The following is a 72,089-nucleotide window of genomic DNA, read 5'->3' as shown; positions in this document are numbered from 1 at the left end:
TGACCTTCCAAGACATCACACCTCACTACAAGAAGCTACACTGGCTCCCGCTCCACAAAATGATGCCAGTTCAAGATGTTTATCTAATCATACAAAGTCCTGCACAACAAAGGACCAGCATACATCAACAAACACATAACCTTTTATCAACTGACTAGACACCTACGATCAGCCACCCTCTCCCTTGCAGACACCCTCCGGGTCCACCGAAGCAAAAGCGGAAGATGCTCCTTCTCACATCTAGCAGTCAAAACTTAGAACAACCTTCCCCTGCATCCCAGGACCGCCTCATTGCTCCAGCAATTCACGAAAGGACTCAAGACCTGGCTGTTCGAATGAACAGATCACCACATAGCAGGTAGCAATTCCAGGGCACCCCATAGCAGGTAGCAATTCCAGGGCCTTGAGAGCCTCATGGGTGATTTGTCATGCTTTATAAATCCTTGATTGATTGACTGATTGATTGAGTGAGGTTGTTTCTTATTCTGCTGAAGTATCCTTTCACCTCAATTATAGTTCCTCAGTTTCATGGCTCTAGTAGTCCCAAAAACTATATTATATAGAACAGTACTTTTGCACATTTCTGGAAAGGCTAACCTCATTTTCAGTGTTGGCGGCTAGAAGCATGATTTTGGTAGAATAAAGATTTTAGTATTGTATTCCTGAATGATATCCTCTCCTCAAGGACGTCTGGCACTTTTTCCTGGAGAAGATCCTGCTGCCTTCTCATTGGATGAGTTTTTGCGAAATTAACAAGTTTCTGTCACATGATTAGGTTCCAGAGACTTATATTGAGAGAAAATATAAATAAACATATATAACATGTATTTTAGTATCAAGCTCCAACTGGGCAGAGTGAGAGCTCTGGTCGGTTGAAATGTCAATTGTCTTTTTATTATTTGCTGTGCTACTTTCTATTTTTGCATTAAACGCAAGTTAGGCTTTTGGCTTCTTGACATGCTGTGTTTATTTTAACATATGGCAGTGTTGGAGCAGACGGTCTATAGAGGCCCCAAAGCTACTCCCTTGTCTTCAATCAAGCTCCCAACATTCTAATTTTCTAATTTGTGATAGTCACTCTCCCTAAGTTGTAGGTATACACCAAGGGGCATATTTACTAGAAACTGGCAGGGCGTGGTGTTACGCCAAAATTGGTAACGCTACGTTCCGTCAGTTTCAAAATGCTGGCATGTGCCGTATTCATAAGAATGCGGCACACCCATGCTTTTTCCTTAGAGCTGGCACTAAAGAAGTTGCTTAGCGCCAGCCCATGCACCCTTGCGCCGTGTTGCAAGCAGTGCTTAATTTGTAAAATATTAAGTGCCGGGGCTCTGACCAAGAGGTCTCTGCAGCTTGCACCACCCATCGCCCCTGTCATTGCTGTCAAAACAACTACTAACCATCTCTCTCGCATGTAAATGCGACGGTTCAGATTATTTCAGGTCCCCTAAGCTAAAGGAATAGCTGGGGAGTATTAGTATTCTTTTTAATGTATATTGTTTTCCTAAACAACTGTTATACTGCTCATCTCTAAATTACATGAGCAGCACCACCTTGTGGCAGACTGCCCTAAATGTGGTGTTGACAATTAGGTGCCGGTGCCGAGCACCGGAATCCAATTAAGTGCCGGGCCTCAGCACCGGAAAGCTCCGGCTCAAATTAAGCACTGGTTGCAAGTGTACCTGCACTACAAGGGTGATTGTTTATGTGAAGGAAGGGACGCCTTCCTGCACATAAACAATCTTTACATGTGATTTGCTGTTTCTCAGTGTTCTGCAGAAGGCAGCACACATGGAAAGAGCAAAATATGAGGAGAAATGAAACATTTCCCCTCGTATCGCCTGCCTATGACCAGATATTCCCTGGCGATATTTTTGGCGCTGCCTCATACCTTGTAAATATGGGGCAGCATCAAAAAGCAATGAGTGTAGCAGCGGAATGCCCATTGCAACACCCATTGCACGCCCCTTTCACGCTAAGTGCTGCGTGAATAGGGGCATTATCGCCACATTGTAAATAAGGCGAAGGACTTAACACCACCAGAACGTCAGAAAAAGTGGCCTTCTGGTGGCGTCAACTCCTTGTAAATATGCCCCCCAGATGTGCTCCCCGAGCTCGCTGTACCATTCTGCAACTCACTGATGAAGCCAAGTATGGCTAAAATGTGCTCTGGTTACTTATGTCCCATTTCAGACAGAATGCAGCCAAGGAGATGGGGCTGGGCTGCTCTTTTTGGGGTCAAAGACTAATGGTCCTTATATGAAATGACACAGAAAATCTAAATAAAAATGAAATGGTTTGTAACCCAAAGAAATGCCCAGTGGTTTAGATCGACTGAAACTTTTCAGCCCATTACTTTTTACTGCCTTGTGATGTCAGTAGTGAAGTGAATAAAAGGTTATGTTTGTAAACTAATGGAATCTGCTTGAGTTATGGGTAGCTAAAACACAGATTTGCTAGAAAAACTTTGCTCTAACAATATCTAACTCTGCATTTAATAAGAAAATATGAAAGCTAACTGTTAAGAAGAGGATCGTATCCATTTTCTGACATATTTTATTTCCTTAACCAAAAATATGATTTACTTTTTCGATAGGGTAGAGTAACCTTTATCTGTAACATTCTCCCTGATTATGAACAGATTTCACGTTCTCCTGATGTTTTTGCTGTTTGCCTCCATAAGTACCCAGAGCACAGGGCTGTTTTGCTTTATTTACCAGGAAGGAGGTCTGAGCAATAACAGTTCATCAGCACATTACACAGACAGGCTTTTATTCAATCAACTCAAATGTGGAGTCGCTGCAAAGTGCGGGCCAAGCAGCAATGACGCAGGGATGGGGCAGCTACTCTTGAGGACATCGCCGGTTCCATTCATCTCAATTTAGAAGGAAATAATGGTACAAATTAGTTCCCTGCAAAGGTTCTCAGAAGTTCTTAAAGAATTAAAGCTGAAAATGCTAGGAAGCCAGGAGAGCGCGAACGCAAAAGCAGAATTATTAAAATGCAGGATCTACATTGGGGGTGCTTGGACGGTATTTTATAGAGCACCATCTCACATCTGTATCCTCATCACATTGACATCAGTTGCATCTGCAAAACCGTTACATAAAATAGACCAGGGTTTCTCCAAAGTCAGTCCTGGAGCGCTGGATCCATGGCAGATTTTTTGCATTGCCCTATTTAGATAAATGTAGTTATCTTCAAAATCTGACATGGATCAGGCCCTCCAGGACCGACTCTGGAGAACCCTGAACTAGACCATTCTATTGATCTGGCATGACCTTGCCGTTTCTCCATCACCCATATGACTGTAGGTCACCGTCTCAGGTGGCTCCTGGCACACCCACAGCCTGGACAACCCTGAGACTGGAGATTCAGAAATGCAAGAAAAAAAACAAGGCACCAGGGGGCATATAAACAAGGGCTTTCTCTCCGCTTTTTTGGCTTTAAAAGCCAAAGAAGCAGAGATAAAAATATCGCCCGATCAACAACAGGGTGCTAACATGCAAAATCGTATGTTAGCACACTTTTTCACTACGCTTCCCTTTGCATCTCTAATGAGATGCAAAGTGGGCGTTCCAGAGCAAAATAATAGGAGAAATGTCGCTAAGCGACATTTCTCCTATTATCAAGCTTCACGCTAACCCTGTTAGAGACAAAAAAAACAGTGCTAACCATGGTTAACGCTGCTTTTTTAATTCTGCTAATTGTCAGACTTAGCCATGTAAGCCAATGGGAGGTGGATTACATGGCTAAGTCCACCATGGGCTATCAACAAGGATATCCTATCCTTGTAGTTTTATCGCTGCATTACTAGTGATAACCTCCTAAAATGCCGCTATCGCTGGATTTTTTATCGCCTAGGTGGTTAGCGTTGTTAATAACGCGATAACCAGGCGATATTATCCAGCGTTAGCGGACGTTAAAAAAATTAACGCTAAGCGCCCTTAGCGTTAATTTTCCCTGTTCCTTGTTAATATGCCTCCAGGCCTTTTTCATCTGTGCACTCATGAGCTAGGATGATACCCCTATATGCACCAAGACCACCCCTACCTTCTTGCAATTAGGAAAAGGCTGAAAACACATCTCTCTACAGTACACTCCATCACAACACAGACAATAATCCAGCTCCCATCTCAGAACCCAGCATCCCCAAACTAAATTCACTCTCTGATTGTATTGCTGCCTTTGATCCTGTACATGCAGAGCTGTTTTAAGGCATGGGCAAAGTGGGCATTTGCCCAGAGCCTCCGCCTTCCAATGAGCTTTCTGGGAAAGTGAACTTTTTCTATGTTTGGCCTCTGTCTATTCAATTTCTCTATCTAAACCTCTTCCGCTCTCTGGCTATGTCTACATCTGTCTCTCTTCCATGGTGTCATCTTAAGGATTTTTGGGCTCCTGGGCCAGAAATAGTTCAACAGTTTCTTGTGATCCTGTTAAGATTTAACATATAATTTAGTGTTGTGTTGCATTATATAAACGTAAATTAGCAGGAAATGGGTAATAAGATTCAAATGTGTTCCTTACAGGTGCCCAGAAAATATTTCTTGCCCGGGGCCCACAAATAATTTAAATAACACTGTGTACATCCCTCCAAATATACTTACAAGAGGATATCCAGGACCGCCACTGCCATAAAACAAGCGAGTGTTAATGCCAAATTACTGCACAATTTCCAGAAAAGATGCTTTTTTCAGTGCATGGAGAGAGCGACTGCAGGCAAAATGCAGCCTTAGCCTCAGTGTTTAAAACTCTGGCGCCATTACTGAGTAAAGTTTGCAGGTTAAGGTCATTGAGGGTCACGGCAATGATGATGTTCATGTAATTTAGCCTTGAGGTGTAAAAGTCTTTATCAATGATCAACAAGCAAGCATCTATACAGCCATCAAAATGTCACAATTCTGCATATCACATTCATAACGCTGTACCAGGACATGCCTTTAGTGTGAGCCTAAATCATTGGTCTGGCTGTCTTATGACACCACTCTGTTATTTTCTTTGCACCGATGTACAGATCAATTACATCCGTTTGGGCATGATTTAGAAAACCACAGAAAGGTATGAATAGTTTGGGCCTGCTGTAGACTTTGCCAGATGGTGCTCCATCCATCATGGTAGCCGAGGACATTACCTCCCCCGCTCTGACAGAGTACTGCCTACCGTATTTAGAGATGACTGACGGCCTAGAGGTGGAATCTCGATTGTCTCGGGGGGGGGGGGGGGGAGGAGGGGTGAGAAACAATGCAGGAAGGGGTAGCTGGAACACACAGCTTTCAATCTGCCTTCTTGTAGCTGTACGCCCCTCCCACAAACAGCAAGGAGGGAGTGGAGGGAAGCAGACACACTTCTCTGCCCAGGGAACACACTCTGCCTCTGGCATTGGCCACATCCTGATTGGCTGCACCTGCAGGCCCCTCCCCTTGCTCCCCCAAGCATCGAAAGCTGCTTTGTGTTTTCTTTGGTCCAGCACCATCATCACAGGGCAAGGCCTGCTAGGAGGCAAGCCCAGACATTGGATTGAGCGCTTCTCCACAGACTGTGGGTGCGGATCACTGACATAATATCGACTACAAAAATATAGACTTACAAAAATATTGATGCCAAAATATAGAATACCAAAATATCGACTCCCTATCTCCAAACAGGAAAGTACAAAAATATAGAATCCAAAATATCGTTGTAAATAATATAGTTAGTCAAAATATCGAATGTTTTAAATGTTTTGAAAGTAATGTAAAATTAATGAAATAATACATATAATTAACTGACACATACTTAAAAATACTTAAATAACATTAAAATTAATAAATAATTAATGTAAGTAAAAAAAAAAAACATATATATTAACGTAATATTTATTAAAAATATCCAACATTTTCTGCGGAGGATAGCGGGCGGGTAAAATTTACTATTACCACTCCAGTAAGTGCAATAGTAGGGAAAGCGTTGGATAGCGGGAGGGTAAAAATTACTATTCCCACTCCAGAGAATGCAACAGTAGGGAAAGCGTTGGATAGCGGGAGAGTAAAAATTACTATTCCCACTCCAAAGAGTGCAATAATAGGGAAATCATTGGATAGCGTAGGGGTAAAAATTACTATTCCCACTCCAGAGAGTGCAACAGTAGGGAAAGCGTCGGATAGCGGGAGTGTCAAATTTACTATTCCCACTCCAGTGAGTGCAACAGTAGGGAAAGCGTTGGATAGCGGTAGGGTAAAAATTACTATTTCCACTCCAGAGAATGCAACAGTAGGGAAAGCGTTGGATAGCGGGAGGGTAAAAATTACTCTTCCCACTCCAGAGAGTGCAATAATAGGGAAAACATTGGATAGCGTAGGGGTAAAAATTACTATTCCCACTCCAGAGAGTGCAACAGTAGGGAAAGCGTTGGATAGCGGGAGGGTAAAATTTACTATTCCCACTGCAGTGAGTGCAACAGTAGAGAAAGCGTTGGATAGCGTAGGGGTAAAAATTACTATTCCCACTCCAGAGAGTGCAACAGTAGGGAAAGAATTGGATAGCGTAGGGGTAAAAATTACTATTCCCACTCCAGAGAGTGCAACAGTAGGGAAAGCGTTAGATAGCGGGAGGGTCAAATTTACTATTCCCACTCCAGTGACTGCAACAGTAGGGAAAGCGTTGCATAGCGGGAGGGTAAAAATTACTATTCCCACTCCAGAGAATGCAACAGTACGGAAAGCGTTGGATAGCGGGAGGCAAAAAATTACTATTCCCACTCTAGAGAGCGCAATAATAGGGAAAGCATTGGATAGCGTAGGGGTCAAAATTACTATTCCCACTCCAGAGAGTGCAACAGTAGGGAAAGTGTTGGATAGCGGGAGAGTAAAATTTACAATTCCCGCTCCAGTGAGTGCAACAGTAGGGAAAGCGTTGGATAGCGTAGGGGTAAAAATTACTATTCCCACTCCAGTGAGTGCAACAGTACGGAAAGCATTGGATAGCGTAGAGGTAAAAATTACTATTCCCACTCCAGAAAGTGCAACAGTAGGGAAAGCTTTGGATAGCGGAAGGGTGAAAATTACTATTCCCACTCTAAAGAGTGCAACAGTAGGGAAAGCATTGGATAGAGTAGGGATAAAAATTACTAATCCCACTCCAGAGAGTGCAACAGTAGGGAAAGCGTTGGATAACGGGAGTTCAAAATTTACTATTCCCACTCTAGTGTTTACAACAGTAGAGAAAACGTCAAATGGCGTAGGGGTAAAAATTACTATTCCCACTCCAAAGACTGCAACAGTAGGGAAAGCGTTGGATAGCGTAGGGATAAAAATTACTATTCCCACTCCAGAGAGTGCAACAGTAGGGAAAGCGTTGGATAGCGGGAGGGTAAAATTTACTATTCCCACTCCAGTGAGTGCAACAGTAGCGAAAACGTTGGGTAGCGTAGGGGTAAAAATTACTATTCCCACTCCAGAGAGTGCAACAGTAGGGAAAGCATTGGATAGCGTAGGGATAAAAATTACTATTCCCACTCCAGAGAGTGCAACAGTAGGGAAAGCGTTGGATAGCGGTAGGGTAAAAATTACTATTCCCACTCCAGAGAGTGCAATAATAGGGAAAGCATTGGATAGCGTAGGGGTAAAAGTTACTATTCCCACTCAAGTAAGTGCTAAAGTAGGGAAAATAATAAATTAATATTTTTTTATAAAATAATTATTTATTAATATCAAAACAAGTATTACAATTAATTACCAATCACACAAGATTTAATAATTGATTATTTATAAATACAAATACATTTTTGTTTAATTAATTACCTATTAATAATTAATTAACGGGGGAGGAGCCAAGATGGCGACCGGAGCAGACGCTTGAGCGCCCGGCTCCGTCGGTCCGTGGCCTCGGACTACTATCCTGATGCTCATCCTTGCCGATTCTCGAGGTGCACCGTGTGCGAAGACGCGCTGACCGCGCTGCTGCTTTCCCGGAGTCTCAACCCGCCCGGATGCCCGTGTTCTGGGTGCTTTTGTCCTCGGCACTGAACCCTGCGCCCTTACGGCCTTTGCCGGCCTCCTGGAAGCTCCGCAGTTACCGGACCAGCTAGCGCTAACCTGAGCCCCGCGGTCCCGATCTCGCCTTGCACCATGGATCGTTGCCGGATGAGCCCGAGGAGAGACGGCCGGACACCTTCTGCATCCTGTGCCTGACGGGCTGGAGCTGTGGGGTGGGCCCCGGTGCGGTGAGTCTCCTGCCCCGCTCTGAGGACCGAGCTGCGGGGGGCTGCTGCCCCCTTTGCCTATTGCCTAGCCAGCGGCGAGGGGGACCGGCGAGAAGATAAGCGACTGTCGGCCTTTCCTGTTGCGGCGTAGACCTGAGGGGAATTGACCCCTTGCCACGACCCCCCCCCCTGGCCAGTGCACCGTATAGCGGCAAAACATGGCGTTGAGTGCCTGCTCGCGGCTGGGGGGTGATACTCCGGTCTCGCCCGCTGCCCACTTCGCCCTCCCTCTTCCGGACACCAGCTCCACAGTGCCGTCCCGGATTGCTGCTGATGTTGGGGCCCAGCTTCCGCTGACATGCGGCTCCGTTCTGGCTGTCCTGCGGGACTTTCAACTACAGATGTGCGCTGGCCTGCAGGCGCTGAGTGAGAGGTTTGACCCCATACTGTCGGCTGCGGGCCGTGAGCGCACTGTTTGTCATCCACAGGGCGTAGGTCTCCCGGTGCTCTTGTCCTCTTGCGGGGACGCAGCGGCGGTGTATGATTGTGCTACACTGGTGCCTTCATCTAGCGCTCCCGGCGCCCAGGGTCCACCGCTCTCCACCTCAACTGCGGATACTTTGTCCCCCTGGTCATGGCAGCCTGCTTCATTGTTCCCTGCCTCACCGCGTCCGCGAGGCTATCCTGCTGAGCGATACCTAACGGCTTCGAGGGACCGTCCGCGGTGGCCCACTGCTGCCTTTTTCTGGAACTCCTGTACCTTACTTGCCAGGTTTGGATTTTATGTGGTGCAACGAGGGGCCCCAATCGGTGGTCGGCGGCCATTTCGTGATCCTACTTCATCATCCTCTCACAAGCGGCCATCTTGTCTTTGTCTGCTCGGGACATGGGGCCTTCACGCAGGAGCTGGTTTAATCCCAAGCCCGCGATCGGGCCAGGGCTAGACTGACTTCTATCGCTATGGTTATGGACGGGCTGGCCTGGGACTGGGACTGTATGTATGTTTTGCGCGCACTCGTCGCGACTTGTATCCCTTGCTTAAACTGTGGTGCCATGGTATCTTTGCATGCCGTTTTTTGGCGTAGAGGGCTTCCAGTGTGTGGGGGCCATAACTGGCTGATGGTTCGGGGCGCTCTGGTGTCCAGTGGGCTCCTCCCCACCTTCTTTTCTGCTTTCTTCCCTTCTTTACTCTGTTCCTACTTTCTCTCTTCTCTATATTTCGGGTTCATTGGGCGACAGGCACTATGCTGGGGGGGGGGTAGGCCGTAGCCTCCGCATTGGTGTAGGGTGGGGGGGTAATACTCTGTTCTCAATTAGTTCTATGGGCCTTTCTCTTTTATGTCTCTGTGCTCTACTTTCTTCGATTCGGGGTCCGGGTGTGGGGTGGATCGAGTGGGGGCGGCTCTGGAGGGGCGCGTACTTGCTGATGTGACTATCCTGATATATCTCTGCACCGCCTCACTGATTGAGATTTTACTCCCATTGTTGTTCTTACTGATGTTGCTGCTCGCCCGTGTGGTGAAGCTATCTTGCGGACTCGAATCTACTTTGCTCTTATCCTTCATTGACTTTTTTTTCTCTGATAAAATCATCAAAAAACTTAAAATTAACCTTCACCTCTCCTTCCCCGGGTTTCAAAGATATCTCCAGTATGTAACGTATAACCTGTTGTTAATCCTGACCGTTGATGCACGGGGGCTGTAATGTGGGTATCAGTGCTTTACTGTATCGTGGCCGGCCTGACGGTTGTAGGCCCGTATTTGTTCTTTTAAGATGCACGAATAAAGGTTTTTAAAACAAAAAAAAAAAAACAAAAAAAAAAAATTAATTAACAACCAATTGTTTTTCAATAACAAACATTAATAAATGCTAATAATACCAATTAATAATGAATTAATAATATATTGATTAACGATATACACAAATTATTTAAATAATTAATTTTTTACAATTATATTACTTCCCACCATATTCCCCTATAAACACACTACCCGCTACAAATATTAAATGAATACAATTAACATAATTATCAATTAAACAATTAATACAAATTAATTACCAATTAATACAAATTATTTACCAATTAATAATTAATCAACAACGAATAAATTTTCAATACCAATTAATAATTAACTAATAACAATTAAATTACTTCCCACCCTATTCCCCTATAAACCCACAACCCGCTACAGAAGTAAAACGCAAAATTAAATTAAAGATATATTAATTAACAATATACACAAATTAATTAAATAATTATTTATTTTCAATTATATTACTTCCCACCATATTCCCCTATAAACACACTACCCGTTACAAATATTAAATGAATACAATTAACTTAATTATCAATTAAACAATTAATACAAATTAATTACCAATTAATACAAATTATTTACCAATTAATAATTAATTAACAACCAATTAATTTTCAATACCAATTAATATTTAACTAATAACAATTAAATTACTTCCCACCCTATTCCCCTATAAACCCACACCCCGCTACAGAAGTAAAACGCAAAATTAAATTAAAAATAATTATTAATTCCTATAAATTAATATTTAATGTACTATAATTAAATTACTTCCCTATAAACCCACAACCAGCTACGGAATTGAATTACACAAAAATAAAATAACATAAAATTCATTACTTTAAAAATATTCTAACATACATTACAATATTGATACATACTTTTAACCATTATACTAACACTTAAAACACTATAAAAAATTCGATATTTTTAACAACTATATTATGACTGTCGATATTACTTCCTTCTATATTATTGTAATCGATATTTCTTACCTGTTTTTCGATATTCTTCACCACTATATTTTGGCAATTCGATATTCTGTCCATTCTATATTAAAAACTCGATATTCTGTCCACTCGATATTTTTTTTTCGATATTATGTCTATTTACCGTGGGTGCAGCCTGCACTGAAGGGACTGCAGGCACCCGCATTTCTCCTCTGCCTGTGACACCTCATCTAGTTGGGGTGGCAGTGAGTGGGACTAGCATTACTGACCTGGTCACAAGCACCTCCTGGTTTGATCCCCTGGAACAAGTGTGACTGCTCCACATCCAGAGTCCCAAACTCTAAATTGTCCAACAAACCTCTTGGCTCAATGTCCTCCCTTTCCAAAGTGATTGCACCATCAGCTCCACATGTCCAAAGCAACGCACCCCTTCCCCTCACAGGGAATGGGCGGGGTTCGGGCAGTGACGTGGAGCCTGGGCACTCTCCCCTCGGATCTGATGAGGGCCTGGTCATGTGGGTGGAGAGTAAAGTATGAGATCAGGAGACAGTGTAGGTACCATGTGCATAAGCACATCTGATTGGCTGAATCAAAATGACCGCTCTGGAAAAGAGCATCGTTGCTCTAGTCAATCCCAGCCGTGCTGGAAAATCTATGCAGAAAATGTCGCTGCAACTTTACCTTTTGCAGAGATTTTCTATGCCATATTTAAGTGCAGGCTTACCTATGGTATAGATGTGCGTTACGCACTTATGGGCAGATTTACAAGCCCCATGCGCCTCATTTACGCCGCCGTTGCGTCACTTTTGTGACGCAGCCGTGGCGCAAATCCTGCGCCATGGTGGGGGGTACTTACAACGTGACGCATCTGATAGATGCGTCACGTTGTAAAGCCCTGCGCCACATGTAGGCGTTTCTGCGCAGGGGGGCATTCCAGCGCAGTAACTCCTCCTAAAAGCAAGATTTCACTCAGTCACTTTTAGGCCCATGCTGCATCAAAACCCTGCGCCTGCCTGAAGCAGGCGTAAGGATTGACGCAGCATTAACAAGATAGGGCCCCCCAGAGCATTGCTGGAGCTGCGTCGCACTTGCGACGCAACTCCAGCAATGCGCCACTTTTACAGCACAGATGCGTCACGCATCTGTGGCGTTTTTGCCCCATGGTGCGCCACATTGTAAATGCGGCGCATCCATGGTGGCGGAGCTGTGGCGCACAATAACTGGCGCATCCCTGCTGATATGCAGGGATGCGCCAGTTATTGTAAATCTGCCCCTAAGAATAAAGCGACTCGAAGTCTACCATAAACTGAAAATAGCAAACAAGGAAGAGGAAGGCAAAGGGGAGGGCGTGGAATACATTTCTTGGCAAGCTTATCTTTTGTGGAGCTTTCCCATGCACAATGGCATCATGCAAGAGAAGAACCCAAAGCCCATGGTACATGTTCAGGGCTCAATTCAGGTACTTGTGCAAACAGGAGTTTGTGCAGGGCCAGAATTACCAGTCCTGTGTGCTAAGTGTCACACCGACGCAGTTTTCTCTTGAAGAAGTCTTGGAATTCTAACACTTAAATACCAACTCTAAGTTATGCCTCATTTCAAAGATTGAAACTCACAATAGGGGTAATTGCGCACCTGGTAAATACCTCCTACCGGTGCAATGGTATTTACAGGGTATGGTGGGTACCTTGCCCTTGTTCCCACAGCATCTCATTAAAACTTGTTTTTCTGCAAAGTATATTGGAAGCAGATAGATTTTGTTGGTGTTCAGCCATGATGGCACAGTGAAAGAGTGTGCAGTGCAGCCTTGCGAAGTTTTCGAGAGGACTTTGCGGAGGTTGCTTATAAAACGTCGCCTCCGCTCCCCCACGCTTGATCCGTGCTCCGCTGGAGCTGCTCGAGTCGAGCATGGCTGCTTGTCACTGCTAGGTTTGTGCAAACCTCCTCACACGGGCCAGAGGTGAAACCACTTTCTGTGTTCTTTCTCCAGTCCCTTTAAATCGTTGCCTGACCGGTGAGACACCATTGTGCACCAGCCGCGGCCTGACAGCAGAGTGCACTCCGAGCTGTTGACTCACTGATTCCAGATCAAGTCTCACTGCAGAGAACAGAGGTCTTCCTTCCAGGGAGGAGACAAGCCTGCAAACATATTAGGAGGTCACTGATTGACTTTAGACTCACTCAAGGCGTGAGAGGAACCGAGGGTCAAAGGCCCTCTGATAGAAAACTCCTAGCAACTTGTTTGTGGGTGTGTGTTTAAACATTTCACCATGAATGATCTGTGAGCCAAGAACTCTTGCTGAACTATGGGCTGAAGTTTATGTGCTCCTGGGAATTTGTGAACACCCTGAAATAACGCTTGTCGCACGCCTGGCAAGTCCACTCGTCTGAAAGGTGCAGAATGAACTTTAGGGTGCGTTTACAGCAGGTTACTGCTCCCAGAAGTCCTGAGAAGCAGCCCTGTAGTACACGTGTGCACGCGCACAGACGTCACACGTTTTTTCCAAGATGGAAATATTTGCTCGGTTGGGAAGCCCCTTGTCCGCACTCCCACCTTATGGAGTTTCCTTCGCCTTTCTTATGCTGTCTACAGTCCTTGACTGGAGTACATCTCCAGTGATTTTTAGGAAGAGCAAATACAAGCAAAATGTTGGTGAATACCCACAATTCTGTATTTGTGTGTCTTGCCACTGCCTTTTGCATATAAATAACAGATATCACCGTTGCCCAACTCTGGGGCATATTAACAAGGGCTGTATCGCTGCTTTAGCGGCACTTTTTGACGCTAAAGCGGCGATATTTTCATCGCCCTATTTACAAGGTGGTGATAACATGCATTAGTGCATGTTAGCACCCGTTTTCTCGACGCCTCGCATTGCATCTCTAATGAGATGCAAAGTGGGCGTCACTGGGCGTACCCCTGACGGACTACCTTGTAAAATATCGCTAGATGTACATCGTTATATTTACAAGGAGGTCCGCGCATTTTAGCAGACGTTAGTTTCTGGCTAAAACCACGGTTTTCACCAAAAACTAACGTCTACTAAAATGCTGACTTACCTATATACCTAACAATAGGGGTGGATTATGCTGATACGACCACGGGGTCGTATCAGCAAGGTTATCGCCGTTTTCCATGGAACATCGCTGGAAAACCAGCGATGATACATGGAAAACACCGCTATCGCTGGAAAATTATCGCCATTGCGCTATGCGTTGTGGAAACAGCGATAGCATGGCGAGAATTGCCAGCGATAGCCGACGATAAATAAGTTCTCGCTAAGAGCGGCCAGCGATAAGTATCGCCGCCACTTGATAATATGCCCCTCGCTCTTTTCATGAGTACCGTAAACCGGTAATATTGGTTAGTTATTTCACCTCAAGAAAATATGGAAGGGCATATTTTAAGTCTTGATTCCCCAGCTGTGGAGCAAGCCTCCGGAGAGTTTGCGCAGGAAAGCCACTCTCCTTCCAGTTAGGAAAACGCTAAAGACTTTTCTGTTCACACAGGCTTTTGGACAAGATAAGTTCTGACTGAGTAGGCGCTGGGATGGGTAACTCCTGGCATTGTTCTGTATTCTCTCACAAGCGCTAAGAGACCATTGGTGATTTTGCGCTATACAAATGGCATTTAACATAACATATTTACTTTTATTTCACACAATGCAGTACAGCACGGGAAGCTGCTGCGTTGCGTAAAAGGGGAGAGGACAGAAATTCTCCATATTTACAAAGATATTTTACATTTCTGGTCTCTCCCTGCACTGGCGCACTGTGTGCAGCCTCGCGCCAAGAGGCCCCCTTGCACCACACTGGGAGAGCGCCTGCATTATGGGAAGGATTATTGTTGAGCAGGAAGGTAGGCCTTTCTGCACAAAAACAATTGTTAGAGGCATATTTCCCTCTCTATGGGCCTCATGTAGGTAGCCATATACCGGTCGGTAACGGCCGATTTTCGGTAATTATACCGTTACCGACCGGTATATTGGCTATTGGTATGTAGGGGGTCAATTTCTGAAATCGGAATTTACCGATTCGGTAAAACTACCGAATCGGTAAAATTACCGAATCGGTAACGTTACCGATGTGGTAATTTTACCGATTCGGTAGTTTTACCGAATCGGTAACTTCCGATTTCAGAAATGATATGTAGGGGGAGTGTGTGTGTGTGTTTATGAGTCGGTATTTACCACCAACTTTTAGTTGGTGGTAAATAATTAATGTATGTGTGTATGCATTTGGAAGCGCGTAGCAGTGTGCAATGTGGCATACATACATGCCCTTAGGGCATGTATGTGTGCCACATGTGCACACATGGCCGAATCAGGGGTGCAACAGGGTGTCAATGTGACACCCTGCCACCCTTGCATTTTCTCCACCATTACCGAATCGGTATTTACCGATTCGGTAATGAGGCATACCTTCCCCTCAATGGGAAGGTATGCCTCATTACCGAATCGGTAAATACCGATTCGGTAATTACCGAATTGTAACGAATCGGTAAAAAATACCGACTCATTACCTACATACGAGTTACCACTTCTAAAATACCGATTCGGTATCGTTCGGTATTTTAGAAGTGGTAACTGGTATGCTACCTACATGAGGCCCTATGTGTGGAGCAGAATGCAGCACACATGGGAAGAGGAAGTAACAAGGAGAAAGAGATTCCTCCTCGTTGCGCTTCTGTCGGGTAGGCACACCATTTTGATACAAACCCTAGTTTACTTGTCTTTGAAAATCTGGATTGCGTCAAAATGCACAGGTGGCTGCCTGGAAATCCTCATGCTCCACCCGTGTAATGCCTACCCAACGCAAAGTAAGGCGAGGCAGTGCTCTGCGCTGCATTGCATTGTTCTGCTTCTAGCAAACCATGCAGAGCCTGGCAAAGTGCCTCTGCGTGGCTTAGTAAACGCCAAAAATGATATTGGGTAGCGGCACACAAGTGACACAACCTTGATGCCAAAATCATTGTAAATATGGGCCGGTGTATTTTCCCCATGACAAAATTCCTGTGGTATTCTGAGCGCCAGGCCTCAAAATAAGGAATACATTGGGGTTTTCCCTGGATAAAGTCTGCCTGCTTTTCATAGCTAAAATTTAGAGTTTTGGGCAAAAACCAAAGGTGCACCTTCTACTGCAACAACTGTAACATCTATTCTGGCAGAAACTTGAATCAGGATTACCTCCTATTAAGGGCATTGGCTTTAATCAACTACCATCCTCAGAAGACAGACAGCTATGTCAGTCCTACCAGGATTCTCACATGTGACTGCTGCCCCACAGAACTATCAGGCAGGTGGTTGTTGAGAGTCCTGACTCCACAGCATCTGATACCAAGCACTTGAGTATCTAGCACTTGCATGACTGCAACCAACCTTGGTTCAGCATCTCCAAACCAGGATCTCTAACTTATCTAATTTGTCTAATTTACCTTGATGCATAATAATTGGGTATGATTTAAATCAGGGCCTTTAACTCCTAAAGTCTTGCTTGTGTTGGGTCACTGGTTTGAATCCTGACAGCACCTTTATGGCATTCATGTTTTTTTGGAGGGGTAGGGCAGGTTTTCCTCCACTTTTGTCTTATCCTCAATGCAAAGACTTAAGGTGCTATTTGCACCATCTGAAATGTAGTTAGAGTATATAATAGCAGGTCCATACTTCTATGTTGTTCCCATTCCTATGGAATCTTGACTTAAAGGTTGGTGGAAGTGTCTGATAGAAATAGTATTTTAGCTTTCTGTTGCTCAGAGGTTAAGAAGCAGGGTGCATAGTTGGAAGAGGGAGAGATGCTCCACGTGTTAGATATAGGGGGCCAAATGCGGAATCTCACTATTCCATCCTTTGGTGAGGCAGGGTAGCCAGTATTTGATAACTTATCAGAATCAAAGACACCTCACAACTCATTCTGTACACGGGATCGATATCGCGGCACGCATGAACAAGCAGTATTCTGATAAGCCATCAACAATTCTTGAAAGCTACAAAGTTTGTATGCGTAAACAAGGAGGAGATGAGTCTACCAAAGACTTTATAGTAGCATTACACACTCTAGCATCCACATGTGTATTGGAGAACTTTGTTCATATTTATCTATGTGACCAATTTGTGTTTAATTGTCATTCCATGAAAATCCAAGAGTGTCTTCTCAGTTACAGAAACTCATATTTAGAAGACGTTTTTGATATCGCAAGGGGAACTCACAGGTACATGTTATTACCTCTAGTTTTGGCAGAGGGAACTAGAAATAACACCACACTGTATTATGCGCAAAAATACACATATTTAAACTTAGTAAAAACACAGCATTTAGACAAAATATAAAATAAAAAATTTGAAAAAAATGGAAAGTGTCATGAATATTGTTATGTCAAAAATTTCATGGACTGAAGTATTGAAGGTAAGAATATTGTTTTAAGTGTTGTTTTTAATATCACTGTAATCACACCCCCCTCCGCCTTTCACATTCCCTGGCTTGCCTCCACAGACACATCACCGATAACAATCTGAAGATCGATGTATCAAAAACGAAAATCATCCCCTTTAGAACTAATAAAGGTTGATATATCTGGGCGATAGGTAGGGACCGCATCAAAAAAGTTAAGGCATATCAATACCTGGGGTCTGGCAATATGGAAATATGTGTCACTCAACATAAACAAGTACAATTGAGCCTGTCATTTACTATATCAACTTCACCAAAAGCCCGACTAGAGACTCTATCCTGGAACCTTCTTCACTGCAATTTTAAATTGGCCCCTCTACATATGGCAACACATTTCACAAAAATCTAGAGATTTTCTGTCTCCTGCCATTAGATTCATTTTGGCCAACTATAACTGGAATTCGGGCTTACCAATTGTGCCAGGATGGTGGATTACTCCTTCTCAAATACTGCTTCAGACTGAAAAATGTGGCAGCATCCCTGCTCAAGAACGTACTTTGGAAAGAACTCTGCACCCACTGGAAAATCCACAACACAATGGAATTATGACTCTCACTCTAACCAAAGATGAGTTGGACCTCAAGGAGCTCTGGGATAGGTCCACTAGTTACAGCTCCTTCAAGAAAATAGCTAAAGATACCACACTATGTGTGATTTTTTATTCTTTTACTTCAGATCTGTTTATTAAGTTTTATCAAACATTACAGGGTTAAACAATAACATTTCAGACATCACGTATTAAGGCTGAATCTTACATAAAAGGCAGAGTGATCCCAATATGTACAAAAGCTAAAGAATAGCTGTGTGCAGGGTGCAAGGGAGTGTAACAAGGAAGAGAGCAAAAGGGCAAAGGAGAAGGTAAAGAAAACCCATGCATTGCATCTTGTGTATAGATAGTGGGGGCTATGCCCAACAATCATCATCTACAATCCCTTACAGGAGAGAGGAACCCCGGGGAGAAGGGGTGAAAGAAGAAAGTGTATAACTCTGCCCAGGGACATCCTGGCATGGAAACAAAGAGGCCAACAGACCTAACATTACATAAAGTGAGAAATAACATAGGAAACATGCCTCCAGCCGTGCCGCAAATGGAGCAGAGAGGGCATATGGAAGAGGGGGGAGGCAGGGACGGGTGTTTGCGGGGGCGAGGATGCCCCAAGCGCCACAGCCCAGCAAGGCCAATGGGGGGGCCTCCGTGCTACAGCACTAATCAGACAGATGGAGGGCCCAAAACCTAGGCAGGAGGAAACAGGGGTACTTATCTGGGACATGTAGTCAACTAGTGGTTGCCAGAGGTGTGTACATATTTTTTCTGAGAGAGAGAGTTGATAGAACAGATATTCCAGGGCCACAGTATGCCAAAGCCATCTGAACCATGTCGCTACAGGAGGGGCAGCGGGGGACTTCCAGGCTAACGCAATGAGTTGCTTCACCGCTTCCGTCATATTACGCATTGGGTACCAATGGGCATAAGTCATCGGTTCATGTACAATAGTCTTCTGGGATCAGTTACCCTTGAAAGTGTTTAATGTGTGTCCCAGAATTTCTTTCCAGAAAATGGTGATGAGAGAGCAGGACCACCCACTTTTATGCCACATCACCAACATGTGGCTGAAGTGAAGGTGCGCTGGGGTATAGTACCATCGTAGCATAATCTTGTACGCTGTTGCCTGCTGGGGAATGCTTCTATGAATCTTGGGGATCGTGTGCCATATGGTTTCCCACTGCTTTTGCCAAATGCCTGAATACTATCAAGTTCCCATTTCGTTGGTATAATTGACTAGGGAGCAGGTCGGGACTGTTGTAAAACTCTATACCTCTTGGAGATAAGGCGTCTGAACCTTCAAAATTGCAGACCAAAATTTCAAAAGGTGTGAGGGGTCAAGTGGTCCTGAGGGCATTGGGAGGAAACAATGCCCAGTTGCGCGGGTGGAAGCACTGGTGTTGTAGCATGTCCGCCATATTGAAGTCAGCCTTGCATTGCTCAAAAGGCTTAACCATCCTGGTCAGAGTCACTATATATGCACTGTGAGGACGGTCCTTTTGTCGGGAACCAGGCCAGGTCCCACAATGATATACAAGCCACCGCACGATCAATGTGACACCAGTGCTTTTCGCTCTTTCTAACCACGCACTCTGAGATGAAATGCAAGTAAGCCGCCGTGTAGTATTCTAGGGGGTTTGGGCACACAAGACTCCTGCGGTCCCTAGAGAGCATGAGTACGGTATTAGACATTAAGGGTTGTTCCCCTTTCCAAATAAAAGAGCGTTCATCCCGTTGCATGCATTTCATATCCGCAGTGGGGATGGGGCAGGGAGTGATTGGAAGAGGAAAAGCAGCCTGTGCAGAATATTCATCTTAACAACATTTCTATGACCCAGCCATGACATGTGGAGGGGTTTCCAACGCCTGATATCTTCAACGATGGCCCTGCGATAACGTGGCCAGTTAATAATTGACCATGTATGAATGCAGCTAGTGATATTGAAGCCAAGGTATTGGATGGAGTGAGCCGCCATGTGGAAGGGGGCTAGCTCTTGCAGACACAGAATCAACTGCTGAGTGATAGTTAAATTATTTATTTTGCATCCTGACACTACTCAAATGTCTTTAGGGTTTTGGACTACCACGCGTAGGAAGGACTCTGGCTGCGTGAAGGTAAGCAGTATATTGTCAGCGAAAAGAAGGACATTACAGTTGTGCCCCCCAAAGGGGATACCCCAAAGGATCTGAGCCTGCCTTACCCAGATTGCTTAAGGTTGTACCACAAGGGTAAATAGTAAGGGGGTTAGGGAGCATCCATGAGAGGTACCCCGGTAAAGTGTGAAGGGTTGTGTAGTCTGGCTGTTAACTCAGATAGCTGCTGTAGGCGCTGTGTATGCAGTCATAATGTTATTTATCATGTTGGGGTTCAGCCCAATCTTATGGTGGACCACCTGTAGGAAGGCCCAACCACACCCTATCAAATGCCTTCTTTGCTTCTAGGGAGAGGACGAAGGCAGGAATGTTTGTGGGTATTTGCCACAAAGAGTGGGCAAGGCGTCTGATGTGATAGCAACCCTGCCTATGCGCTATAAAAACAACTTGTTCAGGATCTATCAGACCAGGCAAATGGGTATCAAGTCGGTTGGCCAACACTTTATTGTAAATGTTGGCATTGGTATTCAACAAGGCTATTGGCTAATAGGCTGAACATATGGTATGATCCTTGCCAGGCTTGGGAATGAGAGTTGTCTCAGTGGTGGCCATCGTTGGTGTAAGGCCAATGACGTGAGTAAAAGGGTTGTATAGGTGGAGTAAATGTTCCTTCAACTGTGGGAAATAGATATTGTAGAATTAAACTGGCAAGCCATCAGGCCCTGGAACATTCCCTACAGGCAGCTTCTTAAGAGCCCTGCAGAGCTGTGCCACAGTGAACGTCACCTCTAAGTCCTCAGTAGATTGAGAATCAATGGGCAGCCAACCACAGTCCCGGAGGAAGGAATCGATAGCGGAGTGGTCTTCCCACCCACTAGTTTAAAGATTTAGAAGGCCTCCTGCTTATCTGGCTCACCGATTGCCCAGTCTGTGTCACCTGTTTGGATTTTAGGAATATGGGTGCGAGAGTATTGGTGTCATAATCTGCAAACCAAGAGGGTTTCCACCTTGTCTCCTCTGTCATAGTATTTCTGTTTGAGAACCATGAGGGACTGCTCAGCTTTGTTGATTTGGTGCTCTTACAGCAGCCTCATAGCACAGCTAACTGTTATTTGGCACATGCTGAGGGGGTGTTGTTCATCCGTATGTTTTAGGGAACGTATCTCCTTAGTGATGTTAGCTTCCATTAAGCGTGCCCCTTGAGCCCTAGCTATAGAGATGGAGGAAATAATTCCCTGTATGGTCACCTTAAAACCATTCCAGAAAATATGGGGGGAGGGGGTGTCTGGGAGGGTATTGAGTGTGAACTATTCTGGGAATGCCTCTTTTACTGATGTCTTATTCACCAGGTCGCGCTCCAGCTCGGGCGACCGCATGAGTAGTCTGGGCATTGCGTCTGAGTCAGTTCAATCTGAGCATGGTCCGAGATGGAAATATCAGAGATCCAGGTGGAGTCTAGTCTAGTCTGGGGTGAAGTACAGGCCCCGCTAGAGGGAGTGAGCAAGGAAAATATAATCAATACGGGAGTATGAGAGGTGTATTTGGGAGTAAAACGAGTAGTGTCCCCTGTTGGATGGAGGTAGCACCATCAACAAGCCCAGAGTCTGCCAGTTCTTTTCTTAAGTAGGCCAGACATGGCTTCTGTTCCCTGGAAGTGTGCTGTTTTTTTTATCAAGCTCTCAGTCCCACACTAGATTAAAATCACCATCCACTATTAGGTCCCCCGGTGCGTTGCCCAATTTGTCCTTGAGTATCTTCCGACGAAATACGTCCTGAGTTTGGTTGGGAGTGTACTGGTTGAGAAAAGTAAAAACATTCTTCCCTCTTTCAACTGTCAATGTCAAGAACTGTCCACCAGGGTCTCTAGATACTTTGACCAGTTTGGTATAGAAAACCTTTTTAAATAGAATGGCTAGGCCCAATGTTTCGGAGTCGGTGTATGCCCTATGTTGGATGGGAAACTTCGGGTGGGCCATACGGTAGCAGTCCTCTCTAAACAGGTGTGTCTCCTGCAGGAACATGACATTGGGGCTGTGGTGCAGGTGGTAGTGCCATATTTGCTTATGCTTACTAGGGGGATTAATCCCTTGGACATTCAAATAAAGGAATTTCACACTTTTTAGAGTCTCCATATTATACTAGGAGTGAGTACAGCAGTGGGACAGCACTACCAGGGCATGAGGGCCACAAAAGTAGAGTGGAGGAGCTGATGATTTCCTCCCTGGGTCCTATTCTCAGTGGCATATACAACTGGGAGACTAAACAGTAAGAAACTAGACATAAGAAAACCTGAAGGGTCACCAGAGCCCAACTTTGTGCTTTAGTGGACAAATGGGGGACCCCACCAGTCCTTCCAGAGGTGTCACCCTCAACAGTCCCTGAGCCCAGCAAAAGAGCAAATAGACCTAGATAGCATGTATTCTCCTATAGTACTATATGCCCAATTTGAATTGGCAGACAACACAGTTAACACAACAAGGGAGGGCATCCAAAATGTTACTAGGAGGCAGCACCTCATCTACCACTCAGCAGTCAGAGTCCCCAAAGCCAGTCGGTGGAGTCGTCCATAGGTACGTGCCATGGAAAGCCGGGACAGGGCCCTGTCTGTTTCACTCCGCACCACGTCCCGCCGGCACTCACAAGGGCCACGGCTGATAGCAGCTAAAATGGTGGGTAGGCCACTCCTAGGGCCCCAACTACACTAGGAGTCCACTGCAAGGGCAAAGCGGGCGCTTGTAGTCAGTGGTCCCCAATCAGGCTACCAGTTGTGCTGCTGCACTACTAAAAGCTACCACTACATCTCCTCAGGTGGCCGTCAGACACCGTAGTGATGCAGGATGGAAATGGTGTAGCAACCCCAGATCAAATATCCGGGGGTAGTAGGTAGGCGTTGGCAGGATCCGGCTGCAGGGGACAGTGCGGAAAATGTAAAAAAAAAAAAAAATGAACTACTTACCTTGCACTTACAGCATCGCCGACTCGGCGATGCGGCGAGTGCAAGGTAAGTGTTTTTCTTTTTTTTTTTTACTTTTATTTTCCCTCGTAGTCTGTTGACCCCCCTCCCCCTCCCTTCCCACCGCTCTTACCTACTGGCCGTCACTGCATTTTGCCTTGCTTTATTCACCTGCCCACATGTAGCTTGATTACTGCAACTGGATCCATTTGGATCTATTGGTTATTAGAGGCTGGATTTTCCTCCATTAATCTTGCTATCATAGTGCAAAGATAACTTTGCTTTATGTCTGTCCTCTAGTTGCATATATCATTATTGTATTTCATCCACTATTTTAGTGGGTTTGCTGTTTAGGTCTCGCCTAGCGTTGCAGCGCGAATGTGCTGCCATCGCTTTGCGAGGCATGCAGTATACACTATAGTGTGGAAGCTTTGTGGAAGCTCCGCCCACTCTCCGGACCATCTTCTTCATTGGCTTAGGTTCTAAATGCTGCCTTCGGATTGGTTTTAAGCTTGTTATTCCCTCCCCATAACACCAATGTCAGTCATTTGTGTCCTTCCACTGCTACTGGTCCCTTCACAGCACAGACTACGTTCTTCCTGTGCCCCCCTCCCGCAGTCCGATGCCTTCTCACCGCCGCCCCCTTCGTGCCTCGTCGCCCGCGCGCATTGCTATTTGCAATGCAATTGGTCTTGTGTAAATGCGAGTCCTATTGCATTGCCTATGCTTGTTGGTATTACTCTAATCTGTTTCACGCAGTGCTTTAGGGTCACGACATTGTATAACCTACCCTATAGATAAGACAATATCCGCGGTTCAGCAATTAGACAAAAGAAAATGTATGGTCTATGCTTTCCCTTATTCGCCGCGCCAATGTCGATGCCGACAGAGCCACAAGAGGGCAGCAGAGTTCCAAGCAAAATGACTTCACAGCAATTTATTTTCAAGACAATCAAACTGTCCATCTCAGAACCATCAATTCAATGTACGTTGCAGAATATGAAAATTCTCTATTTCCATACATGTGGGCTAAGTAAAATTCAGCCATCCAACACACTTAAGAACTGATTTCAGACATTTTCAATTGTGCGCCCCAGGGAGTATTGTCCTCTTGTTCCGATCACGATATTGCTTCAAGAGGAAAGGTTTATCCATCTGTTAAAAAGAGCGGCTTAAGTGTTTTTTATACTGGAAAATAAACATCCGGGATTTAATTTAAAAAAATCTGCGATTTAAGTACTCTAACATTCTTGCTGAGTACAAACGTGTCCCCTACCTCTCCTGGCCCGACCAGTCTCCTCTATGTGACAATCTCTTGGGGCTCCCAGTCATTTCCCAGGTCACAGCTCAGGCAAGAAGATGTCCTCTGGAGGAGGAAGAGAGGTTCTGCTGCAGGGTGAACTGTGCGCAGCTTGTTCTAAAACCCACTGCATAGCAAATATGCAGTAAGTATGTTTTAAAAATGACTTAAAAGGTTTCTCTTTGCTACAGAGTACATGCAGTTCTCTTAGTTTATTGACTCGTTCAAGTAAGTAAATTGTGTAGCTGTGGTGCGCCAGACCCCTGGACTGCTCACTTCTCTGGTGTTACATTTTGAAATAATATAGCCTTTATTTTTTGTCCTCATTCTGCAATAGTTTGTGTAAGGAGTTGTCGGGGACCCCACCTTTATCTTTTCGACCCTTCACTACCCCATATTTCCATGGCCCGACTGGGGTGTTTCCCTTTGTTTATTGGTAGGGGTCCCTTTGTTTCCTTTCCAATTCCAATAAATATTTTCGAGGGGGAGGGAGCTAGCCTTCATGTCTACTCTGGCAGACCTTCTGCCTATTTATTTATTGCCATCGCATAATCATTGGACTTTGAACAGTATGGATCATATTTTCAGGAGAAGTGCAATTACTTTTTAGTTTAATTGAAATTTTTCCCAAATTTCCCAGAAGTTATATTTCTTTCTCGGATTCCCCCTTCTATTCAGTTTGTATATTTTATATATTGAGGTCAGCCATTCCCAGTGTGTAGGTGGTACAGGGCTTACCCATTTGATACATATTTCCCTTCTAGCCAATAGAATTAACACGAAGAGCAAATTCTCTTGTTTCTTAGTTAGCTTAGACACTCCGACTGGTCTACCCCAAATATAACAAGATCATTACTTACATCAGTTGGTCTTTCTAGTAAAGTGTTGAGTGTCTTACCCACTTCTTGCTAGAATTTTTCGAGCTGGGGGCACTGCCGGAACATATGCAGGTCGTCCACTTTCTCCTCACCACATTTTGGGCAGTTCTTTGTATTTGCCCCGCTGAACTTTGATAGTCTCTTTGGAGTCCAGTAGGCTCTATGAGTGGTAAACAAATGGTTTCTCCTTAATGCAGCAGATTTTACAATAGACCAACATTTTTCCAGAGGTACTCGTCACGTCCAGCGACGGCAGATCTTTCCCCCAGGTCTCTCCCGGAATTAAGCATTCTTCCTCGCCAGCTGACATTAGGGCCCAATACCACCGTGAAATTTATTTTTTTAAAGACGCATTTTCCTGCATCTCCGTCTCTATTGCAGTATTTTCTTTCTTGTTTTCTGTTACAGTTTTTGCCCAGCTAGTAAGTTGGTAAAATTTGAATTTTGATAGGGAAGACTTTTTGTTGTTGTTTCCAGATGGTCCCATTCAATAATATTATTTTCTAACACCAGTTGGCCCCATTTTAGTACTCCGGATATTCTCAACGGGCAGCAAGCCTGTCTTTGAGGCATTCCGGGGTTCCTGGTGAGTCCCATATGGGAGCAAATTTGCTGTAATATGGTATCTTCAGGGTATTTCTGATGTGATACCATAGCTTTGCGGCTGACTTAAGGATCTTCAATTTCACCTTTTAAAAAAATTTCGGATGTCCAAATTTATAAAGAAAGTGCCCTTCTCTTCCAGTCATTACTTGTTGGTAAGCGGGATAGTTCTCATAATCTTTCAATAAAGCCCTCATATACTTACATTGAAAGGCTCTATAATATTCTAATATGTCTGGGCTAGCTATCCCCCCTTGTTCTTTCTTCCTTCTTAGTTATTTCCATGCTATTCTTGTCCCTTTTGATGACCAAATAAAACTATTTAGTTCCCCTTGTAACTTCTTTATTGATTCCCTCTTAAATTCTAATGGGATTGCACTAAAAATATAAGTAAATCTAGGTAGAATTGACATTTTTATTATATTGGATTTCCCCAGAAACGTCAATGGAAGACCCTCCCATACTTTAAGTAGTTTCCTGACCTCTGCACTAATTTTGTTAAAGTTTATCTGGGCTATTTTATCCAGATCTCTGACCAACTCTATGCCTAAGTATCTTATCTTTTCCTTGACAAGATGATTATTGCTACGAGTATTCCATTCCATAATTTCTGTTTTTGCCTGATTAATCAGGTATCCCGATACTTTCCCAAATTATTCAAGATTTCTTCTATGGTGTTAATCGACCCCTCAAAATCATTTGTGAAGATCATCAAGTCATCTGCGTAGAGAGCTACCTTTTTCTCCCACCCTTGAGAAAGGGGATATTCCTAGGTTATTTCTAAGATTTTGTGCAAGGGGTTCGATATATAGATCAAAGAGCAGGGGAGACAAGGGATAACCTTGTCTCGTACCTCTCTTGAACTCTATATTTTCTGTAAGGTTCCCATCAATTAATATCTTGGCCCTTGGGTCTCTATATAGCCTCTTCACCATTCCTTGGAAATTTTCCCCCAATTTATATATATCCAAGACACTATTTAAAAACAACCAGTTCACTCTATCGAATGCCTTGGCTGCATCGAAGGTGATTATAGAAAGGGGCATCTTTCCCTGTATGGCTAAATCTATTGTTCCAATCAATTCATAGGTCAGGTCTTGAATCTGTCTCCCTTTCTCGAACCCCTTCTGATTGTTGTTAATTAGGGCTCCTGCTACTTTCCCTAATCTCTTTGCCATGATCTGTGTAAAAATCTTATAATCACAATTCAGTAAAGATATAGGGCGATACGACTCACATTTGCCCGGGTTTTCCCCTGGTTTTAATAAGACGTTAATTACCGCATCATTCCACGATTCTGGGAATTCTCCCTTCTCTTCAAAGATGTCATTTAACAGATCTGTAAGGGGGTGGGGGGACCAAGGCTTCTCTTAACGCTATAAAGAATTCATTCGGTAGAGCATCCGGTCCTAATGCTTTTCCTCTCTTTAAACCCCTAATAACGTCTTCTACTTCTTTATTTGTGATTTTGGCATTTAAATCTTCTTTTACCTCCTGTGATAATATTGGGAGATCTAGACCATCTATATATTCTTGGAGTTGTTCATTTGTTGGTTTAATATTTTCGGTATATAAGTCTACAAAAAATTTAACAAATTCCTGCATAATCATAGAGTCTTCAGAACTTGTTTCTTCAGAATTCCCGAGCTGGATGTTTGCTATCTTGTTTCTAGTCTGATCTGTTTTTGTCTTCCATGCCAGCATCTTGCTGCACCCTTCTCCATGTTCATAATGGGACAGTCTGCTGGCCTCCCATCTCTCTCACAATATTCTCCAGTAGTTCTGCGAGAGCTTCCTTTTTTGTTAATCTTTCAGACTCCATTTTTTCCCTTTTGGATACTACAGTTTCTGTTACTAATTGTGTATCTAGTGATTTTATAATCCCTTCAAGTTGACCGATCTCTTGTTTAGTTATTTTTGATTTATGGGCTGCCAAGCTTAACAGCTTTCCTCTGATAACTGCCTTATAGGCGTCCCAAATAACTTGTATAGAGGTGCTGTTTTTATTAGTTTGAAAATAGAATTTTGTTTCTCTTGTAAGTGCATCTATATTCTGTGGGTCTGCTAGAATTGTGCGGTCAACTGTCCGCCTTGGTTGAGTGGTGTTATGTTTCATTTGAAGTTTTAATAATACCGCTGAGTGATCGGATAAATAAGCGGGCAAGTGTTGTACCTTCTGAGTGCTGTCTGCTAAGTTTCTAGCCACCAAAAAATAATCTATTCTAGACAACAGATTTAATTTTTTATTTTGGAATGTAAAACCTTGCCTATTTTCTTCTTTCTCTTTCCAAATGTCTACCAAGCCCAGATCTTTTATACAGATCCCCAACCATTCCCTCATTTTTAACAGATTTACTTCTCTCCTCTGGGGGAGACGATCCGTCTTGGGATCCAAGATTATGTTAAAATCTCCCCCTATGATTATCGGGGAGGTCTCCGTTAATAGTTGAGTATACAATTTTTGTAGAGGGTCTGGGTCATCTGTATTAGGTCCATAGTAACCAGCAATAGTGTACTGTTTATTGGCTATTCTTACTCTGGTTACCACCCATCTCCCTTTCCTGTCAATTTCCACAAACTCTATTCTTGCTTTGAGGGATTTCCTAAATAAAATGGCTACTCCTTTAATACAACAATTTTGGTTTGTGCAGGCATAAGAGTCCACCCACATCAAAGTTTTTATTATTTCTTCCCATTCATTTTTCAAGGGATGCGTTTCCTGTAGCATTATGATTTCACTATCTATCGTTTTCAGATATTCAAATATTCTCCTTCTCCTACTTTTAATTCTGAGGCCGTTGACGTTCCAAGATAGTATATTAACTACTGTCGGGTCTTTCTTCATTATTTGTTTCTTTTTTTATTTTGTAGTTTTCCTACTAAGTTGCGGGTCCCATTCTCCATCATATTTCTTGAGGACTTTTTTATGTTTTTTTCCCTATTTTACTCCCCACCCTCGTGTTTACATTTTTTTATTTTTGTCTTTGTTAAAACCCCCCACCGTGGGGAAGCCTCCCTTGTTTTTTCGCTGGGCAGTATTAATAGCCCTCTTTGAGCTCCCTACTCGCCTCTTGATATTTTAATTTCTATTACTTTCTATTTTTTTCACCTTTGATCTCTCATTTGTTCCAGAAAAAGTTCACCCTCTTTTGGTTCCCTGATGTTATGCATTTTATTTCTCCACATTATCCTTAGAGCTGCAGGGAACTTCATTTGGACTGTGGCGCTAAGAGATCTTAGTTCCTGCATATGCTGTCCAAGCTCCCATTGTCTGTTTTGGGTTGCCTTAGAAATATCCGATCTGATTCTAAAAGACCATTCATCTTTGTTCTTTGGTCTCACTCAGAATCTTTTCCTTAAGGGTAAAGGTCTTAAAGTTTATCAGGATTTTCCCCTGAGTTTTTTCCATCTTATTTTTGCCAAAAGGGTCTCGATGCACCCTCTGTATTTCCTCAATTAGAGCTGCTGCCTCTACCCAGGGGAAGTTCTCTTCGAGGAGTGCTACTGTAAATATTTTGATATCATCACCTTCTTGTCCCTCTGGCACATTTAAAATTCTTAAATTATTCCTCCTGGCTTGATTTTCTAAGGACTCTAGTTTTTCTTTAATGCTTTCTTCATTCGATTTCAGAACTCTAATCTCTTTCTGGTTTGATTCAACTTTTTTACTCAGGACCTCTACTTCTACCTCTACTGCTGTTACTCTATCACCCAATACATTCAACTTAGTGTCCAACATATCGCAAGCCTCTTGTATTTTAGTTTGGTTTGCTTCGGAGACTGCAAACTTTATCCTCATTTCTTCTAGCATTCTCTCCAGAATCTGATCTGTAGAGTTCTGGGGGGCCGCAGGGGTTTTTAGGTTCTGTTCAGTACGTTCCGCTCTACCTACACTGACCGTGCTTACCGTTGTACTGGTAGTTGCCGTTATATTATTGGTTACGGGCTGACTTACTATGTTGTCTACTGTAGTAGGCGTCTGTAGTGGCTCTGACAATGTAGCCCCCTCCATATTTTCCCTGATCTCCTTACTCTTGCTGTGGTAAATATTTAATTACCTGTACTATTTTTTATGCGGTAAAGTCTAGTAAGAATAACTCAGTATAAATAAGAGGCAGAATCCGTGGTATTAGAGGTTCTGAAAGGCTTTATTCCTCTACAAAGGAATTATGGTTCGAACCATAGGCATCAAATTCCATCACCACGAGGGTTCAGGAAGGGAAGGCAATACATTATTGACAAGTAATGATATTTATATGAAAAGTATTACATTAAGACAGATGCAAGAGGCGTAACAGCTGATAATACAGATAATACTACACATACGTAATGAAAATAGGCGTAAACATAGGCGTAACTAAATACGTCATTAAACATGATGTCACAAGTGGGTGGATCCATAAGAGAATCCTGCAATGTCAGCAGAAATACTTGACAGAGATGCGCGCGCAGCCGCATGACGTGTGATTGACGTGCAACTAGAGGGTGAAGGGGACTTGACATTTAGCTCTACATGTGGAGACAGAAGTCTGGGGGGTCATGTCAACCTAATCCCAAATCATATCTAATATCTTATGTTTAAAGAACTGTATTATCCAAAAGGAAAGGTCTCTCGGACGGAATCTATTCTATACTGACTGTTAGTGTGTGTACAAGCGTCTAAATGTCTACATGAGATGCGAGGGGGCAGGAATCTTCCATAGTAACAGGGGCTATGAATTACTTGCGTGAGGACAGTGAGGCCTGGCCCTTTGCACGGTAGCTGGAAGAATGTTTACCTAAACTACTAGACAGGAATGCATCGGATGAGGAGCGGAGGAGATAATCTTGAAGGTGAAATACAGTTTTTGGCAGGCAACAGGCTGGATCAGGCACCGTTAGCCGCGCAGGGAGTAGGACAAAGTTCATGGATACAGATGCGGGCTCGGACTGGAGCTTTCAGAGGTAGAAGGCAGGAAGAGGCTTGATGGCAGAATTCAGGGCCTACTCGCCTGAACTGTAAAACGTGGAAAGTGAACCACATAAAGTCGGTGGCCTTTCATACTTAGGAATGGAATATCTGACCCATTCATGGCGGATCTGAAAGAGGACATGTTGACGGTGGACGCACATGTATTTGCGTCTTCATAACTGGAACTGGAGGGAACATACATGTACTTGTAGCATGTACATGGAGCCGTTGGGGTCTAAGATAGGGGACATAACTGATCATAAAATTCATATTTCCTCATTCCCTCCTTGTCCCCTACGGACCCTCAGGAGATATCGATCTTCATCAATCCATCAATCTGTTCGTATAGCATCATTTGTTCTTCTTTCTTCTTCCGGGATCTTGAACGAAAACTTGGATGCGGGATACACGATGTGGCACACAGACCACAAATCGCTGGCCCACATTGTAGACATAAGCAGCAACTGAATAGTATGAGAAAGCCAATACCTAGGAAGGATAGAATCCTCCATCCCCAGGCTGACAACACGCTCCAGAACCAACCGGACCAAGTCCAGGTGCCTGGACTCTGGTGTATCTGGCTTATAATCTTATGAAGGCGAGTTATGGCTTTATATACTGACGGCGAGTTTTCTGGTATGAAAACACAGCAACTTGATCCGATGACCCTACAAGCTCCGCCCCTATCGGCCAGGATGACGTCAAGGACAAGACGATTTTGAAGCACAACAATCCGCATCGCAGACTGCTCTTCTGTTAAGTTGCCTAGGGCGGAAGTAGTCTCGTTCACTACTGCTTCAAGGGTTCTAGTTAATCTACGTATCAGTTTACTATTAGTGACTGTACCTATATAGGGAAAGAAACCTTTATTGAAATCTGTGTATTGTTCCCATGCCGTTTCAGTGTAATCGACAATCGGGAGATCTCTCTGCTGTCTATTGTGTACTAAATGGGTATTTCTGTGATAATCAGGAGGGGCTAGGAAAACAGGTGGCAGAAGGAATGCTATGTAACAGGTACCATTCCAATCTAGAGGTAGACGTATATATGCGGTCTGGCCACATATGAAGTAGGAATGACGGGAAGCTCTAAATGTAGACTTGCCTTGATCACTGAATTTTATTACAGTGGTGCATTTACAATGGCCCATGTGTATGGAACCATTCTTTCTTACACATAATTCCCCTTTAACTGGGAATACTGACATAACGGATACGATTGGCGTAGCTTCGGATTCAACATTCAGAATCAGGAGGTTAAGTGTAAAATTACCTAATCCATATACTTCATTTTCTAGATCAGTTCCTGTTCTTTTGGGAAGTCCCTCCTTGTTAGGGTAGCAGACTTTAAGCAAAACTAGGTTCAGGTTTCCCCATACCCAGTTGTCTTGATAAACTACGGGATTTGAATCTAGGGAATTAATCAAACTAAACCATGCTCCACAGGAGCCATTGTGTGTGAACGGATACGGAAAGAGAGGCAGAACTCCCTTATAGTTCTGATAGGGAGGGAGTCGGCCACATATCCAACAATTGGTAGCATTGCTGGTCTGATGGGAATGATGTAACATACTAATAAATGTGTTGTTGCGCAGCGCAAATCTATAAGACAACTCATGCGGAGGTAATTCGCTAAAAGAATGTTCTGCGGTAACATTGTAAGCATGCTTAGAAATAGGGTAATACATATGTAACAATACACTAGAAATGATGATCAGAAGACTTAGAAAAAACAAAATTAATAATGTCACTGTGCAGTGACTACGAAGCGATTTACAGTACGCATGTTTTTTAAGCTGTATCTGTCTGTGTTTCTCTCTATTTCGGTCCAGAGGATACATGTCAGAGACAAATTCAACCGATTCACCTTGGAGAGGACTTAAACAATCAAATTGTCTGACTTGCTAGACCTTAATTTCAGTTTATAGAGTTCATTTTTTGTCTGTTCAACCAAGGGGAGCTTTGAGTCTGTCTGTGAGGGAATACAGGGCTGAGTGTTCACATCGGACGGTAGTCCATAAAATTTCTTGATATGGCTCGAGTGCAACCACCCTTTACGTCCCTCAAGCTTCACGGCTGTCCTTGTTGTCAGCAAGACGAGTTTGGGCGATTTCCACCTGGGCTCCAACTGGGTCTTCCGGTCGAAGTTCCTCACAAGAACCAGATCACCTGGAACCACGTCATGGGGCTTCACCTCAGTGTTATCGGGAAAAGCTGCAGCTACCTGTGAACGACAAGATTGTAGTGCAGACATCAAGGAAGCCAGGTAGTCTGTCAGCATATTACAGTCAACATCAGTGATTTTGCGAGGTATAGGCGTCCCCCACATATTTGGTGGTCTACCGAAGATCACCTCATACGGGGATAGCCCTGTTCGAGAATGTGCTACCATTCTCATATAAAAGAGCGCAACTGGTAAGGCTACTATCCAATCGACACCTTTTTCTCTACATATTTTGGACAATCTAATTTTCAGAGTTTGATTATGACGTTCCACGAGACCTGCTGCCTCGGGATGTCGGACACAGTGAAATTTCCATTGATAACCTAATAAAAGTGAAACGTGTTTCATTAGTTCAGATGAGAATGGCTGGCCGTTATCTGAGTACACGACACGTGGTAAACCGAATCGTGGGAAGAATTCTCGAACTAGCTGTTTGGCAGTAGTCGGGGCAGTTTAATCTGAAACCGGGTAGGCTTCTGTCCAACGGGAAAGAGCACAGACAACTACGAGAACATATTTGAATCCTCGACATCGTTCCATCTGGATATAATCCATCTGGAGGACTTCAAAAGCATGATCGGGAGGTTGAAATCCACCCTGCTCTACGGGGATGCTTTTACCTGGATTAAACTGACAACATATCATACAGGTACGTACTTTCTGTTTGGCTGTTGCTCGCAAGTGTTTGTTGAACCAAATGTGTTGAATACTGTCTAGCATAGCTTTTTCTCCTAGGTGCGCTGGACTATGTATTGTGTTAATGATGACTTGAACCATGGAGTCGGGAAGAAACCATATAGATTTTCCCTTTGTCATCCATCCTTGATCTGTTTGGATCCCTCCTAATTCAGTCCATTTCTTTATTTCTTCTGGTGTAGCATGTGTCTGTATGTCAATTACATCAAGGGCGGGATCCTTAACTGTCATGCAATGTGTTGGTGTCGGAACTATTGTCTTTGTCGTGTCAGTTGTATGAGTCTGATTCTGAGCAGTCTGTTTAGCTGTTCTGTCAGCTAGGTCGTTACCCTGAGAAATGATGTCGGTAACTTTTGTATGGGCTTTGCATTTCATAATCGATATTGCAGTAGGTAGATGAATTGCGTCTAATAGGGCTTGAATGAGGGGTCCGTGTTGGATGTGGGCACCGTGAGAAGTTAAATAACCTCTCTCTCGCCACAGTACGCCGAAGTCATGGACGACTCCAAATGCATAACGTGAATCTGTGTATATGTTGACTTTCTTATTTTTGGCTTGAATACAGGCTTGTGTCAGAGCGATGAGCTCTGCTGCTTGAGCTGACAAAGTGTTAATACAATTTGTTTCAATGACTTCAGTGTCTGTTGTGACTGCGTAAGCGGCCACTAACTCTCCTGTACTTGTTCTCATACATGAACCATCTACATACAATGTCAGGTCTGGATCTGATAAAGGGATGTCTGTCAAGTCTTGTCTGGGTTTCGTCGTGATAGTAATGACTTCAATACAATCATGTGCTAATGGATCTGTTCCATTTACGGGTAAAAGTGTGGCAGGATTTAATGTATTACAACGTCTGATTTCTATGTGTGGCTGAAACAATGTTAATTCATAACCGGTGAGTCTTGCTATAGTCAAGTGTTGTGTTTGTGTGCGGTTCAAGAGAACCTCTACTGCGTGTGGTACTTGTACTGCCAATTGATGTCCTAACACTATGGCATCGCTTTGTCTGATTGCCAAAGCTGTTGCTGCCACTGATTTCAGGCACGCAGGAAGAGCCTGAGCTACGGGATCTAATGTACTAGAAAAATAAGCACATGGTTTGTGTGATCCTGCTTGTTCCTGAGTGAGTACTGACAAGGCAGTACCTTCACGTTCTGTAACAAAAAGTGTAAAAGGCTTACTGTAACATGGCGTTGCTAAAACAGGTGCTTGGCATAAAGCTTTCTTTAAGCTTTCAAAGGCATGTGTATGTTCTTGAGTCCAAGGGAGGACAGTCGATGTGGCTGCCTCCTGTGTTGTCAGCTGAATGAGTGGTTTTGCTAGAAATGCATATTGAGGGATCCACTGCCTACAGTATGAAGTGAGACCTATAAAAGCCCGCACCTCCTTTTGTGTCTTAGGTGGTGGCATGTTAGCAATTAACTGGATGCGGTCGGGTGTAAGCTGTCTTCCCTCCTTGGACAGCAAGTGCCCAATGTAAACAACTTGCTGGACACAGAATTGCAGCTTAGAAGGGGACACCTTGTGCCCCTTGTCGGCCAGAAACTGTAAAACCGTCAGTGACGCTTTTTCACATTCAGGTTCGCTTCGGGCGGTGATCAGCAGATCATCGACATATTGAAGTAAGGCAGTGTTAACTGGCATGTGGATACTGTCAAGTTCTCGTTTCAGTGCTTGGCTATAGATGCTGGGGCTTTCTGTAAATCCTTGAGGTGCGCGTGTGAATTTAAAACTTCGTCCATTCAAACTGAATCCGAACAAATATTGACTTTCCGGATCTATTGGGACGCTAAAGAAGGCATTTTTGAGATCAATTACAGTAAAGAACGTTGCTTCTGAATCAATAGCTGTTAATAATGAAGAGATATCTGGGACCACAGGGTATTGTGGTACAATACATTTATTTAATTCGCGCAGATCAATAACTAATCGATATACTGGTGATGCTTTTGGATCCGTTCTTTTAAGAATCGGAATTATCGGGGAATTACATACATTGGGGTCGGTTTCTACAACCACTCCTTGTGCAATGAGCTCGTCAATGATTTGCAGTAAAGCCACAACAGCATCGGGTGGTAACTTGTATTGTCGCATTCGTGGTAGTACCACTCCTGTTTTTAGTGTGACTCGATATGGTGTAATGTTCATGCAACCAACATCAGTGGGGCCTTGTGCCCATAAATGTGTAGGTAAATTCTGCAGCCGGTGATCCATGTCTCTGGACACGTAGTGACCTTTGAAATCACGTAAAAATAATCGTACTCCTTCCGGAGAACAACATATTATAGCTCCTAGAGCTTTCAATGTTTTTATACCTAACAAGTTTTCTGGACATGATTTAGTAAGCAATAAATCTGTGGTTCGTGTCAATGGACCAACCGTAAGTGGAAGGGGTTGCGTTACTTCATTAATGATAGGCTTTCCTGAGAATCCAAGGGAAATATTCTGTGAGCCTGAGAGGGGTGCCCCTGGAACTTCACTGCGTCGTATAGTTGTTCTGCTTGCCCCTGTATCAAGTAAAAACTTTCTGTCTTCCCCTAATAGTTCACTATGTACATAAGGTCCCTCTTGATCTACAGGAACCTCGATAAGGGGTAAGCCAACTTCCCTCTCTAGGCTATTTCATGTGTATCGTTGATAATCGGGATAATCAGTTTGTGCATACTGGTACATCTGTTGTGTCGTTGCCTGTGTTGCAGCGATAGGCTGCTGCTGTGGTGTGGCTACGGTCTGTTGTGGAGCTGCCTGTTGCGGAGCTGACCTAGATTGTGCATGCTGAGGTATTTGTTGTTGGTTCTGATCCTGTCTAGGTGGACGTGGTCTTTCCTGTGTTTTACCCGTGGCGATATTATGTTTCAGAACTGCACAATCGTGTATATAATGACCTTGTTGTTTACAATAGTTGCATGTCCCTTTCGCCGGACCTGCGGAATCACCCTTTTTATGACCATCAGCTGGAACTGACTGAGCCACAAGCATTTTCATTTTCGTGTCTTTCATACGTCTTTGTTCATGTTCTTGTTCTTCTCTAATTCTATTGTGGTGATATTGTAACATCTGTAACATCTGTGACGGGGTGTTACCTTGCCAGGTACTCTCAAATTTCAATACTCTATTCTTAACTTGCGGTAGGGAATTTTCAACTAATTTTGTCACAAACAGATGTGGATATGACTCGCTACTTGCTTTTATGCCACTATTTATACCAAAACATTTTTCAAATCGAGAATAGAAATCACTAGTGTCCTCATCTTGCTTTTGTTTACATGCTGAGATTGCACCCCAGTCCTCCTTTTTCGTAGTTAATAAACGTGGCAATACCTGCACTAGTAATCCTGGTAGTGCTGTAGTCTTTTCCCCAAGCCCTGATCCTGCAGCTCGAGCCTTTTCTTCGTTTTCTAATGCTGTCCAATCGATCTTTTGGTCTCCTACCTCCCACTCCTTTTCCTTGAGTTTCTCGTAAATACCGGCAGGCATTAATACTTTTAATATTTTCATAATGTCGGGGTAGGTATACTCTCCCATGAGTAACATGTCCTTTATCTCACGGTGGAAACCTGCTGGATCCTTGTCATGGCTGGGTACTACTTTCTTCATTTCTAATAATTCAATTTTAGTTATAGGCGTGTACACAAACACGCGTTTAAAGGTATTATCTTCACCTCTGATTGGGTGTACTTCGCGTAAGGGATTCTGTCTGTCTATGTGATACATTTTTCTTCCCATAGTGGGAACTGGGACATGTTCTGGGCATACGAAAACTATATACTGGTTTCGAAATTCTAGGATTTCTTTAATTAAATCAGTACCTGAACCTCTCCATTTATTCGTGAGTAATTCTGTCAATAAGTCAGGTAGGGGTCCAGGATCGGAGTGTTGGCTTTTATATAATATGAGGAGGTGTTGAATCATGTATATACCAGCTACACGCTGTTCGTATGGGGTAAGGTTCAGAAACGTGTGTGCTAGTGCATCTTCACTGTATTTGTCGGGACTGTCAGCCCATTGTACTGCTGACCTGGCTAATTCTTGTTCATCCATGGAATCGAGCATATGGTACCCCCTTCGGTCTCGGAGTAGTTTATCAGCAGTTTGGAATAGGTGTTCAGGAGACCTTGTATTTAACATAGGGGCTTGAAAATTTCTGTTACATTCTGGACGTATCGGACGTATCGGATCATTAAAGCATCTGGTATTATTAAAAGATCTTCCTTTACCTACATAAGCCATTGTCTCTAAGTGTCCTGTGGGCATTTCTGATTCTTCGGCCTCCTCTCCCTCTGATTCATGTTGGTCTGTCTCTAATCTTTCTTTATGTATTCGTTCTACTTCTTTGCGGATCTTTCGGCACATAACTACTATACATGTCTGTTTATCGTGTTTCCCTTCTGATATATTCTGACCCCATTTGGTAAGTACTTGTATTTCCTTCTGCTCTACCTCAGGCCTGTCTTGGTCTCTGATCACACAGTTTATGAGGAAGCGTAACAGTTGTCTCTGTACATCCACTTTCTGGTATTCCATGGCTTCGTCAATACTTTCAGGGCCTCGCCCTGATTGGACAAAGTGGTATATATTATCTAAATGTGCCACCATTCCTGGTAGCGTCGCTAAATACCTTGAAGCTCGTCGTATACGTAGTGATGACAGCAGCATACCGTCCCGTCTACCGGGCACAGGATCATATCTACAATCCACTAGATGCTCTTTAAACATGTCCGAAGTTGCTAGTTGGGGTGTACGTTCGTACGCTAAATCTCTAAGGGATAGTTTATTTCCTCGGGGTGGCGTGGCAAAAATTTCTGTCGTACCTCCTGTCGCACCGTCTGAGGTGCTAGGCACGAAAGGATTTGTTGGATGTAAGATAGAAACTGTAGATGTAGGAAAAGCGGTAGAAACAGATGGGCCTGTGGGAATGTGCGTAGGAGTTTGTTGTTGCGGGGATACAGACGGATGATCTTGGCGTTGAGCACCATCGGTGGGCTGTGCGTGTGGCGGAGCATTAGCATATTCAGGAGCTACATCATCTAAATAGGAAGAAAGGAAAACGTCTTTTGCTGTTTTGGGATGTGCTTTTATTGGAAGTAATGGAGGTGTCAAGTCTTTCGGTATTTCCGGTGTGGCCTGAGGTAACCCTTCGGCCAGAAGAGGATACATACCATTCATAAGGGTGTTTCGTTGTCTATCTACTTGTTCTGCTTTTACTCGGGTACCTTCCTCAACTAATATATTTTCTCGGGCTTTATTTGAATTCTCCCTACTTTTCTCTTCCTGTCTGAGCGCTTTTTCTGTACGCCTATATGATTCTTTACGCCATAATTCAATGGCATCTTTCTGTGACTGTCTGGCTTTATTTTTCCATAATACTTCTTCTACTCTCATGATGCAATCTGCATCCCAGGTCCCAGCTGCGGGCCACCTCTGACTTTCTGGCAACTCTTTGGTGTAGTCCACCCATAAATCAAGAAATAACACGGCATCTAGGCCATGCTTATGATACATAAAGTACCCTGGAGTGTCCCTAGGTGGAATGGGAACAGCTTCTTCGAGTACCCATTTTCTGGTTTTGATCTGTCTTAATTTTGAAAAGAGCGGCATTTTTAGACCTTATTACTTAATCTTGAACAAACTTAATACAATAAACACAATAATGAACAATCATTCACACCACAATATGTAGAACGTATTAAACATTTTAACATTTAACAGTTAACGAACGATGATAACTAATAGGAAACTAGTTACTGACATAATACTAACACTAGATAATACTGAATTATATGCAAGACATACTAGATATACTACTAAACAGTACAGATACACTGCTGAAACAGTGCAGACCGGATTTGTGTACCCAAACCCGTCTTGACCGGCACAACCTAATGTGCACGTCTAAATGCCTCCCCGGCAACGGTACTCACCGGGTAGCACGGAACGGAAGGCCTCGGAACTGAACTGAACTGGACCGGACTGGACTCGACTCGACTCGGAACTTCGGAACCTGGTGGGCCTCTGTATACCTCGGATCTTGCTCTCTCAGCTAGGCTCTGGTCGGGATACTTCGCACTTCTCACCGCCTCGTCTGGGTGTTGATCGCAGCCTCAGTCACCCCCGCTTGGCCGGAGGGAGATACAGGAAATCCTGCGGGTACGCGTTGTTGTCCGTCCAGCTGTGGCAGGAGACCGGGCCTGCAACGCACCTCCGGCGCGTGAGATGAGAAAGTGTCCCTGTTCGGGCGCCAATTTATGTGGTAAATATTTAATTACCTGTACTATTTTTTATGCGGTAAAGTCTAGTAAGAATAACTCAGTATAAATAAGAGGCAGAATCCGTGGTATTAGAGGTTCTGAAAGGCTTTATTCCTCTACAAAGGAATTATGGTTCGAACCATAGGCATCAAATTACATCACCACGAGGGTTCAGGATGGGAAGGCAATACATTATTGACAAGTAATGATATTTATATGAAAAGTATTACATTAAGACAGATGCAAGAGGCGTAACAGCTGATAATACAGATAATACTACACATACGTAATGAAAATAGGCGTAAACATGGGCGTAACTAAATACGTCATTAAACATGATGTCACAAGTGGGTGGATCCATAAGAGAATCCTGCAATGTCAGCAGAAATACTTGACAGAGATGCGCGCGCAGCCGCATGACGTGTGATTGACGTGCAACTAGAGGGTGAAGGGGACTTGACATTTAGCTCTACATGTGGAGACAGAAGTCTGGGGGGTCATGTCAACCTAATCCCAAATCATATCTAATATCTTATGTTTAAAGAACTGTATTATCCAAAAGGAAAGGTCTCTCGGACGGAATCTATTCTATACTGACTGTTAGTGTGTGTACAAGCGTCTAAATGTCTACATGAGATGCGAGGGGGCAGGAATCTTCCATAGTAACAGGGGCTATGAATTACTTGCGTGAGGACAGTGAGGCCTGGCCCTTTGCACGGTAGCTGGAAGAATGTTTACCTAAACTACTAGACAGGAATGCATCGGATGAGGAGCGGAGCAGATAATCTTGAAGGTGAAATACAGTTTTTGGCAGGCAACAGGCTGGATCAGGCACCGTTAGCCGCGCAGGGAGTAGGACAAAGTTCATGGATACAGATGCGGGCTCGGACTGGAGCTTTCAGAGGTAGAAGGCAGGAAGAGGCTTGATGGCAGAATTCAGGGCCTACTCGCCTGAACTGTAAAACGTGGAAAGTGAACCACATAAAGTCGGTGGCCTTTCATACTTAGGAATGGAATATCTGACCCATTCATGGCGGATCTGAAAGAGGACATGTTGACGGTGGACGCACATGTATTTGCGTCTTCATAACTGGAACTGGAGGGAACATACATGTACTTGTAGCATGTACATGGAGCCGTTGGGGTCTAAGATAGGGGACATAACTGATCATAAAATTCATATTTCCTCATTGCTCTTACTGGCGTTTTCCGCACAGGCTTTAGGCGAGTAATTTCTGGAAAATTGGGGTTTGGCCAGTTGTTCTTGTTAATAATAATAATACTGAAGCTTATAAAGCGCGACAGCTACCCCAAACAGGGGTGTCCCGGCGCTGAGACATCAGGTAAAAAAGTCAGAGAGGGTAGAGGGCTAACCGCCCTTTATTAATCGGCCCTAGAGAGCCACGTCTTCAAAGCCTTGCGAAAACAAGTTTCTGAATTCGCCTGCCGCAGGGGACCTGGAGGGCATTCCACAGTGAGGCCGTTCTGACCGTGAATGCCCTGCCTCCCATGCGTGATTTCACAAAGCGTGGGGTGCGCAGCAATTTATGGAAATTAGATAACAGCGCACGATTTTGCTTGTAGAGACACAGTCTTTCCTTCAGATATCTCGGGCCTTTTCCGTTAAGAGTCCGATAGGCCAACGTCATGGCCTTAAATATGATTCTTTTCTCCACTGCCAACCAGTGGAGCTTCTGAAGATGCGGAGAGGCATGGTGTCGAAATGGTATACGACAAACCAGTCTCGCAGCCGCATTCTGTATCATCTGAAGGCGGTGAATAGCGTATTTGGGATGGCCAAGATATAGGCCATTGGCGTAGTCTAGCCTAGATGTAACTGTGGCATGTACTACTGATTTGCAGCAGTCTTCCGGTAAAAAGTGCAGAACTTTCTGAAGATTTTTTAATTTACTAAAACAGATTGCAGAGACCTGCTGTATTTGGGCAAAGACAGAAAGGTCAGACTCCCATCTCACCCCCAAATTTAGAATGAGTTTGGCAGGGGAAGGGGGTGGGCCCATTTCTGACGGCCACCATAAATCTGCATCTGGGACTGGGCCCTGACCGAAAAACATAACTTCTGTCTTCCCAGCGTTGAGCTTTAATTTATTAGAGTTCATCCATAGAGCTATGTCGCGCAAGCAACCTTTAAAATTCTTAAAAACATCTGCTCCTTTTTTTTTTTTTTTTTTTTTTTTGAAAAACCTTTATTGAGCATAAAGAAATAGTACACAGCTGTACGCCTACATCCTGAATGATCAGGCCGGCAGCGACAACAGGCGGTGGGGGCATCGATGAACATATTTTGAAAAGCAATCACTGATTTACACAGCATGTCGCCTACAACCCAAACGGGCCGGCCGCGTAGCATAGGAACTAGAACTGTGTAGGCATGTAGTAGGGAACAATCAGAGCTGCGTGAAGTGATCCAGCATGAGGAACCTGAGGTTTCATTCAACTTTAATAACGGAACCAAACAAGTGCTACATAAACAGTGCCCTTCCAGCAGAGATCCAGCACACCTAGCATGAGGCATCCATGGCAGTGTGGCGCCTGGCTGTGCGGGTCGCGTATCACGCTATGGCACGCGGGACCCAACCAAGGTGCCGACGTCACACGCACCAAGGCCCCATCAACTGATCTGGGAGGACATGGCAATGGCCCTAGTAGAGAACATGACATGATGCTGCCTCCGGTAGTGTCGCGCATGCTATGCCGTAGTGGGGGGGGGGGGGGAAGGGGGGGGAGAGGGGGGGGGGACAATAAGCTCGCAGCTCCCACCACCCGCATATCCCGTGGGTGTTAGGCGATTCCCCGGGACGTGTGTAGCCCAGCCGAGTGTAGCGAGAGCGCTGGCGTCGCATGTATGGGGAACTAAGGGAGTGCGGGAGGGGGGGCCAAACCAGTGTCAGCTGGCAGTGGATTAGGTGCTGGAGCCGACGAGGTGGACCGGCCCTCCACTGTAACATCCCCACTCGCACCTGCCGTGGGCTCGTCTGGGAACTGCATTTTCTGGAGATACGCAGTGAGAGGACCCCAAAGGTCCTTGGGGCGCGATTTGTGAGGCAGAAGGTCCGAATAGTTGTGCAGTTGTTCCTGCCAAGTTGTCATCGTATCCAGCCAAGTCTTGAATTTAGGCGCTCGCCCTCGCCCCCACCGGCATGCGACATGGCGTTTTGCCAACAGTAGGCCAATCGCAAAGAATTTCCGGTGCGCCTTAATAGCGGGATTGGAGTGGCCCAGCAGGGCAATCTTAGGACAAGGAGCAATGCTTACCCCAATCATTTCAGTGAGAGCTGCAAACACCTCCTCCCAATAGGTGGCAACGGCCCGGCAGGACCACGCCAGGTGCATGAAGTCCGCGCCTGGCCTTCTGCAGCGTAGGCAGCAATCGTTGTCCCGGAGTCCGATGCGGTGTAGTTTAGCGGGTGTAAAGTAGAGGCGATGCAGAAATTTAAAATGAACCAGGCGAAGGCGGGCATTCCCCGTCACCGTGCTGGTATGGGAGCAGCTCTCCTCCCACTGAGCGTCCGACAGTGGTTCCCCCAGATCGCAATCCCAGTCATTACGCGCTCGGAGAGGGGGGGGGGACGGGGCGGCCTGTGCGTGGGTATATAACATGGAGACCACATGTGTCGGAGTTCCCTTCTGCAGCAGGGCATGGAGGGGCGCCATGGTGTCAGGCTCGCTCGGAAAATCGGGGGTGACCGCCTTGATATTTTGCCGGAGCCGAATGTAGAGAAAGGTATCCATAACGGAAGGAGTGGTATCCCTGAAGAAATGTGTAGCTGTGCGGAAACTCCCCTGGTGGTACAGATCCCCCCAGGTGTGCACCGCAAGCTTTGCGAGCATTCTACGGCCAATTTCCTCACGGGCCACGCTCACCCTTGGATCGTGGGCTAAGGCCATACGAGGGGAGTATAGGAATTTTACTTCCATGCGTTCCGCCAGTCGTCTCCAGGCACTGACAGTGCAGTCGACCGTGGTGGGGTCTCTATGTTCTATTCGGGCTGACGTGTACAAATATCCGGAAGGTTGTTCCGGCCTCATATACCCATCTTCGACTGCCAAGTGCGCCATAAAGGGGGGAGGGTGAAGCCAATAAGCGGCGAAGTGACCTTGTGCGCAATCATAGTATCGCTGGAAATTGGGGACGTCAAACCCCCCTTGGTGATAAGGTAGCATAAGGGTTCGCAGCCCGAGTCGGGCTTGCTTGCCTCCCCAGATAAGTCGAGATAGCTGGGAATTGAGGGCACGGAAGAAATATGCGCCAGGACTGTATGGTATGTTTGTAAAGAGATACAGCAGCTTGGGGAGGACCACCATTTTGATCAGTGAGATCCGACCCGCCATTGACAATGGGAGGCGGATCCATTGGGTAACTTTGTCCGTGAGTTTATCCACAACAGTCCCGTAGTTGGCTCTAATCAGGGCTTCCCGATTTCTTGTCACCTGGATGCCCAGGTATTTGATCTCCTCTTGCTCCCACACCAGGGGATAATCCAGGGGGAACTGTGTAGTGCTGTCAGTCAAGGGGAACAAGGCAGACTTCGTCCAATTTATCTGAATCCCCGAGAGGGCACCGAATTTAGTGACCTCCCGCAGCAATGGGTTCAAGTTTTCACGCGGCTTATGCACATAAAGAGTCATGTCATCCGCATATAGTGCAATGAGCAGTTGGCGCTCAGGGTATATGAGAGATCGGTGATTATGATGCTGCCGAAGCTTGGCCGCTAGGGGCTCTATGGCTAGTGCGAACAGCACCGGGGAGAGGGGACATCCTTGTCGGGTCCCCCTGTGAATCTCGAAGGGGGAGGAGCGGGCACCATTAAGCAGCACCATTGCTCGAGGCCGGCAGTATAACAGTCGGATCCAGTCCAAGAAATTGAAGGGCATGCCCATCCGCTCCAGCAAGGCTAGGAGATAATCCCACTCGAGGGAATCGAACGCCTTAGTGGCGTCGAGAAAGACCGCGGCCGCCTCGCTCTTCGGGTCAATATCCTGTATCACCGCCTGAAGAGTGCGCAAGTTATGAGAAGTTGCCCGGTTGGGGACAAACCCGGCCTGGTCTGGGAGCACGAGGCGCTCCATCAGGAGATTAAGGCGCGTAGCCAGGACCTTCGCTAATATTTTAACGTCTGTATTTAACAGTGAGAGGGGCCTGTAGGAGTCGCAATGTTCCGGCGCCTTACCAGGTTTTAACAAAGACGTTATGAGGGCCTCTCGCATCGTGGCAGGCAGGGATCCCTCCTCTAATGAAGAGTAGTACACCTGCTGTAGAATGGGGGCCAACACATGCTTGAAGGCTTTGTAGAAGTCGATCGGTAGCCCGTCCGACCCTGGCGCCTTTCCCGACTTCATGGACATAATTGCATCCGTTATCTCATCTAGTTCCAGTGGATGGTGGAGGAACTGCTGCTGTGTGGGGCCCAGCCACGCTAGCGCGGTGTCATCAAGGTAATCATGTAACACAATCGGTGCGGTCCTTTGGGAGGTGTATAGCCTAGTGTAGTGATCCGTGAGTACCTTGAGTTGGTCAGAAAGATCCCGCTGCGGGGTGCCATGTTCATCCAGCAAGGTAGCAACGTAATTACTATACCTAGGGGAGCGAGTCGCGGTGGCTAACGCCCTGCCAGGTCTGTCGCCCTCACCATACACTCGGGAGATAAAGGGTCTCCCCAGAAACTTACTCTCTTTGGCTGCGGCTTCCGTGTATTCATTTAGCTTCTCTCGCATCTGCGCCGCTGTGCTAGGGTCTCGCCCAGTTCGCTCCATTTCGTTCTCCAGCTTACGGAGGTCAGCCTCGAGCCTGCGTAAATCTCCGCGTAGAAACTTAAGGACCCCGCCTCCCTTAGCTATGCACCAGCCTCTCACAGTAACTTTGAACGCCTCCCAGACTGTAGTAAGGCTGGAAACGGAATCTATGTTACGCTCAAAAAAGTCCTTTATGTCTTGCTCAAGTTCCGCCTGAAACACCAGGTCTGTGAGGTGTGCAGGATTCAGTCGCCAACTCAGATAAGGGGAGATCGCGAGGGGAACACGCAGGGACAGAAGGACCGGAGAGTGGTCAGAGAATGTGCGAGCCAGATGAAGCGCTCCACCCAGCCAAGGGGAGAGGCCAGATGAAAGGAATACGTAGTCAATACGCGCCCAGGTGGAATGTACTGCGGAGTGGTGGGTGCCCTGTCTGAGCGTGGGGTGGAAGTGCCTCCATGCATCAATTAAGCGATGCTCGTCCACTATATTCAACAACGTGCGCTGTGTGTGCGTGTAGTGCGACGCCTGCGGGTGTGACCTGTCCATCCCAGGCCGGAGTGCAGTGTTGAAATCACCCCCCAGTATAATGTGGGAAATACCTAGGGACTGGATCTTACCCCACATAGAGAGGAGCCCAGAAGGGTCATCCGTGTTGGGGCCATAGTAACAAGCAAACAAAATCGTATGCGAGTGCAGTGTCCCCCAAACCATGCAGTATCGCCCCCCAGAATCTACCTCAGTACCTGCCAGCGTAAACCCCATCCCCCGTCTCACTAGAATGGTCACTCCCCTCGCGTAACTCGAGTATGACGAGTACACCCTGGTCGTAGCCCATCGTGACGCAAATGGGGGGGTCATCCCAGGTTGTAGGTGCGTTTCCTGGAGCATGGCAACGGACACTCCCTGCCGAGTCAGGTAGCCGAGGACTTGCCTCTTCTTCCTCGGGTCGTTTAACCCGCGCACATTCCATGAAAGCAACTGAAAGTTCTGCGCAGGGCGCTTCTCAGTTAAGTCCCCCATCCCCCCGTGTAAAGGCATAAGTGGCATGTTATCACAGCTGGCAATTGCTCGTAGCACTCAGTAACGAACTCCATAACAAAACCCCATTGAACTACCCCCCCCACCCGTCCTCCCGCATCTTGTGCTGAGGAGACAGCTAACCCAGATGCAGAGCGGAGCATTCGACCACCCACGCCGGCTACCCCAACTGGCCGGGTACACACTACCCACCCATCCCCTCCCCCCCTATCCAACCCAACCCATCAAACAGAAAAAATACAGTAACTACCCCTGCCTTGATGAGGAAAGGGGTACTTTGGGGTGCGCCCATTGGGGGGTCGTACTCTAGGGGCGCCAGACCTGCCAACCACCTCCCTACTTGCACCCACGGGGACCCAGAGTCACACTAGGCCCTCAAAGTGGGACGGAGGTGGGCGACCGGGCACAAAATGCAACAACGACCCATCCAAGTGATATTGGCATGAAACAAAGAGAGGTACCTCACCAGGAGTGACGATGATCCGTTCGGGCAAGTGTTGTCCCAACATCAGAGTGAGTCCGAGGGGGGGAACAGCCCCCCCGATATGTGCAGTCCTGTTGCTCCATCGGCGAGGGCGACCGAGAGGGCCGCGGCCCGACAGCCCCCCCAGCCGAGTCTCTACGTTGCCGCCTGAGGAAGTCCTCCACCTGCTGCGGCTGCTGAAAAAACAATTGTTTGCCCTGATGTGAGACCTTAAGTTTAGCAGGGTATAGCATTGCATACGGAATCTCCCGGGCCTGTAGTTTCTTTTTTACCCCAGCAAATGCTGTGAAATCGGGGAAGAAGGACAGCGTAGTGTTGCAGTAGAGCACTTTTGCCATCTCTCGTGCACGTCTAAGCACCACATCCCGGTCCCGATAGTTAAGGAAGCGTGCAATTATGGGCCGGGGCTGGCCGCCAGGGGGGGGGGCGGGCAGCAAGGGACCTGTGGGCCCTCTCCACAATGAAGTGTGGGGAGAAGGATTCCCGCCCGAACAGGTCGGCCAACAGGTTCTCGACGAAGACCTCCATTTTTCCGGTGTTGGTGGTCTCCGCAAGGCCCAGGATGCGGACGTTGTTGCGACGGGACCTCGCTTCTAGGTCCTCATTCTTGTCCGCTATTATCTTAAGGAGACGATCCATTTGAGTAACATGTCTGCCTGTAGAGGTGGCACCGTCTTCCAGTGCGGAGATCCTGTCCTCAGTCTCTTTGATGCGGGTATCGTACCGCTCCAGCCTGGCCACCACACCATCCAGCCTGGTAGTGATGGTGTCAATTTTAGAGTCGATGGTTGTTAAGCTTTGTTTTAATCCCAGCAGGAGAGATTTCCAGTCTTCGTCAGGAGGGGCAGCGGCGGATGGGCCAGGCTCGGACGCCGGCGCGGGGGCCTTCTTGGCGTCAAACTGCAGCTTGGACTGCCGCGCGTCGTTGCGCCCCATGACGCCCGGTCGCCGAACCCGCCCAGGTCACCCCACCGGCAGCCCAGGCGAGGCAGGGGGTCCCGTCCAGACCAGGCCACAACCCCACGAATGCAGTCCTGTTGCTCCATCGGCGAGGGCGACCGAGAGGGCCGCGGCCCGACAGCCCCCCCAGCCGAGTCTCTACGTTGCCGCCTGAGGAAGTCCTCCACCTGCTGCGGCTGCTGAAAAAACAATTGTTTGCCCTGATGTGAGACCTTAAGTTTAGCAGGGTATAGCATTGCATACGGAATCTCCCGGGCCTGTAGTTTCTTTTTTACCCCAGCAAATGCTGTGAAATCGGGGAAGAAGGACAGCGTAGTGTTGCAGTAGAGCACTTTTGCCATCTCTCGTGCACGTCTAAGCACCACATCCCGGTCCCGATAGTTAAGGAAGCGTGCAATTATGGGCCGGGGCTGGCCGCCAGGGGGGGGGGCGGGCAGCAAGGGACCTGTGGGCCCTCTCCACAATGAAGTGTGGGGAGAAGGATTCCCGCCCGAACAGGTCGGCCAACAGGTTCTCGACGAAGACCTCCATTTTTCCGGTGTTGGTGGTCTCCGCAAGGCCCAGGATGCGGACGTTGTTGCGACGGGACCTCGCTTCTAGGTCCTCATTCTTGTCCGCTATTATCTTAAGGAGACGATCCATTTGAGTAACATGTCTGCCTGTAGAGGTGGCACCGTCTTCCAGTGCGGAGATCCTGTCCTCAGTCTCTTTGATGCGGGTATCGTACCGCTCCAGCCTGGCCACCACACCATCCAGCCTGGTAGTGATGGTGTCAATTTTAGAGTCGATGGTTGTTAAGCTTTGTTTTAATCCCAGCAGGAGAGATTTCCAGTCTTCGTCAGGAGGGGCAGCGGCGGATGGGCCAGGCTCGGACGCCGGCGCGGGGGCCTTCTTGGCGTCAAACTGCAGCTTGGACTGCCGCGCGTCGTTGCGCCCCATGACGCCCGGTCGCCGAACCCGCCCAGGTCACCCCACCGGCAGCCCAGGCGAGGCAGGGGGTCCCGTCCAGACCAGGCCACAACCCCACGAATGGAGAGGGGTGTCGCGGCTCCTTAAATCCGCCGCTAGGATCGCTGAAGCGAGGGAGGTGGCCAGTCCAGGCGATCGAGTGAGCAGGGAGGACGGGGGGGGGCGGCAGCAGTCTCAGGGCCCCACAGGCCTCGGCCCGCACCCACAGGATAGCAGAGAGTGAGTCCCAATCCACCCAGTTCAGGCAGCCCCTAGGGGAGACCAGCAGCAAGGAGTGGCCGGGAGACCGTCAGGTTCGGGCGAGGCTTCCGTAGTATAAGGCAGGCGAAGGACTCCAAGCAGCACCCGTCCACGGAGCCGCAAACCCCCCACGCCCGCAGCCACAGTCGCCAAGGCGGGGGGCAGCAGTCGTCACGGCCTCCCAGACCGCTCCGCCGGTCACTGCAGGACAGCGCACGCCAACGGGGCCACGCTCCGAAGCCTCACTCGGCGCGATCCGGCAGGCAGGCCCCGGACGGATGTCTCTCCACGCGAAGATGCGTGAGGGGGAGGGGGGAGGGACAGGATAGCCCCCAAGGCCGTGCTCGGATATCCCAGCGGGGTGGACGGCAGCCCGCGAGCGTAAGCCCCGGGCGCAGGCCTCAGCCAGCGGAGGGTGAGCGGGCGAAGAGCTCCCTGGCTCGGCCCAGCCTCGGAGATGTCGCAGAGCACCCGTCTCAGGTAGGGATGGCCGCCGATCCTCCGGTGTCTCTCGCAGCTCCAACAGACAGAGCCGTCCCGCGTCGCGAAGGCCCCGGAGCACCGGGCTCCCGTGGATCGCGTCCCCCGCAGCACGCCGGCCGCAGACGAGCCCTCACTTTCGACCGGGGGAACTTCAGCGAGTATCTCCGCACTCCGGCGGGCTCCAGGGACGTGTCGGGTATCGGGGTGCAGCGTAGGTTACTGCCAATGCAGCCGTGGAGGTGAGGCCGAGAATAGCCTGGTCAGGATGGCAGGAAGGATCTTGAAAGCGCCCGGTCTGGCGAGAGCCTCACTCTTGTGCGGCCATCTTGGTTCGGCGCCCCCCAAAAAAAAAACATCTGCTCCTTAAATGAAAAATCCAACTGGGTGTCGTCAACGTAAGAAATCGCTTTCACTCCCCAGTTGGCAATCAGAGAGAACAATGGGGCTAGGTAGAGGTTAAAGAGTAGAGGGCTCAAGGCTGAGCCCTGAGGGACACCGCACCAGAGCTGTTTTGGTTTGGATTCATATGGTTTAAGGGCAACTCTCTGAGTGCGCCCACTCAGATAGGATATCAGCCAGATCAAAACCTTCCCCCCAAAGCCCACACCTTGTAGTCTCTGGACCAGTATGGTGTGGTCAACGGTGTCAAAAGCTGCAGACAGATCCAGGAGCACCAGCAATGCTGATGCTCCTGAATCCAGCGACCACCTTACCGACTCTGCTACCTCAAGAAGAGCGGTCTCCGTACTAAAACCTGCCCGAAAACCAGATTGTGTGTCATGCAGAGCGCCAATCTGCTCAATAAAAGTGGTCAGTTGGCGCTGAACCAGCTTCTCCAGCATTTTTCCTGGGACAGGGAGTAAAGAGATGGGTCTAAGGTTGCTAAGATCATCTGGATCCCCATTAGGTTTCTTTCTCAGAGGGAGAAGTGTCGCATGTTTCCATTTATCAGGAAAGATGCCGGTTTCCAGAGAGGAGTTCCATATATGAAGTAGCACGCCCATCAGGGAAGGAGATAGCATTTTCCACAGTTTGGGCAGGCATGGAACATCTAGAGAGCCTGAGCGGCATTTATGGATTTCAGCTAGAGCAACCTGAGGCGATATTGGTGTGAAGTTGATAAGCATAGGTGCCTCCGCCGCAACCGGGGATATATCCGCTACCACAGTTGCCTCAGATGGCACAAAGGAGTCGTAAACCTTTAGAATTTTATTATCAAAATGACTAGCAATTTTTTCGCACAAGGCTAGGGATGGTGTCACTTCAGTCTCTAACGCCTTGGGTTTAAAAAAGGTTTGAACTACTTTAAAAACCTCACTACTAGAGTGGGCTGTGTTCTGGATGTAAGCAACGATATAGTCCTGCCTGGCTGCTTTTATAGCTTTATGAAAATCTTTTAATGCTTTTTTGTAGGTTACCTTGGCTAAATCACAGTAGCCCAATCTCCACTGGCGTTCCAATCTTTTGCACCTGCTTTTTGATTCTTTGAGGGCATTAGAAAACCAGGGAGCAGTAGGGGACAGTCTAGTAGATTTCACTACTCTGACCGACGCAACTGACTCCACCGCAGAAGCAATCCATTGATGTATAGAGGCTGCATCTGCATTGGGGCAGAGGATAGACAAGGATAAGTGTCCTGAAAAATAGAGCTTAATACTGCTTCGGTCAGGTTGTTCCAATTTCGCTTTTGAATAAAACGAGTTCCATTAACTTGCCCCAGGTTGGGCAGAGTAATCACAAAAGGGATCAGATGATGATTGTTCTTGAACTTGTACCTTGAAGAATGATCTTAGGGATGGGTAACTTTGACTTTAGGAGCCAAAACCCCCCCTGTTCCTCCTAGCCCTTTCTCATTTACCTGTTTCCTTTTGGCTTTAGGAGTAGGTGCTGTAGTCATAGCCTGCTTTTTAACTTTCCTTTTTGTACTACGGGGGGCTACATTCTGTTTTGGGGCGGCAGTCTGAGTGTTTTCTAGGAATTGTTTATTACTTAGGCAGTAGCTTGTACGTAAATCCTGCTCCCTGTCTGCCGTCGTAACTAATTCGGGGGAGCAGGAGGTGTTTGAAGACCCACTTCCCCTTCCCTCTGTGTCAGTGTCAGTGCCGCTCCCTTTATAGAATCACCTCCCGCAAAACCTTCCAACCCGCTTACCCTAGTCATGCAGATTGTTGCACGGTCCTTTCCGCGATCTTTTGGAGCCGCTGTGCGCTCCTCCAACGATCCGATGGATACAACAGCCGCCGCCCGTGAAATCCTCTGCAATGACCTGACTTCGCTCATTTCAGGGAAGCAGGAAGGTTTGGTGTGAGCCGCGCTCACTCTACTCAAGCTGCCCCGGAAGGAGAACGAGATCCTAGCGACCGCACTTCGGTAGTTCCGCTGTGCTGCTGAGGTTTCCACCCACAGACCAGCGAACACATGCAATGCACCACCAACGATCGACTCCGCTTCCACGCCTGACCCCAACCCCGGCAACGCAGTAGGTTTGACCTTAGTTCTGGCGATAAATATTTCTGTCAGCATATCTTCCTGGCGCCTTGACTTTCTTGTGTGAAGATTAAGCTATTTTCTGGTTTGCTTCAAGATAGATTAATTCATTTTCTCCGCTTGGCGAGTATGGAGCTCCCGACCGGTCAGTCTAGCCGGCCGCCATCTTCCCCCTGATTGGCCGCTCTGCTGTAGTCATGCAGCGTCAAAATAATATAGGCTGCTGTGACCGCTGTGTGTATCTCCCAGCCTCTCCTGAGGCTTGCCCAGCACCATGCTGACATGACACTGCTAACTGCGCCAGCCGGAGTCCGCGAGTCAGCTGACTTTAATTAATGTACGCTATAGGCCCTGAGGCAGCTGGGCTCTGTGTTAGGGCCTCTCACACCCTATTAGGTGGTTCTGCAGTATAAACGCAAGTCCTTGCTCCTTTTAGTGTTAATTCTTAGCGGAGCCATGTGACCGATTTTTTTTTCCTAGTGGTGATATCTGAGGCTAATATTAGTAGTTACTTCACAAGTCTTACTTTCCTGCTTACAGCATTCGCTTATGAATAAGGTGGCCCCTGCAGTGACAGCGTTACTGACTTAGTTCACTCCACTCAAAGTGAAAAATCTTTTCCCAGCACATTAATTTTTTGCATGGCCTCGTCTTGGACAACAAACACCACCTGGTAAAAGTGATTTGTTTTATTCTTCTTGTTTTACCATGCTCCTTTTCTTTTATTTTTGTCTAATTGGCATTGCTTCTGCCTTTTTATTCTTATTAGTCAATACATTATGCCAACCAAAATTCACAAGTTTATTATATGATCAGCATTGTACAAGAGAAGCAATAAAATAAAACACATACTTCCTATCACTTTTATGAAATATTTAATTAAACAAGACTCGGGTGCCGATCACGATCCGGTAAAAAAATTGCCCGTCCGACTCGTATCCGGTCTTTTCACCGTACGAATCGTACAAGTGCCTTACAAACTGGCAATCACGATTCGCATGGTAAAAAGTCCATACGAACCGCATTGGGAATTATTCCCCACACGTCCTCGGGTCGGAAAATGTGTCCGACACGTCCTCGGACGATTTACCGTACAAATGTGAAAAGTGAAGTCCAACCGCGGAATCACGATCCATCCCGTGCGTCCGATGTTACAACCGTATGGAAAAAACACAGTTCGGACCGAACTCCCATAGCAACCATGGAGGCATGTGCCCGCATACGCGCCCAACACCCCCCCAGCCCTCCTATGTACGAGTCGAATCCCCACCCGTGTATGTACGACCCGTACCCCCACCCCAACCGTGTATGTACGACCCGAACCCGCACCCGAGTATGTATGGAGCGTACCCCCACCCCAACCGTGTATGTACGACCCGTACCCTCACCCGCGTACGTATGGAGCGTACCCCCACCCCAACAGTGAATGTACGGACCGTACCCCCACCCCAACCGTGTATGTATGACCCGTACCCTCACCCGCGTATGCATGGAGCGTACCCCCACCCCAACAGTGTATGTACGGACCGTACCCTCACCCGCGGATGTATGGAGCGTACCCCCACCCCAACCGTGTATGTACAACCCGTACCCTCACCCGCGGACATATGGAGCGTACCCCCACCCCAACAGTGTATGTACGGACCGTACCCCCACCCCAACCGTGTATGTACGAACCGTACCCTCACCCGCGTATGCATGGAGCGTACCCCACCCCAACAGTGAATGTACGACCCGTACCCACACCCACGTATGTATGGAGCATACCCCCACCCCAACAGTGTATGTACGACCCGTACCCCCACCCCAACCGTGTATGTACGACATGTACCCTCACCCGCGTATGCATGGAGCGTACCCCCACCCCAACCGTGTATGTACGACCCGTACCCACACCCGCGTATGTATGGAGCGTACCCCCACCCCAACAGTGTATGTACGACCCGTACCCACACCCGTGTATGTATGGAGCGTACCCCCACCCCAACAGTGTATGTACGACCCGTACCCGCACCCGCGTATGTATGGAGCGTACCCCCACCCCAACCGTGTATGTACGACCCGTACCCACACCCGCGTATGTATGGAGCGCACCCCAGGCCCCAACACCAGCACCTTCACTCAACATCGCGCATGTACGAGTCGCACCAAGCCAGACACAAGGACAGCACTGTACAACAAAATGCCCGAAGTACACACCGTACACACGTTAAAAACGCACGTACACAACCAGGACAAAGCAAAACAACACAAGAATACACCATTCGAATTGCACAAAGCCACTAAACATGTCCAACAAGCACAAAAACAACACAATCACTGACCTGCAACTGCCAAAATCCAAAACAGAGGCCCAAAACACAACCACTCCTTATAACACACCCACCCAAAGTTCAAACACAGCCACACCCACCAATGGACCAATAAAAAGGGCCCACACACACAAACCATGAGCCTTTGCAACAGACTCACTGCTGCCAGACCCCACAGACAACCTACAGCACCATACTTGAACCTTTACTACACCTTACACTTGCACACCTTCACACACACACCTTCACAAACACCCCCTCATCACATACACACTGCACAACCACACCCACACACCCACAACCATCCACACCCACACCCCCCACAACCATCCACACCCACACCCCTCACCATGCCCACTAACAAGAATCCAAAGTTCACTAGCCAAGAGTTGGAGGTCCTTGTCGACGAAATCCTCAGAGTCGAGCCACACCTCTTTGGAACATTGGTCAGACAGACCAGCATTTCCGATAAAACAGCCATGTGGCAGAGGATTGTCGATGCTGTCAATGCTGTTGCGGCCACCAGAAGGACCAGGCATGAATGCCAAGCCAGGTGGTACGATCTGCGGAGGAGGATCCGAGCCAAAATGACCGACGACCACAACCAGGCCAACGTCACTGGAGGAGGGCCGCCCCGCAGACCCGTACACTACCATCCCTGGGAGGAGAGGGTGATGGCCATACTGCCGGTGGTGGCAGTGGATGGATTAGAAGGACTCCGAGACCCGGTGAGTACACAAACAACTCACCTCACATGGGGGGAACGTCATCCACAACCAAACTCACAAACAGGCACGCAACCACCCCAAGCTATCGCATGACTCAACCACACTCCATGAATACGCACATGCCACTGGCGCCACCATGCCCCATGCACCCAGCTGGACAATGCCAAGTCACAGGCCACAGAAAACACCAACACAAGACACGGTAAGCCGGATGGCGGGAGTGTGGGCCCCAAAAATCACATAGTGCAACTCAGAAGCAGACAACAATGGCCTCTGCCCATATGGCCTAGGTCACAGCCAGACAAACAGTGTGTCCCCACACAGGAAAGACTTGCCAGCAAATGGCGGACGCCTTGCATTAAGACATGGGGGTGAAGGCACTTTTTGCACATCACAGCAGCTAATGAACAGCCAACACTGTGAAAGAGTGGCAGCACACACCACCACAGCAGCAGCGCAGACACAGACACTACACCCAATGGGTGCCTGGAGATCAGAAACAAACTCACATCAACAAGCCAAGGGCCATTCAAAGATCTGCAAAAAGTGTGTGCCTAGGAAGCTGGCCTGAGGTGACAGAGGGCGACACACAGAGGGAGGGAGAGGGGGAGAGAGAGGGAGGGAGACACAGGGAGACGGACAGAGGGAGGAGGCTGACACAGGGAGGGAGGGAGAGGGGGACAGAGAGGGAGTGAGAAAGGGAGACACAGGGAGACCAATTCAGCCTTGGGTGGTGTGGGAATGTCTGCTCGTCAGCAGGTGGACTGCGTGCATGTAGACAAGGGTGGCCAGTGCCAGAACCCCCCCTCTTCTCCATGGCAAAACAGAGGGCCATGTCACAACCTGTGCACGAGCACAACGACAGCTACCTGCATTATCTAAATGTGTGGAACCACTCCATGTGCCCACGTACAGCGCAACACGGAAGGCGCCAATGCATGGCTCGCCACACCTGCCCACTCCACTGCTGACTGCAGTCATAATTGACGCAGCAAGTAAGACTGTGCCACACATAGGTAAAGTCGCAAAAGCTGTGGCCAAGGGACATACCCATGCACAAGTGCACTGTGAGTGGAATGCAAGACATATCCAAATTCCCAGAGGAAATGTGCCAACTTAGAAACAAATGAAACATGGATGTTGCATGAAACAAAATTAACATTGTCTCTCTCACACACAGGTCAACGTCGTGGATCACCCCCCAACACTGGGGGGGAAGACTCACAGGACCCGGCTCGGCGGGATGACGGAGCCACCGGCAGCGACGACTCTCACCACTCTGTGGACGAACCCGACCCCGACCAACCTGGCCCCTCTGGTGTCCAACCACCTGCAGCACCTGCGTCAGGTACAACTGGGCCAACCACCACCCCCACTCCTGCCACATCCCAGGACACACCCAGGATCCCTGCCCCACCACCACAATGCAGCCAGGCTGGCCAGGAGGGACACGGTGTACCGGGCACCCAGGAGGAGGCAGGTGACAACGCTAATGCCACCCCTCAGGGGTCCCGGAGACCCGATGTGCCCACAACGGCAGGCCAGGTGCGAGTGGGCAGGGGTGGTGGGAGTGGAGGACGGCGGAGGCGCGAGCCTGACCAGTTGGCTGGGGAACCGGTATATTCCCATGTCCGAAACATCCTGGACACATACCGGCAGGACACCACGGGCATGGCCCAGGTTGTGTCCATCCTCGAGGGGATCAAGACCCAGCAGGCCCAGCAACATGCGGAGCAACATGCCTGTCTACTGCGACACCAAGGGCGGATGGAGGACAGACAGGCTGAGCTCGTGACGGTGTTCACTGGAATTCACAGTACACTCCGTCGGATAGCCGACAACATGGGCAACCCTCCCTGTGCCACCAGGCGTAGAACATCACCACCCACAGGGAGGGATCAGGAGGAGGAGGATACATCCGACGGAGCATCCCAAACATCGTCACGGCCTGCTTCTGAGGGTTCCCGCAGGAGGGCGGGTCGTCCACGGAAAAGACCGTGAGGGTCGGCGCTACAGCACCATCTCCCAGGACACCTGGCCTGGCACCTGGCCCACTGGACCAACAGCAGCGCATCAGCAAAAGACATTCTCTGCCACATGGACTTGCTGGTCACTGTCTGACCAATGTTGACAAAGACTGTGGCATGGACTCTGAGGATTTCCAATGGCAAGGACACCAACTCCCCTAGTGAACTTTGGATTCCACACACCCGGAAAGCCCCTCATGTCAAACCCCCCCCCCCCCCACCCCAACCAAAATAAAACGTCACACCATGAAGAGAAGATGCCTACTTATTGCATTATTACCTTACATGTGTCTTGTAAAGTCTGACCATGCCTGAGTTCTCATTTGACTTCAACCATCCACACCCTGGGGCCTGAGTCTGGCACAGGACACACATGGGTCACATTGTATTAGGCAAGACAGACATGGAGCACCATACACACCCGTGATGGGCCCAACCAGCTGAGGGGGTGGCCGCACAACCGTGCCGACAGACATTTTGAGTACAGCGACAGCCATGCGCAGAGGTCAGGGATCATGTGGAGTGTCCTGTGGGGCACCCAGGTATGTGTGGACAGGTGGCAGAACCATGTCCTGCAAGCCTGAGTCAGGTGGATGCAGAGAATGGTGGCCTGGCCAACGTTGGATGAATTGGGATGGCACATGTCACAATACCCACACAGTCATGGACATTATGCACAATACACAGTCTAATCCCACACAAACAGCTTGCATCTTGCTACTCGACAGATAGACACATTGGGCCCGATTCACAGAACTAACTTAAGACAAAATCCTAAACTTACTACCATTTTGGTATTCACAGAAGGCACTTACTCATTTTGGTATTCACAGAAGGCACTTACTCATTTCGGTATTCACAGAAGTTAGGAGTCCTAACTTTAGGACTCCTAAATGCCTTCTGTGAATACCGAAAGTCTAAAAATTAGGATTTTTCTCAGTTTAGTAGTAGTATAGTTAGGATGCCTAACTTTAGGACTCCTAAATGCCTTCTGTGAATACCGAAAGTCTTAAAATTTGGATTTTTCTCAATTTAGTAGTCCTAAGTCTAAACTTAGGACTACTAAATTGAGAAAAATCCTAATTTTAACATACACGGGTGTGGGTTCGCTCCATGCATACGAGGTGGGGGTAGGTAGGGTCCGTCCATACACGGTTGGGGTGGGGGTACGCTCCATATGTCCGCAGGTGAGGGTACGGGTCGTACTTACACTGATGGGGAGGGGGAACGCTCCATACATACGCGGGTGAGGGTACGGGTCGTACTTACACTGTTGGGGTGGGGGTACGCTCCATACGTCCGCGGGTGAGGGTACGGGTCGTACTTACACTGTTGGGGTTGGGGTACGCTCCATACGTCCGCGGGTGAGGGTACGGGTCGTACTTACACTGTTGGGGTGGGGGTACGCTCCATACATACGCAGGTGTGGGTACGGGCCGTACTTACACTGTTGGGGTGGGGGTACGCTCAATACATACGCGGGTGTGGGTACGGGTCATACTTACACTGTTGGGGTGGGGGTACGCTCCATACGTCCGCGGGTGAGGGTACGGGTCGTACTTACACTGTTGGGGTGGGGGTACGCTCCATACGTCCGCGGGTGAGGGTACGGGTCGTACTTACACGGTTGGGGTGGGGGTACGGTCCGTACATACACTGTTGGGGTGGGGGTACGCTCCATACATACGCGGGGGTGGGTACGGGCCGTACTTACACTGTTGGGGTGGGGGTACGCTCCATACATACGCGGGTGTGGGTACGGGTCGTACTTACACTGTTGGGGTGGGGGTACGCTCGATACGTCCGCGGGTGAGGGTATGGGTCGTACTTACACGGTTGGGGTGGGGGTACGGTCCGTACATACACTGTTGGGGTGGGGGTACGCTCCATACATACGCGGGTGTGGGTACGGGCCGTACTTACACTGTTGGGGTGGGGGTACGCTCCATACATACGCGGGTGTGGGTACGGGTCGTACTTACACTGTTGGGGTGGGGGTATGCTCCATACATATGCGGGTGAGGGTACGGGTCATACTTACACGGTTGGGGTGGGGGTACGCTCCATACATACGCGGGTGTCGGTACGGGCCGTACTTACACTGTTGGGGTGGGGGTACGCTCCATACATACGCAGGTGTGGGTACGGGTCGTACTTACACTGTTGGGGTGGGGGTACGCTCCATACGTCCGCGGGTGAGGGTACGGGTCGTACTTACACGGTTGGGGTGGGGGTACGGTCCGTACATACACTGTTTGGGTGGGGGTACGCTCCATACATACGCGGGTGTGGTTACGGGCCGTACTTACACTGTTGGGGTGGGGGTACGCTCCATACATACGCGGGTGTGGGTACGGGTTGTACTTACACTGTTGGGGTGGGGGTACGCTCCATACATACGCGGGTGAGGGTACGGGTCGTACTTACACGGTTGGGGTGGGGGTACGGTCCGTACATACACTGTTGGGGTGGGGGTACGCTCCATACATATGCGGGTGTGGGTACGGGCCGTACTTACACTGTAGGGGTGGGGGTACTGATCATACTTACACTGTTGCGGTTGGGGGTACGCTCCATGCATACGGGGGTGGGGGTACGGTCCGTACATATGCGTCCCCACGCTATGTGATGCTTGTGCGGGCCGTACCTAGGCCTTTGCCACGTGGGTACAACCGTCCCGCCATTGTTGGGATGACGTAGGTGTGGGCGTGGTACGACTCGTACCCACGCTCTTAAGACGTGGGTACGGGACGTACCTGTATTGTTGTGTTGCCGGTTCGCGTCGTCAAGCACTTCCGTTGTGGCGGACGCTGGCTTTGCTGGACACGCCCCCACCCCCTCGAAGTGACCAGGGCCTGGAGGTCAGGTATGTCCAGGGCATGTGTGCTGTGTGACTTGGGTGGGGGTTTTGTGTCCTGCCCCTGCCCCCCCCCTTTGCCCCTGGGTGTTGTTCTGACCTTCTGCGGCGTCTGCGTCGTAACCTGTAGAGGAGGTCGACTGCTATGAGGGCCGGGATGACACGTAGGTTCGGGTCCATGTTTGTCCGTCGCGTACATGTCCTCCTTGTTCGCGTCGTCCTGATTTCCCGGCAGTTTTTGGCTGCTGGAAAATATTCACCGTGCGGGATGACGTCGGTGCGAATCGTGATTCCTGGTTCGTGAATGGCAGGCTGCGTGCGTCCCGACGTCACGTCGGCGCTTTCCCGGATCACATTTGTATGTTTATTTTCGTCGGTCGGGGTTTTGTACGATTTGTACGGAAATGGTGTTTCCGTGCGAATCGTAATTCCATTTTTTTATATTTTTAAGACCGGGTACGCGTCGGACAGAGGATATGCTCCATCCGACGGTTCGTACCAGCTTTTTACCGGATCGTGATCGGCACCTCGGTGTCAAGAACAGAAGTATGGGCTTGGTCTTCAATGCTATGTCATGTGAAGTGATGCTCGCCCTCTTTCATATCTGCCAAGGTTTCAGATTGCTATGTATGATATTTGTTGTAATTATGACTCAGCCACCTCATGAATTTGCAGCAGTTTTAAGATCTTCGAGTTTCTTTTTGGTCAAATGGGTCATATTTCTGATATTTATGTTTCTCTCATCTTTTATTGGTTGATTTTGCTGGCGAGAAAAGTGACACTCATAGTGGTTCTAATGGCACTCAAAATTACACAGAAGTTATGAAAATGTCACACATAGCAATCTAAAACCTTGGGATCTATGCTCTTGGGTAATTTCCGCATTTCCTTCCTCGTGCTTCAGCTGCTCGGAGCAGTAAACCCCGAGCCCTGCAGCACACAAGGAACTTTACTTCCATTACAGTCCATTAAAGGAGCAGGTTGGTCAGAGCACAAGCCCGAAGCACTTCCACACGCGGGGTGCGGGAGCCTGCGAGTGGAATGTGAATGGGAAAGCACTGCGCCACAGAGGGGTGAGTGCTGTGTGCATCGTCGAAGGAAAAGTATTTTTCAGATGCGTCAGTGCTTATTTTGTCAAATAATGAGTATCGGTGCCCAAAGCTCTGCTCTGAAGCCCTATTAAATAAATGTCGGCAGGCCGAATACCAGGGCTCTCTAGAATTGAAGCCACCCCAGTCCTCTTTAATCCAGTACCTGACACCCTTGGCTTGTTTATTCCTCTTGCTGGTTCCTGCTGTCTCCCTTTGTGACGGTACTTAAGTCTTTTTCATCCTCCTTCTTTCCCCTTTGCGTGTTTAGGTCGAGCATTTGAGACCTCTTGTGTATACTTTAGTATATACTTATTATATACTTATATGTGTATGTACTATGTGGGCTCTGGAGATCAGCCCTAGGACTTGTCTGCTTCCGCTTAAGGACTTTTTTTTTCTGTGCAACTGCCTCTATTGTCTTGCTAGAAAACGACCAGCAGAGGTCAGTAAAATGCCAGAATCACTTTAGCATGCTCTAGATTCCAGTCCATAGAAATTGTCTTCCACGAGCACCCGTAGACAACATTTTCTTTTTCAAATCTTGTATTTTCAGTGATATGACCACCGAAGGCCCTGAACTTATATTAAAAAAGTGAGCAATGGAAAAACCATTTCCTGCTGAAATGCAATATTTCTCTCCATGTGTTCCCATACCGGGTGTGTCACGCAGTTTGATGCTTACTCTCCCTCCATTTTAAAGAACAGTAGATGTTCAGCACCCAGGCTAATGTGCTGCATAGCTAAATACATATAGGTTCCCAAAGGCGAGACCGATTGCATTGCAAATGCTTGTTTTCGTAATGCATTCGGTGCAGGCACAGTGTTGAATTAACACCCTGGATGGAGCAACGAGGCTCGTTCAGCCAATCAGAATGCATAGCATGTTGCCGCTGAATTCCATTGCTTGCTTACATACTATGTTCAGCAGCAAGAAAGGAAATCAGGCAGAGACAGAGTGGGGGGTTTTGCATGTCTCTGGTGAGAATACGGTAAGCAGTTGCCCAAATGCTGTCAGGCGTTAATAGATGTTATTTACCCTCAATTTATTATGCATCCTCTACTTCATTTAAAACAGGAACAGTTAAAGCCTGCATGGTACAACAATTACGTATGCACATAAATTGTGTTTTAATCCAGTGTGCACCAGATGAACCAAAATAAAGAGACAAAGGACGGCATGTGCTTAGCTATCCATCTGCAAAGACACAAAAAGGCTCTTTATATTACTGTGCCCAGGCTGCTGCAAACTGAATTGATCATCAATAAAAGGCACATAAATTGTGTAATAAGGCCTGCTAAAGCATCCAACTCCAGTGCTAAAAACACAAAAAAACACTAATTAAATATATACTGTGTTTCCTTTGAAAGGATGGATCATATAATTTAATGAGCATATATAACATTACATTCACATTAAGCCATCAAATGTGTAAAACACATTGTAGGTGCTCACCTTTCACAGAGGTTTGTGTCTGAAATTAAAGAAGGTCCAATCAATACACAACCCAATCCCATCCCTCTTCCCTTTTGTGGCACATTAAAGGTGTTTTTAAATGTCAATAGTTAAGCCATTTGGATTTCGTTTGAAGCAATTGTATTGAAATAATTCAGAAAAAAATCAATGCAATTTTTAATGAGAGAAAACCATTCATTTTTAATGCTGGCTCTTAAGGAGGCTGCTACATCTTGTATTGACCGGTTCGACGCCCAACTGTTAGCACACTCTGCTGCAAGTGCCTTTTCCCTCACATGCATAGTGATGAGGTTCAAACACTTTTGAAGAATCCGCCTTCATTACTGTCATGCTGAGATGATAATTCACGCATATGAAAAGCCAGGAATTAATGCGATTAATAATTAAAATAGAAAACCTGTGACCGGAAGGGATAATAGGCAAGTCTGGTCCAGGGATGGGACATGTTGCACTGGTAACAATCTCCCTGTGTAAGGCCATGGCTTCTGCCCCTTTCTAGCACTTGATGGTCATACAGCTTAAATCTTCATATTCTTGAAACAAGACTCCTGTAGGAGGGTGATCGCAGATTCTCAGCTGTTGGTCTGCAGATCTGGAACTCACCCGCTCCTCCACCGCCAAACCCATATTTGAACCGCCTGCCAGATTAGTTTTCTTCTGGCTGGCGGGCTGGTCTTTGGCGTTCTCACTGCAGTGTCTATAAGATGGGCATCACAATTGGAAAGTCAAAATCAGTACCTGCATGGCATGGACTGCTGCAGTCCATGCCGTGCAGGCACTGGGGTGCATGCTCATAGGGGGGCACAACATGTGCCCCTCTGCATGCACCCTATGGCGCAGAGGCTTACAGGGCCACCTTTGTTTCCTCACCGCTACACTTTTCATGGCCTCACTACGGCCCCGCCAAGCATATTGCGACCTCAAGACCGTTGCGCCGTTGTCGTCATGGGAAAGTTGAAAGGCTGCCACTGCTGCGCCCTCGCGATTCTGGCGGTCCGTAGACCGGCAGACTCGTAATAAGGCCCAATGTCTTCAGGAACGTCCCTTTTCAGCAATTAAAGTTCAGCATCTGTAATCATTCTTCTGTTATAAGGGTTCTGTGTTTGCAGCACTCGTGTGTTATTTAATCTATTTTTAATAGTTTGTAGCACCTAGAAGCAATTGACCTTGCTGTGCACATCTTACAAACAAATAATACAATCATAAAAATATTTTTTTTTACAAATTGGCAGCTGGGCAACTATATTGAACCCCTCCCAAGAAGTGTTCAAGATTATCAAAGTGAACATTTTCTAGCCACAGGGTTTGAAAGAGGGAGTGATAAACCCCCTTGCCTAATACAGTAATCTGTGAGACTCCTAACTCAATAGTAGCTAGATTAGTGATTCTTAAACTGTGGTTCCGGGGCCCATGAGGATCGCAACACCTACTCAGGGGGTCCCCATCTGTTTAGAAAATTAAATAATTTTAGCAGATGGAGGAAGTATATGTACATAAATACACAAAATTGAAGATTTTAAAACGCTCTGTTTGAAAGAATTTGAAATCAGAGGATAAAAGTTAAGTTGGTATCCTAATCTTGATTTTTCGGAGCAGCGCAAGATCAGCAAATGTAAACTAGCATAGACAATTGGTGGCTCCAACGGAAACACTGGTGAACACCAAGAAAAAGAGAACATGTATTTGCAGCAAAAAAGACAAAACGAAATGCTGGAGTCCAGCATGTCATCATGTCTTTTAGAAACAAATCTAAGGGCCTGATTACAATTTTGGTGGTCTTCGGACCTCAGTCGCGACTGTGTCGGTTTGCTGAATGAAAGATCGCCAGAACACCACCAACACCGCCAGCCATTTGCAGACCACCTTGACGGTGGTCAGGGAAAAGCAGGTGTCATGGGGCTGTACAGAGAAGTTCGCTGCTGTGCGAATTACGAGTTGGCTTTCCGACTAGCCAACCGTGGTGGGAAGACCTCCTGCTTCGAGTCAGCGGAATTGGAGGATTTGGGGTGCATACTCACCCATTTCCTTTTCTTCCCTTCAGTCTCCCACATGGATGCCTTTCTCCAGGCCCACCTTCATAGCAGCATCTTGGATCCAAAGAAAATTACCCTGTTGGCACCAAAATCCAGATAAGTCAGTTTATGGGTAAATAGTACAAAACTGACTTACCTGGATTTTGGCGCCAACAGGGCCAACAGACCCCAGCAATGGAAAAGTACTGGTAGTAGGTATTTTTTCATATGTGTCATGCATATGTGCACATTCAATACTTGGGCAGTCAAAATATACACATCAGCATCGACTATTATGAAAAATATACACCGCTTTCAGAAACACCGCTGCTGGAGCAGTGGGAACATCGTCATATGGTGAGCAGGAGACCACTACCACGGCAGTCTTCTTGGGACTGCGGCCGCAGCAGTACTGCGGTAAGACCACTGAACTCGTAATCAGGCCCTAAGTGAAGCCATCTGATTAAAATTGCTTTTTGCATATTTTTTGTGTGTGAATTAAATAAAATATTACATAATTTGTGTATTGGATGTGCAATTGTTTCATTATTTTTATGTACTGTTTTGAGGTTCAAATCGTACAATTTGCCTAGGCTGAGGTCTCAGCTTCCAGCAGTGATTAATTGGGGGCCCACGGAAATCAAAAGGTTAAGAAATGCTGGTGTGGAGGTTTTAGCACAGTGTAAAAACAACCCACCCTTACGGCCTATTGGCTTTAACATATACTTTTTTTTTACAATAATTAAGTCAGGCCCTTGGTCATAACTTTTCACTGTTCCCAATGAATCAATTCAATCTACAGCCTTTATCACTGGATGGTTGCAATAACCTACACAGGCCTACATTATTTAGCATAATCTTTTCAACAAGGCAATTATCATCCATACAGTCATAAAATTACAAATATGTACACAAGTACAGTTAGCAAAACAATATACTCTCCCTTCTAAGAGGGTCTAACTCTCATTCTCACAGTGCAAATCTTCTACCAACAGGGTTTGTTAAAGGGGGTAATCATCACCAGATCCATTGGCTACACTGGTAATCTGTGAGATTCCATCTAACAAAATAATGTCTACAGACTTTAACACACTATAATTACAATCTACCCTTAAATGCCTATTGAGTTTAAACGGGAAACGGCTGGAACAATGCGGTCAGAGCCACGCGTGCAGTTCCCCCGCAAGCATCTGCCTTAACCACGCATATGCTTGGGGCTGGGGTCGGGGTAGTTTTTGGTTAGGGGGCAGGGTTTTAGGCCTCCGGGCAGGAGGAGGGGACGGGCAGTTTTAAGCAATTGTCAATAAACAAAAAAAGTTTCCTTATTATTAACGAAAATTCAAATATACAATAATATAATGGTGCTCACAGGGTTACACAAACATTTTTCACTAACAAGAGACAAACTAAAGAGTCAAACATAAATAATGACCAAGGAAAAAATATACAAAAACAAGTTTGTCGAATCACAAAAACAAAATGCACCGAATGCTTCCTCTTGATTTTTTGCCAAGGAAGGCGTCAACATCGTTTCGACCTTATTAATTTGTCAGGTCATCATCAGGACACTATATATAGAGAGCCACCATCAATTGTTCAGACAATGATAATTCAGTCCCAAGCATCAGGTCACTGCAAATCCTGCGCTACGATCAATCCAGAGTATAATTTCCGCTAAACTAAGAGAGGTTTAACGTGGTATGAGGACTACCGAGCAATAATTTCCATAACGAGTGAATAATTTTAATAACTTTAATAACAGCCCGTTCCTCTTGTCACTGCATTCCAAGTCGACTTGGAATGCAGTGACGAGAGGAGCGGACTATTATTAAAGTAATGGACCATTCAAAGTCATAATTGGTTTTCTTGTAAATTAGAAACCTGAGCATTGTTGTGTTATATTAGTCACAATACATATGTCAGGCCCACTGCATTTATCACAATGTTTCATAATAAATAGATGAGGTCTATAGTCTTGGTCATTGGCTTGTCACCATAAACACTCCAGTGTACAGTACTGAGCATAAAAGCAATATTTTTCAGTGGGAGCATGCAGCTTCTGCCCAGGCCTGCCAAAGCTCAACTCTCCAGTGCTTCATAAAGCTCTTTCTCGGTTGATCACATAATGTCTGGCTGCAGCTGAACTGCCAAAGTAGACCAAAAATCTAAACTGCATGGGAAAGAGCAGAACTTATAAGTCAGACTGAGTGTATCTGCTCTCTAAAGTAGTGTATACACAATAACTCAAGAACTAATTTCTGGGAGAATATCAGGATCCAGAGAATGGAAGTAATATTTTCAGGCAATCGAAGCGTGCTTACTAGTCCCTCAAAAACATCAAATTTTAATTCAATGCCTTAAGCTAAAATGTGTGTCTTTTATCAAAATAACTAAGATAAGCTGCATAGCTGTCTTGGAGTAAATACGAATTAAGTTTACCTTGTTAAGATCCTGGAATCTTGTCATTTCAATATACTTTCATAGAAGGCTGTTCTGTATGCTCAAAAATGCCAGGGTCAACCCTTTCTTTTCCGGGTTATTTTGACACACTCTGTGACGGTCCCCAGATCTGTGATCCAGATACAATATACATGACACTTCCTCCAACCCACTTACCTCAGCCACCCCCCACATGATGAAAAATATATGGATGTATAAAACCTTAAGAAGGCATACATTGACGTATGTCATTGCACAGCAGTGGCACATGATGTACCTGCTCCATGCTTAAGCTCTTTCCTATTTTAGTGCTGGTCTCTGCTCTACATTTAATAAAACTCAACAAAAAATTGACTTCCAAATGAATTAATTTGAAATTTAAATAAATATTAAAATCTGAATTATCTCTCCACACCCCACCAATCCCACGCCTTTTGATGCTAAAGAAAAAGCATCTTTATTCCTGGAGATACACAAACATCAACAAAGGTTTGCTGTACTGGAAATGTGATGGAATAGCCATTTTTTAGGTCTCACCTAGCAGCGCGCATGCGCTGCATAGGAAAAAGACCTTTAGCCATTGCTTCACTTTTTTAGGCAAAAACGTGCACGCGTTACATTGCCTTCAATGGCAACGCGTGCACGTTTGGCGATTCCCTTGCGGGAGCGAGCAGCGGCGCTATATAGTAGCAATTATCACGCCTTGCTGCTGGCTCCCGCAAGGGAATCCTGCGCAGGCCCCCTCCTTTTTCCCCCTCCCCCTGCTGCCGCACGAGGCGCGCGCGCGCGCGCTTGTTCATGTTTCCTGTCGCTTCCCTGTACGTGTGCGTTTAATTTTCCTTGTTTTCATTGTTTTCCCGGTGATCAGATGAAGCCAAAAATATTTGCTACATTGTCTGACCCTGGGCAATTTACATAAACTGTTGCGTGTTATTTTGACGGTGAGGGACCCGTTTCTGTGGTGCTCCGTCACTGCGAGGCAGGGGTGTCATCTCAAGCGCTGGGAGAGGCCGTGGCACACAAATGGGGTTTGTGAGCGCACCTTGCCCACACCCGCCCGTCCCAGTGCAGGTTGCGACATGTTGGGTGGGTGGTCCGAACAGCGAGGTCAGCCGGGAGCGTCTGCAGGGTGGCGATGGAGGCTTCGGGCCGCATCTTGTCTCCCCGCTGCTCATCTCCATCTGGATGCAAATCTCCCCGAACTCACCGGAGACGCAGGGTCTGACGGAAATCGCACCAGCTCAAGAAACATTTATATGCCTTTGTTTTACCTAATTAGGAAGATGTTTTGTAGTAATCCAACAACCTAAAACGCCATGAAGCATCAGAGCGTGTGTGTGCTTCGCCTACTTCGCCTGCATCGCCAGCTACCTCTGTGGGACACTTTTTTTAGCGTGCCCTGGCCGATTTTGATTCTCAGCGTGAGAGATCTCAGAAGTGTGGGAGCATGCATTTCAGGGCAGAAGCGGGCGGATTTTGCACACACCCCATGGCCCTTAATTCGTCTCTGCGGGAGAGCTGCTGGACTTTTTGTAAATAAATAAGAAACAACAAAGAATGTCCATGCACACGTTATGAGTAAGTACTGTGTCAATACAGAAAGTAATGGCAAGAACAGTAGTGTAGACCAAATTACAGTAATCCAACACGATTCTTTTTCTTTGTTTAATATGATTCCGTTGCCCAGCCAACACGTGTTTCGTCCGGGTGTAAGACCCACGACTTCTTCAGGGCATAAGGCGCAACGTGAGTATATTAAACAAAGAAAAAGAATCGTGTTGGATTACTGTAATTTGGTCTACACTACTGTTCTTGCCATTACTTTCTGTATTGACACAGTACTTACTCTTAACGTGTGCATGGACATTCTTTGTTGTTTCCTGTTCTAGACTTCGGTCTACTGGAGGGGTTTAGGGTTTGTTTTCCCCTCGTCCTTTTGCACCGTCTTTTTTACTTTTCAGTTTCAAACATTTACGTAATTATTGTGGGCGCCATCGCATTCCGTAAAACCTAAAACCCTGCATTAGTATTTCTAAATAAATAAGAAGCTGACACCAACCACTGAGCCCAGAAGCTGCTCTGCAGCAGACAAGAGCGGACCAACAATGGCACATCCCGGGACTGAAATAAGCTCTGTGCTCCCAACCCTTACTTTGTTTTAATTTAGGGTCTCGGCGTGAAGGTCTCTCTTTAGGTTTTTGCTTTGAAGTTTGAGAACATACAAATGAGAAACAATAAAAGTTCCACTCCTGATGAATATTGCACTAGACAAATTGTAAATTCCTTCCGTTGGCTCACTTTGCAAGAAATGGCCTTTTGAGGGTTACCAAGGAGTGCTGACGTGAGTGCCCTGTAGTCCTCACTGTAGCATCGCTATCAATCGTCCAGCAGGTGCAGTGGCTTCAGGGCTCAAGGCGGAATAATAGCCTTAAAATCAAATCAGGAGTGGCATTTCACATGCCTTGCTCGAGATATAAAAGAGTGTGTGTGATTCATTTGTGAATTTACTCTAGAATGATTCCGTTTTTTGTTCTGTGTATTCCCAATGCGCTTTGTCTGCACATTTACTTCACACTGTAGCAAGGGTTGATTACAGACCATTAAATAATATTTACACCCCGATAGACCATGCATGTTTATGTTTAATGACTTACGGGCATATTATCAAGCCAGGCCATAAAATGATCGCCGCTTTAGCGGCAGAAAACTGCCGCTAAAACGGCGGTAATGGGCTTGATAATATGCTCTATGGAATTCCAATTGAAGCCCATGTTAGATGTCTTTCACATCTAACATGGACTTCAATTGGAATTCCATAGAGCATATTATCAAGCCCATTATCGCCGATTCAGAAGCAGTTTTCTGCCGCTAAAGCGGCGATAATTTTATTGCCTGGCTTCATAATATGCCCCATGCTGCTGCTAAAGAGTTAAGGGGCATATTATCAAGCAGGGCGTTAAAATTATCGCCGCTTTATTGGCAGAAAACTGCCGCTAAAGCGGCGATAATGGGCTTGATAATATGCCTTGGAGAATTCCAAAAGAAGCCCATGTTCACACCAGAACATGGACTTCTATTGGAATTTACAAGAGCATATTATCAAGCCCATTATCGCCACTTTAGCGGCAGTTTTCTGCCGATAAAGCGGCGATCATTTTAACGCCGGACCTTGATAATATGCCCCCACATGCTTTGTATATTTTTAATCAGTTTATTTGCAAGAGTGATGCTGTATTTTGAAACGTGTGCTGTTTAATGTGAAAATTCCCTCTGATGCACCTTGAAAGATATATTGTTATAAAGACAGTGTGGTATAGACCGAGGAGTTGTAGCTCACCGAGTGGGTCCTTACAACCACTTATTGACGGCGCCTAGAAGTGGCAAAAAGCACTTCGAAACAGAAAGAAGAACCCGAAAGGTGTGCTTGGCTTTTACTTACAGCGCCGTTTCATGCAGTGCGTTAAATATAAGCAAACAGAAATTGTCAATATTGTTAACGGTGCATTTAGTAGAGCTGGTAAAATGTGAAATGTGTTTCGGGTTGTAGAGTCAATCTTAGACGCCAGTCTGCATGCGAGTAGAAAACGGTGCTTTTAGAATTTGAGACAGGATCATTGTTGGGGTACTAGGGATGCAAATACATTTACCCCTTCTCCGCCCTGGGGTTCTCTCCAATATGTAAAGATGGAATAGTGTAACGAGCTTATTCCTAGTGTAGAAGCGCAAAGCATGCGTGCTGGGCATTGAAACCTGACCCATATGGATATCCCCCTTTGAGTCTAGTTAGTGAATATAGCTGAGATATGGACTGGTGGAGCCCAGACAAGAGTGACATAGGACGTACTAAATAACATGCGATGTGTATATTGCTCACTGGGTTTGTCTGGTAAGGTTGTTGGCTTTTTGGTATCTAATTATTTTGTAGGAAATGGCTCTTTAATTGTTGGCTAGGAGCTTGGCTTTGCAGGTGTCTTTGGTTGTGCCACAAGAATTTAAAACCAAGTCTCCATCTGGGCTTCCCAGCAACATGCTTGAATTTACTATTGCATATTCTAATTGAACAGTACCCCTCCCACTTATTTACTTCTTCAAGTCTTGCGCGCACTCCCCCACCCCTCCCATTTGTTTCCTTCTTCACGCCTCGCGCGCACCCCCCCCACCCCTTCCACTTGTTTACTTCTTCAAGCCTCAAGGCTCAAGCCCGCCCAGCTGCAAGAGTTGTGCTTGTCAGGTCTGAAACCCGACCCGAGCTGAACATAAAATGCAGCCTTTATCTTCACGAGGTTTTCATGGTGAGTTCAGCTCGTGGGCTGGTACTTGAGGGTGCACGGACTCAGGCCACCCTGTTGGCTTTTGTGTGTAAATGAACATGTAGCTTGTGTATGTCTCCTAATCCAGGGTTTTGGCCCGTTTAATGCTGTGTTGACTTTTGGCACGTAAGGCAAGCGAGCCACTGGAAGACATAGGTCATTTGCTCAGGATCACGCGGTATGGACAAGTAGATATTCCGGCATTATAAGAACTCTGTTTCCTTGTCCGCCACTAGGCTCTAGCAGTAAAACCACATAAGATATACATTTTCAGGTCGTTTAGATCTCTGTAAAGTTTGTTTTCCAGTCTTATGTTTCTAGCATGTAGGATTGTGTTTTTGCCTACCCTGTCATTAAAATGCTGCATATGCAGGTGAAATCCTGGCTTTGTGGTGAGCCCACGAGGCTTACCGTAGCTCAGACGAGTCCTCCCCTTTTAGATGTCAGTGCCTCGTGGTTTCCCTTCCCGTGACCCACAGAGGGCCATAGGAATTGTGCGGCTCTGCAGCTCAGTCCTTTCCTGTTTAATGATGTCTTT

Source organism: Triturus cristatus, chromosome 9 (genome assembly GCF_964204655.1).
Source record: "Triturus cristatus chromosome 9, aTriCri1.1, whole genome shotgun sequence".
NCBI classification, from domain to species: Eukaryota; Metazoa; Chordata; class Amphibia; order Caudata; family Salamandridae; genus Triturus; species Triturus cristatus.
Note: the sequence above shows the minus strand (reverse complement) of the source record.